Below are 62,500 nucleotides of genomic sequence, written 5' to 3'. Positions count from 1 at the left end.
TATATATATATATATATATATATATGTGTGTGTGTGTGTGTGTGTGTGTGTGTCTCTCTCTGTAGGTGTGTGTGCCTCTGTGTGTGTGTGTGTATCTCCCTATATGGGTGTCTCTCTCTCTGTATGTCTCTCTCTATATGTGTGTGTCTCTCTGTGTATGTGTGTTTGTGTCTGTGTGTCTCTCTGTGTATGTGTATGTGCGTGTGTGTGTCTCTCTGTGTATGTGTGTGTGTGTCTGCCTGTCTGTGTGTTTCTCTCTCTCTATATATGTGTTTCACTCCATCTCCTATTTTGCCCTCTCTTTCTATGTCTCGTTCTTTCTATGTCTCTTTCTTGGTCTTCCCCCTCCTCACACACAAACACACACACACACACACACACACACACACACACACACACATGCGTCTGTCTCTCATTACAGGTCTGGATGAGACATGCTCCATTGCGCAGAGAGACAGAGAGACAGTTTAACTCGCCACGCAGAGTGGAGACGAGCTGCAGTCGGAAGTTCTCCTCTGTCATCAGTGTGTGTGTGTGTGTGTGTGTGTGTGTGTGTGTGTGTGTGTGGGGAACCGGTTGATGTCGAGTGATGAGTCTGATTCCGTCTGCCGTTTGATGTTGAAATGCTGTGGTTTGGTAAACGCTTCATTCTGTGGACAGCATGGGAAAAGACAGAGGACGTCTCTGAGAGAGAGAGGGCTCTGTCCAAACAGCCACATTAGAGCTGAGAACGATTTAATCCAAAGGTTCTTTTCAATTCAAGAACCGAGACATCTTTCAGTACCTTTATTTAGCCGAGTGCGTGATTAAACCCTTATTTAGCGAAACGTTTTGGGAGAATTAGCGTCATAGCTGTAAACAGTCTGTCTGTGGGCTCCTTCTGTGCAAGAGTGTGTGTGTGTGTTTGTGTGTGTGTTGCTCTGTGATGTTAAGTGGTATGGAGTGCAGAACTGCTGCTCTGATGGTTGAATGCGTGACTGCGCTTTGCTCTAATGAAAGAGCAGACGGCAGGTCACGGCTCTCGAGCCCAAAACGGCAGGAGCGCTCTCTCTCTCTCTCTCTCACACACACACACACACACACACACACACACACACCAAGAACACTTAACACACACACAGAATTCACACAGCTCTAAAACACACTCCATCATGACTAAAAGACAAGCAACTTAATTATATACTGCTAATACTTTGTACATGATTTAGCTAATCTGTTAATATAATCCTGTTGATATAATGCCACACAATGCTAATGCTAATAATGCTACATAATCATACTTCTGAAATACATATGCTAGCTAATAATTCTACATTATAGCCTATATCGCACATGCTAGTTTAAAAAAAATACGGTTGCTAGGCAATTGGAAACATAGATGCCAAGCATAATATGCTTAATGACTGAAGCTAAGGATTTCGCTAGCTACCGTGTAGCTTTTAAGTTGTTTATAGAGATAATGTAGAGACGCAGTTGCCATGGAAATGAGACAGAATTATCAGCAACGTCAACATTTACCTCAGATGTGCTGGTAAATTACCATGAAAAGACTCAGAACTGCTGAAATTACACTGTTATTACACTTAGCATCGACCGCTAATCAAAAATTCCATGGGTTCTGCTGTAGTAAATTTAACATTCTGTCCTGGTCAGAGCTGTGGACTGCAGGTCAGTGTGTGTGTGTGTGTGTGTGTGTGTGTGTGTGAGAGAGAGAGAGAGAGAGAGAGTGTGTGTACAACTGCATATTGTTATGCAATTGTGTATTGTATAATATAATAGCTGATACATTTGGATGCCTTTTGGCACTTTCTCAGGCACTCCTGCCTCCTGACACATGGGTGTGTGACTTGTAGAGCGTGTGTGTGTGTGTGTGTGTGTGTGTGTGTGTGTGTGTGTGTGGGTGTGTGTGTGTGTGCGGTGTCGATGTCCTCTTCGCTGCCGGCCTTGTCGGAGGCACTCAATAAAAGCAGATTATCCGGCGTGTGGCCGTGCACTCTCTTTGTCTTCCTAACGACGGCCTTTTGACCTTCTCACCCCTCCCGCTGTGTGTGTGAGTTAGTGTGAGTGTGTGTGAGTGTAAGTGTGTGTGAGTGTGTGTGTGTGTGTGTGTTTACAGGGGGGCCACCAGCTGCCACCAGGCGGGCGCGTTGCCCCTCTCGTTGGCAGAGACGTCTCTCTGTGCCCTCAGGGTGGAGCAAGCTGTTGATCCACCAGCCTCCCCCCTGCTCTCCCACCTGCCCTCACACACACACACACACACACACACACACACACACACACACACACACACACACACCATCTCTCTGTCTCTCAGTATTGCCAGGGGCGCTCTCTTTCTCTCTCTCTCTCTTTTCACATCCGTCTCTGTCCTTCCACCCTGTAAACACTTTTTTTTTAAAATAATTACCACCTTTTAAATAATTTATTTGGGGACAACAAAGCGTGGTTGTTCTTTTTTTATTATTTTCTTTTAAAAACCTCTTTATATATTTTCTGATTCTCAAATTCTAGTCCTGTCTGAATGAATTCATCCCTTAACCTTTTACTTTCATATTCTTTAATTCATATATAAAAGAATCTTTTCTGTGGTAATTTCTCAATTTTTGTGAGCGCTAATAATCTTCTGAAGCGGCGCTACATGTCCGACCTGTTTAACACACTCACTTGTTGGACACGAGCTTTCCGATCTTTTAATATCATCATTTTATGGTGCATTTTGAAGAAATCTCACGTGACACACAGTATTTGTTTTAGAGCTGTCACAATACCGTCATGTTTACTTGATAATTGATAACAAAATGATATAATGACAAAAAAAAATTTTAAACCTGAAATGAAAAACAAGTCCAAAATGAACTTTACCATTCTGTTATTATCTGGTTTTGTAACGCTTTAAATGCTAATATTCCTTAAAACAAACCATTTTCAGCAGGTAATTTGTTCCCTTTTGCCGGTTTCTGTAAATGTCATCAGTCTTTGTGTTTTTAATAGCAAATTCATCAAACACTCGCTAGAGAAAAATGAGCTAAACTGCTATTTTAAATTGCAAGAATTATTTATATCTCTTTCTTAAGGCTTCACTTCAAAACCTAAAGGTATTGTAAGTTTTTAAAAATAAAAAAAAAACTCCTACTTCCTACACGGCTACAGCTTGTTTAGTTTTGAACCAGAGCGACGAGGCTAGCGTAGCGAACACGTAATAAAAATCTGTCTCATCTGAAATCTTTCCAGGATTTTACGTACATACAGAGTTTAACAGACAGAGTTTATTAAAGTATTAATTAATTTAAATAAAGTGGAAGGAATTTATTCTCGTTCTACTAAACTAGGCCACAATCTGCTAAAGTGTGAAGACAGAATTGCTCTAGAAAGCAGATGATTATATAGTTACGAGTATTAGTTATTTGATTTCTTTATTAATGTTATTATTATTATTATTATTATTATTATTATTATTATAAATAGTAAAAATCAAAGTGAGTAAGTTAAACCTTTTTCTACAGGCAATAATTTCTAAAAACATCTGTGTATCAACTAGTTTTTGTGTTAAACTGAAATTGTAGTGAAGCTCAGACAGAAATTCAAAAGTACAGTTATTATATAAATAAATAAATAAATACTTTTTAATGGAAATTCTTTTCCAATTCTGTATTTCAAGCACAATATATTTTTATACAGGATTATCAATATTTTATAAATTCACATATGTATGTGCTTGAAATATCACATATGTAATAATTATTATTATTATTATTATTATTATTATTATTTGAGGTAGACATACATGTGTTTTTCATTGTAGTGGAGTCAAAGGTCAAGATCTTCAAACGGGTAGAAAATCAGGAACTAATCAGACGTGTAGGGAGTAAAGTCAGGGATTATTTATCCTCTGTTCCTCTCAGTCCGAGTTTATTAATGTGATTTGATATAATGATCCTTTTTTTCAACATGTTCAGCTTCTTTCTGTACTTAAATGCAGTGCGTATAATGATGTGTGTTTTTACAGCATCGATTCCGATTTGTCCAGTGAAGTAGACAAATAAAAGTGGGATCAATCTCTTTAAATTGGAATAAAAGTTAAAAACCTTTCAAAATACTCAGCAATCAGTCGTCTGTCCCGGCTGAATTTCTCATCATAAAGTCTCTATACACATTAAAGGTGCAATTGTCAGTTGTTTGTATTCCTTATTTATACAAATAACCTGGAAAATATGTAAAACATGATCGAAAAAATAAGGGTTTAAGCCGTGACCTCAGCACGAGTGTGTTAATGGCTGAGAATCCCGTTTGGAATTCTGATTTCCAGTCCGGAATGTTGTTTGTGTTTGGATAAGAAACCTGTCAGTCCTTTTTACAAGATCATGAACTGGAATCATATATATATATATATATATATATATATATATATATATATATATATATATATATATATATAAGAAGAGAGAGATTTAAACATCAAGCCCACAGACTTAACTGTTAGAGACCTAATGTTAATTAAAGCGCCTTTAATGACAGGTTGTATATGACAGGATAAGATGAAACCACAATGAGGTTAGAAGTTATTCTTCCATTTTGTGCATCAAACAGTAAATGGAAACTAACTGCAATTTAAGTCTGAGTAGAGAATTGAAGAAACGTCGGCGCAAACGACCGTAGGATTGGTCCTAGGAACCATTCGAGCGAATCGTTTGGATTTTTGCGCTTTATTACGCTGTACTTAATTTTTCATAGAATTGAGAAAGTTTAAGTTTGAATGTAGCTTGTTGCTGAAATCGCAGCTCGGTGTCACGTACGGACGTAGCAAGTGAACGATCACTTGATGAAATCGAATGAATTCCAACAATGCGTGATCATTTTCTCTTGTACGTTCACTCAAACACAGCTGAAGTTCATTACAGTACGTAATGATCATTTACGCTACATTTACACTTCTGTTCACGACTTTATCATCATTTATTACAGTTATTACTATTACACACGAGATTTTACTTCAACGAAATTTTCCTCTCTGTGTAGAAAATAGAGCGCATCACTCGAAGTAGTTGATCTGAAGCACAGATTCGTTTACTGTGTTACTCCGTTTCTCTGTTATAACACTTAATATCGTTATAACTCAGTTATAACATCCTTTAATATCGACTGCTTATTGATTATTGAAAGCTAAAAATGATCTTCAAATAATTTCTCAGAAGAAAAAAATGTTCTGGTTTAGCATAAAAATAATATTGTATAAAAACCGTCACATACCAATATCATGCCAATAACACACTCGCATCTGAAAAAAGAACGGTATGCACTTTTTCTGCACACACACACACACACACACACACACACACACACAGAGCGAGAGAGTTTGTGCTTTGTGCTTCTTCGCTCCCTCAGACATCTCCATGATGGATGGCTTTCAGACACACACTTTATGAGCATCGCATTCATCTGGAATCCCAGCATCCACAACCGCATTTAACTGAAGCACGCGCGCGCTTGTGTGTGTGTGTGTGTGTGTGTGTGTGTGTGTGAGTAGGGGTTTGGAGAGTGCTACAGAAGGTTGTAGCAGGAGCACAAAGTGCTCTCCAATCTTTATGTTTTTTTTTAAAGAATGAAGAAACTAAAAATAATCAACAATGACCAAAGTTTAGAAGTTAATATCCTTCTGTCATGATAAACAGATTTGTCCGCGTTGGGAACATGCCAATCGGTGTCGTGCCGTGAGGCTCGCGCTCATCAGAGCCTCCATTTTAGTACACACACCCACACACACACACATCCACACACACACACACACACACACATTTATATATAGAGAGAAAAGTTTATAATGGACATGGGCAGTAAGTTTGGCTGTAAGCATTGAAAGTATACAATACATCTCTCTCTCTCTCTCTCTCTCTCTCTCCCCATCCCTGTTTTTTTTCCACGGCGATTAACGCCCTGAGGAAAAGACAATAAATCCAGGACGTGCCGAATGAACGCCATTCATCATATTCATTTTCCTGTCGATACAATTATGAAAAGCCTCTGGCCTTTCTCTCTTTCTCTCCGGAACTCAATTCTGCTCCGAAAACGCAATTAGTGTCGGAGAGTGGGAGAGGACCTCTCTCTCTTTCTGTCTCTCTCTCTCTCTCTCTGTCTCCCTCTCTCTCATTCTCTTGTTCTCTCTCTCTTTCTGTCTCTGTCTTTTTCTCTCTGATCACTTCTTTCTCTTTCTCTCTCTCTCTCTCTCTCTCTCTCTCTCTCTCTCTGTTGATCTGTCTCTAGTTTTCTGTCTCTCTCTCTTTCTCTGTGTATCTCTCTTCCTCTCTCCCACTCTCTCTTTCTGTATGTATGTCTCTATGTCTCCCTTTTTCTATTTCTGTCTCTATCTTTCAGTCTCTCTCTGGGTCTCCCCCTCTCTTTCTCTCTCTTTCTCTTTCTCACTCTCTCTCTCTCTCTCTCTCTCTCTCTCTTTAGGCTGACATCTGCTGGTCATCTGCACGAGGACTTCAGCTTCTCCAAGGCCATCTGCTGCCCAAGTTACTAATACACATCTTTTAAACAGAGAGCGAGAGAGCGAGAGAGAGAGAGAGCGAGAGAGAGAGAGAGAGAGCGTTCCAGGTACAACACTCACTCCTGCAACATGATGTGTGATCCACAGCTGGATCTTTTTGTGGCATTACTGCTCACAGTCCAGGTAACTTTACTCCACAGTGCTGCTGAGTTCTCCTTTCTGATGTGGTGGTTGATTAATTCTCTAGAACAGCAGCTCTGACAGTAGTGCAGCTTCAGATCCCAGGTTTATATTAATGCACTCGTTCTAATACGTTATCGTTTCTATAGTAACAGCTCGTTCACAGGGACGTGTACAGAGACGTTTATTTAGCATTTATGGAAGGAGTCTCCAGTGTCAGAGGTGAAGCTGTAACTTGTTTTCTGACGTCTTCAGGACAGAGGAGGTTACAGAGGTTACGGAGGAGGTTACGCTTTTTTTGTGCGGTTTCTCGGTAACACGACAAGCTGCTTTTTGCTTTTTTGTTTTATTAATTTTAAGAGAGAGAATAAAGAGACACTGGGAAGGGAACGACTGTTTATAGCTACTATAACGTAAGTGACAACAGGAACTAACTTCATCATGTTTAACCAAAAACTGAGATTTTTGGTTCCAGTGATGGCTTTATATAATTAGGTATATGACATGATGTGACTGTGGTAAGTGGGCGGAGTTTAAAACATTTTTAAAAGTTGCTAAGTTTCAAATACTTTGGCGGTCAGGAATGGACAGAATTTATCCAATATTCTAAAAATAATTTTAAAAAATGACTGACGTGAGTAAAATTTCCCCCTGTAGTGTCCCAGGCAGCGGCGTACAAACACACAAACACACAAACACACAAAGCGCTTTGCACTCTGGGAGTTTTATTGTCCAGGGTTCGGCGAGGTTACGCTCTTAATCACACACAGCGTCCCTCACAGGAACGCAACAATATACAGAGTCGGGGGTGAGCGCTCCATAAATATTCATCACCCTGTGTGTGTTTTACAAGAAGGGCGATTTGCTTTAATGCAATGTTTCTGTTTGAGTTAAACGGCGCCATAAAGCGGAATGTGCGATGAGCCGTTTCACAGGTCTTTATAAATATGGATATACACTCAGATATCATTCACAGAGAGAGAGAGAGAGAGAGAGGAGTTGGGGAGGGAGGAGAGGAGAGGATATAGAGGAGGATATAGAGAAGATAAAAATGAAAGAAAGAGCTACCCTTACTGCTGTCGGAGACTAAATTATTCATCCGTTCACTATTGCGGTTGGAGAGAGATGGACAGAGTACATGAAGATGGAGCGAGAGAAGAAAAGAGGACGGTGTGAAAGAAAAGAAAAGAAAAGAAAAGAAGGGGGGTTGAGAGCGGCGGAGCAATAAAAGGAACGAGTGAGTGGCCCTCCGGCCCTGTGCTGCCTGACTATTTAAAAGTTATTAACACACATCTTTAAAATACAGAGAAATAAAGAGAGAGAGAGAGAGACAGAGAGAAGAAAGGAAAAAAAAAGAGGCCGGGGACGATTCAATAGAGAACGTTAATAAATCCGAAATACAATGGAAGAAGAATGATGGTGAAAGAGACGGACGAGGAGACTCGGAGGACGCCGAGACAGGCCAGGTGTGCCCCCACCCACCCTGGGCCCATCTCCGCTACTGCCCCCCAAAACTGCCCCCCCACCACCACCATACCCCTCTCCTGCCCCTCCATGCCCCCCTCCTCCTGGTGCTAATTGATTCTGGCTGTGCTGAGCTGATTGGTGTGAGGACCAGCTGTCTCAGAGCAGCGTGACCCCCAAACATCCACCTGCAGGAGGGCACGCCCCCCCACCGACGCACACCGACGCCCCCTAGCGGACCTCGCCGCGCCGCGTCTGATCAGCGTGACCTCATTAACTTACACATTTTCTGCATTAAATCAAGTTATGTCTCTAGATTTTGCTGTATTAGCACGACTGGGTGCCACGCAGGTTTGTTAGCATAGACGCAGAAGGTACAGCTTTAGCATTAGCTTTATTAGCTGTGATGATTAAGATGAGTTTATTGTGTGACAGCTTTAGCATTGTTAACGCACAATATTTAACAGTTTTACCACTGCTAATTTTACTCTTTTAGCCGACATCTTAGCTTTAGAGCTTTAGTGTTATGACCTCTGATTGGCCACCGTAGGTGGGCCGAACTGGTTAAGTGAATGCTGTCACCCATCTGTCTGAGAGAAAGTAGCTACAAACTGAAACTAACAGGTTTATGTAGTTTGAGCATTGCTAACGTGGTTTTGGCCAGTGGCCACCCTCTGCTCCCCCTCTGGCCACCCCGTGTAATTGTGAAATTGTGAAATTGTCACTTAACACTGAGATAAAACCGCCTTCACAAGACTACAAGCTCTCACACTCTCCATGGTTTCGTATCGTGTACGAGTGCTCCAGTACTGCAGGTGGCGCTCTTACCATTCCCTCACATGGTTGTTTCCACGACCGCAGGAAGACGTCTGACGCTCCTCAGTGTCATCCATCTTGGAACGAATCGGCACGTGATGACCGATCGCAGGACTCATCGTGTAGCGTGTTCGTTCGTCCGTAATTACGTCGTGTTATTCGTAGAAATCAGCCACACATCGTCTCCGCAGACACTGTAGCCTACCTCGTGGCTCTCCCAGTGCATCATGGGTACGGGGCGTGAGTTGATTCCCTGTGGTGGGTGAATAGCTGTAACGCTGATAAATGGTGGATTAATCTAGCGCAAGCGTAAAGCGTTTAGATTTAAACAGCGAGGTGAAGATCTTAAAAAAAAAAAAAAACAAAGGACAAATGAGTGCACAGGATGATGGAGGAGAAGTTTTATACTCACAGAGGTTGGAAACTGCGAACTGTTAAACAAATCCAGAGAATGAGCTGCAAATGCGGCGGATATGAAGTCATGAAGAAGATACTGCAAGATATGAAAGGGTTCTTTTTTTTTTTTTTTTTTTTTGCGACAGTGTGAACAAGTGTCGCAACATGAATTCATATCATCATGGGCCTATAATATGTGTGTGTGTGTGTGTGTGATGATCATGTATGTGCATGTTCGTGTGTGTGTGTGTGTGTGTGTGTGAGACAGAGACAGGAAGAGCGTGTGCGCGCGCTCGTGCGCTCGGTAATTGGCCGTATATTAAAGATAGTTGCGCCGCTGCCCTCTCTAACACAGCAATAAAGCCCACTTAGAGTGTTTATTAAAAACACACTCAGAGAGAGAGAGAGAGAGGGAGAGAGAGAGAGAGGGAGGAGGGGGAGGATGAGCGCGAGGAGGCAAAAACTATGAACAGGAAAAAATATTGGACTTTTTCCGCCATCATTTTTTGTCTTTAAAAAGTCCAAATGACCACTCAAATTGGGTAGTGCATCATTTTCTGTCACGGCGCTGAAAGCGTGCCAGACAGTTCTAATTCATCATTTCGGTGATTTAATAGCTGAGAAATATATTAAAATAATAAAAAGAAGGCTGAAATGCCCTGGATTTGCGGTGATAAATAGCCCTCCCTGGCCTGATCGGATTAGACGCGCTAACAGATATATTGCGGTCAGGATTCACGCAGGCACGCGCGATTGTTTTCCAATAAAAAAGTTGCATATTAAATTCCGACACAGAAGAGGAGGGGAAGAGGTCCTTCCATCTGCAAAGCCTCCAGAAAAAAAGAAGAAGAAGAAAAAAAAACAGATGGAAAGAGCGGAAAGAGAGATGAATGTGCGCGGGGAGTATGCAGAAAGGAAACTCGCATCTGCGTGTGCCTGCGCGCGCGCGCGCCCCCGTGCGTGTGTGTGTGCGTGTGCGTGCGTGTGTGTGTGTGTGAAGTTGTGTTATCTGCAGAATCACAAAAGGCCACGCAGGTTATTATGTGTGGCCACTTCCGCACTCGCACTTGCAGCGTGCCTGCGATAATATCCCGCGCTCAGGGCACCATATTAGCATGTTTCACAAGCTCATAAACTTTAATTTAAACACACACGCGCGCGCACGCACACACACACACACACACACACATACACACACACACACACGCATACACGCGCGCGCTCATTCCCATCCGCATCTCCAGAGACCGCATAGAGAGTCTCATCGTCCTCCGACTCATCAGCGAGCGCGTGATTGTAATTAATTAGCTCATTTGTTTATGCAAATTTCTGCAATTAAGTCATATTGTTTGTTAAAGAGATAATTTTCCGAATCCTGTACGCGAGCTGTTCGTCTAATTAGGAACATTAGTGTAAATTTGTAATTAACAGCGTAATTAGGAGGGAAGGAAGGAAGAGCGTGGAGGTAATCCACACAGGACGCACAGAGACGGAGAGGAGGATGGAGGTGGATGGAGAGGTGGATAGAGAGGTGGATAGAGAGGTGTATGGAGATGAGGATGGAGATGTGGATGGAAATGTGGATGGAGATGTGAATGGAGATGTGGATTGAGATGAGGATGGAGAGGTGGATGGAGATGGATGGAGAGGTGGATAGAGAGGTGTATGGAGATGAGGACAGAGATGTGGATGGAGATGAGGATGGAGAGGTGGATGGAGATGAGGATGGAGAGGTGGATGGAAATGAGGATGGAGATGTGGATGGAGATGTGGATGGATATGAGGTTAGAGATATGGAGATGAGAATCAAGATGTGGATGGAGATGAGAATGGAGATGTGGATGGAGATGAGGATGGAGAGGTGGATGGAGATGTGTATGGAGATGAGGATGGAAACAAGGATGGAGATGAGGATGGAGAGGAGGATGGAGATGAAGATGGAGAGGTGGATGGAGATGTGGCTGGAGAGGTGGATGGATATGAGGATAGAGATATGGAGATGAGAATGGAGATGAGGATGGAGATGAGGATGGAGACGAGGATGGAGAGGTGGATGTAGATGACGATGGAAATGAGAATAGAGATGAGGATGGAGAGGTGGATGTAGATGACGATGGAAATGAGGATAGAGATGAGGATGTAGAGGTGGATGTAGATGACGATGGAGATGAGGATAGAGATGAGGAAGTAGAGGTAGATGTAGATGACGATGGAGATGAGGATAGAGATGAGGATGTAGAGGTAGATGTAGATGACGATGGAGATGAGGATAGAGATGAGGAAGTAGAGGTAGATGTAGATGACGATGGAGATGAGGATAGAGATGAGGAAGTAGAGGTAGATGTAGATGACGATGGAGATGAGGATAGAGATGAGGAAGTAGAGGTAGATGTAGATGACGATGGAAATGAGGATAGAGATGAGGATGTAGAGGTGGATGTAGATGACGATGGAGATGAGGATAGAGATGAGGATGTAGAGGTGGATGTAGATGACGATGGAGATGAGGATAGAGATGACGATGGAGATCAGGATAGAGATGACGATGGAGTTGAGGATAGAGATGACGATGGAGATCAGGATAGAGATGACGATGGAGTTGAGGATAGAGATGACGATGGAGATGAGGTTAGAGATGAGGATGGAGAGGTGGATGGATACGTGGATGGAAATGAGGATAGAGATGAGGATGTAGAGGTGGATGTAGATGACGATGGAGATGAGGATAGAGATGACGATGGAGATGAGGATAGAGATGTGGATGGAGATGCTGAAAAAACAAATGGTTATGATTATTGTGGTGGCTGTGTATCCACTCATTCTCCAAATCCAAACTTATTTGCCGTTACTTACAATTTCTGCTGATCTTCTAACGCTTTTTTAACTGACTAAAATCTTACATCATAAAAGACTTCTGGAGTCGTGAGTTGAGATCTGTGGTCTTCTCCAACGTTCAAACCATCGAGTGACAAGGCGACCTGTTTATCTTCTACGTCCACGCATGACACGTCCACGCATGACACGGAGCCTCGATTTCACCGACATTTCAGCGACATTTAAATCGAGATGTTCTCAGTTCTACACAGATCAGGTCTGACACGCTACAGTAACACACTCGTTCTAATACATCATCCTTTCTGTACAGCGCACGCTTGTCATAAACGTGTGTAACTGTTGATATGGTGAACTTTCCTACAGGGTAAGGAGATGTTTATTTAGCATCTATGGAAGGAGTCTCCAGTGTCAGCGCTAAAGCTGGAACTTTAAGTTTTCCGACATCTTCAGGACAGAGGAGTTTACGCTTCTTTGTAGTTTTTCATTAACATCACAAGCTGCTTTTATTTGTCTGATTTACTTCAAGAGAGAGAAAAAAAGAGGCTGGTGAGGGAACGACTGTTTATAGCTGCTATAACGTAAGTGAGAACAGGAACTAACTTGTTTCACGAACATTAAATGTAACTATAAATGGCTAAAAAGCATGCTGTGTCCTTCATTAATAAATCAGAAATGAGAATTGTTGGCAGATTGCTGCAGTATAAGAGGAATAAACCACTTCAGGACATGCTGTTATAGGAAAATAATCAACTTCAGGGTGGTAACTGTAACTCCGCTGCATCCCACCACGCCATCGTTGATTATTTTCCTATAACAGCACACGCATGGCGTGTTTTATTCTTCAACTGTAGAATTATTTCATTCATCCTCACACCTTTAATTATAAATGTTTGTGTGAAGAGAGAGAAATAGTGTGTTGGGTCAGAGTGATGGAGCACAGAAGGGTTAAATCTCTTTCATTATTACTCTTGGAATCGGCCTAAGGGGATGCAAGTATAAATGATCAGAGGAGAGAGGAGGAACGAGAGAGATGAAGTGAGATGAAGACAGAGGAGAACAGAGAGAGAGAGAGAGAGAGAGAGAGAGAGAGAGATCTCAGAGCAGACTCATATAAATCATAGCAATCATAACCTCAGGACACTTCATGACAACCGGGGGGTGGGGTTGGGGGGGGGGGGGGTAGATAGAAATAGAGAGAGAGCGAGAGAGAGACAGAGAGAGAGAGAGAGAGAGAGAGAGAGAGAAAAGGACAGCATGAGAGACAGGCACATTGAACCATGTCATTATTTAAGCATAAAGGCTAATGATGTACAATCACTAGCTCTCCATTGTTCTCTCTCTCTCTCTCTCTCTCTCTCTCTCTCTCTCTCTTTCACACACACACACACACACATTTAGACATATTATTGCGATAGATATTATTAATATGAAGCAATTTATTCTGGCTTTGACACATTTTTTTTGCCCTCCAGCTACAGCACTTATGTTAGAAGTTTCACATTAGCATAATATTAATATACATGTTTGTTAGGGTTTTTGTATGCTAGGCTAGCTATGCTGGATCGTCTATAAATTTAAAAAGATAGAAAGGCGAACATGTGATACACACACTGTCCGAGTGCTTCAAGTTGTGAGAACATTGTAGCCTGCAGTGAAATGTTCAACTTTTTTTTTTTTTTTTTTTTTTTTTTTGAAGTTATGATTAGGACACGAATGGGTCGTATATGTCTTTCTCCTTTCGTAACCATGGTAACTGTATTGGAGCATTGCATATGAAATGAAATCACTTGCTTAATATTTAACATCACCTAAACACCAGTTATAAGAAAACACCAAATCGTAGTCAAATCACAGATGAGAAACATGCGATGTCTCGGGAAGCTAAGCCCCAGCTAACGTTACTGAAACATTCAGTAACTGTTTAACAAATACAGAAATAAAGTTAGAAATTACGTTCCTGCAATGTTCTAAAAACATCTGCAGTTAGTATTAATAGTATTACATGTTCTCAATTTGGCAAAATCTAACATTATGAAAATGTGAGTGTTAATGTTTGTACAAACAAAAATATTGCAGCAATGTTGTAGGAACGTTTATAAAGGTTAAGTTGTTGTCCGAACACCCAGAAACCTTGACATTCTCCCTAAAACTGTTCAAAACATTTAAAAACATTCTACAAAAATCGTTCAAAAAACTTTCCTACAACCAAAAATGTTAAAGAAATGTTGCAGGAACATTTATAAATGGTATTTTAAATCACTGTCCAAACACTCAGAAAACTTAGTAAAACGTTCTTCCTTAAACAGTAACGTTAATAAAACGTTGCCAAAATGTTGCAGTAACACTCAGAAAATCTGACAAATTGAATGTTCTTCCTAGACAAGAAATGTTGCCGAAATGTTGTGAGAATGTTTATAAACGTTATTTTAAGGTTTTGTCAGAACAGAAAAAGCTGAACATTCTTCCTAGAACTGCAAAAAACATTAAAAAAAATGTTCTTATAACCGAAAATGTTGTAGGAAGATTTGTAAATGTTGTTGTCTGAACACCCAGAAAACTTGACAAGTTGTTCAACTTGAACTTTTGTTCATCCAAGAACTGTAACGTTAAAAAACTTCCTACAAAAATGTTACCAGAAGGTTTATAAATCTTAATTTAAATCGACGCCTGAACAAGAAAACTTCCTAGAATTGTAATATGCAAAAAATGTTCCTACAACCAGAAATGTTGCATAAATGTTGTTTTAATGTTTATAAACGTTATATTAAGTCGTCTGAACACCCAGAAAACTTGACAAGTTGAATGTTCATTCAGAAACTGTAACTTTAAATAAAATATCCTACAAACCAAAACGTTGCCGAAAATGTTGAAACGTTTATAAACGTTATTTTAGGCTGTTGTCTGAACGCCCAGAAAATTTAACTTAAGTTCTGCCTAAAACTGTAACACTGAAAAACCATTCCTACAAATACAAATGTTGCAGAAACGTTGTGGGAACGTTTATAAATGTTATTTTATCTGAACGCTCAGAAAACCTGACCAAATCTGACCAAAACCTAAACTTAAAATCTTACTTAAAATAAAAAATGCATATAATAAATATATATCAGTACGTATAACTGGTCACGTGCACTACACTGCAGCTGTTGTTAGCATGCCGCTACACAGCGTTGAAATCCCGTAGCTGTGCTAGTGGAAGTTAGCATTAAATATGGTAATGGCGGTGATTAGAGAAACAGAAGCTACTTAAAAAGCTCCAGAGATAAATGTTGGTCCATGTCTTGTGTCCGCAGACGTCCTTCCTGTCTCTTTGTTCAGCTGCTGGGTAACAAGCGGAGAAAAAAAGGCAGTAATTGGTTTTTAGTTTTAATTTCTTTGTGTTTAACACAAATCGGCGAGTTCTATTAACGCTGAGTGGGCCGCCGTAATAAGTGTGTGTGACCTGCAGGAATGTTCAATCATCAATCCGTGTAGAAGGTCTAATGACCTGCTCATCTCAGACACTTATTAAGGACATCAGTCTCTCTCTCTCTCTCTCTCTCTCTCTCTCTCTCTCTTACTCACTTGCTCTTCTTCTTCTCTTCTCTCTTAAGGAAAGCTAATTAAAATAACCATTTGGCAGCCCAATGTCCTAATTGCTATTCCCATCATCGCTGGTCGATTGGGAGGTTTGAGAGAGATAGAGAGAGAGAGGGAGAGAGGGAGAGAGGGAAAAGAAAAAGATGAGTGAGAGAAAGATTGATAATGAGATAATGAGTCATTAGAAGCATACATTAGTGCCTAATGCTCTCTCAATCAGCTTTAGCTCTTCTGTCTCCTGCTCGCATTTTATCGCTCTCTCTGTCCATCTCTCTGTCCATCTTTCAGTCGAGCCATTCATCTTCATCCATCTGTCTGTCTCTCTTTCCATCTATCTATCCATCTTTCAGTCTTTGTCCATCTCTCTGTCCATCTTTCAACTGAAGAGTTTGCTTTCTTCCGTCTGTTCATCTCTCTGTCCATGTCTCTGTCCATTTTACTTTCATCCATCTGTTGGTCCAATCTCTGTCTATCCATCCATCATTCAATCTCTGTCCATTCCATCCCTCCATCCATCTATCCATCTTTCAGCATATCTCTCTGACCATCATTTTATCAACTGTTTATCCCCATCTCTCTGCAAAATCTGTCTATCCATCCATTAATCCATCGTTCAGTATCTAACCATCTCTCTTTCCATCCACCTAGCTCTCTGTCCATCTTTCTCTCAAGGTGTTAGCTTTCATCCATCTGTCCAGCTATTTGTCTCTGTCTATCCATTCATCTTTCATTCTCTGTCCATCTCTCTTTCCTTTCAGCTCTTTCCATTCAGGTCTTTGTTCATCTCTCTGTCCATGTGCCCATCTTTCATTCTCTGTCCATTTCTCTGTCTATCTTTCCATTTTTTCAACTCTCCATCCATCTACCTGTCAATCTGTCCAACTTTCCATTTATCCATCTCTGTCCATCTACTTGTCAATCTGTCCATCTTTCCATTTATCCATCTCTGTCCATCTACTTGTCAATCTGTCCATCTTTCCATTTATTCATCTCTCTGTCCATCTATCTGTTAATCTCTCCATCTTTCCATTTATCCATCTCTGTCCATCTATCTGTCAATCTGTGCATCCCTCTTTCAATCTGTGCATCCCTCTTTCAATCCAATTCTCTGCATCAACTGTCCATCTCTCCATCCATCTCTCCATCCATTCGTCCACCCCTTGTCCATCCATCCATTCTGTGTCAATCTGTTCATCTCTCCCTCAAAATCTGTCAGTTTGTCCATCAGGCTATTTCTTCATCAATTTGTTCCTCTCTTTCATGTCCATCATTTCACTGATCTGTCCATTTCCCTGTTCATCCATCCACCTCCTTGTCCATCTCTTCACTGATCTGTCCATCCAGCTGTGTGTCATTCCATTCACTGACCAACTCAAAACATCCATCTTTTAAAGTGATAATCTCTCAGTCAATCTATCCGTCAATTTCTTTTTTTTATCCCCTCCATCTCTCAGCTGATGGATCCTGCTGTCCATCGGTTCATTTATCTGTTGATCCATCCATTTCTCTGTCATTTTATCCATCTATTTGTCCATCAGTCTATCTCTTCGTCCAAACGTCCATCTCTCAGTCGATCTGTCTGATTTTTTTTCCTGTCTGATTTTCACAATCTGCGTTTAAAAGCGTTTAAAAGAATTTAAAAGCAATAATAACTCTTCAGCTCTACAGGAACTTCTATACATCTTTATTTTTCAGCTCAGATCTGTCTGAGGTGCTTGAGAAAGCCATCACAGGAAGTGTGAACTGTGTGTGTGTGTGTGTGTGTGTGTGTGTGTGTGTGTGTGTGTGTGTGTGTGTGTGTGTGTGTGTTGCTCCATCTACTGGTCACACATCACATTACATCTTCTCTTATTAGAAAATATTGCTGACCACAGAATTTTTTTTTTCCTCCAAAATATTTATTTTGAAATCATCATACTGAGGTTTTTATTTGATTTTTATTTGATAGTGTGATATTGCTCGGTGTATTCATATGCGTCTGAATAACAGAGAAAAATCTGCAAGACACACAGAAGTGACATTCAGGACATTACTGAACGACAGAAGACGAAATGAGATAATCATGGATCTTTTCCTGATTGCATCATCCTGTTTACTGAACTGATCAGGACCACTGTGTGTCTTTTTCTATAATCACACGCTTTCCTGTCGTTTATGCAAAAAAGCCCATTAGAGGAAAGTTTAATGATCCCAGGAAACGATCCAGGAAAAGCCTAATCATCACCATACATATGGCCTGGACTTCAGAGAGACAGACAGGGAGGAAGAGAGACAGACACAAACACACACCTAATAACACAGAATAATAATAATCGATAATCTTTATTTATCATATTTTAAAATGATTTTGCATAAAAAATTAAAAGATTAAAATTGTTGATGATTAAAAAAAGTTAATGATGCAGTTTACGATCGTGAGATTTCTGTGAATAAATAAAATAAAAATAAACAAAATAAATGCTAAATATGAATAGGCCAGAGCAAAAAAAAAAAAGTTTTTGAATTTAATTTGGAGAGAAAGAGACACAAAACCTCTGACATAAGCTATACTTTACTGCTGAAGTTTACATTTTTTTTAAATTCTATTTTATAACTTATACATTTTTGTTCTCTGTGATTTGTGATTGTTCTCAATCAGATGGTTCTTCAGGAACCAAAATGGTTCTTCTTCTGTTCTTCTGGCTTCATTCTGAAGATCAGAAACTTACTTCAGTTAATTATTTAGATTGAGATTTCTTTTCCCTTGTTATTTTTCAGAATTTTATTTACACCAACTTTCTGTTCATGTTCATGTATTTCAATTGTGGATTACTGGAATTTTTTTTTTTTTTTTGTCTTTTTCCACTTTCTTTTATTAGACTGATATATATATATATATATATTTTTAAATGTGTTAAAATTGTGTTCTTTTCGTGACTCACTTTATTATCCTAATTTTGACTGTTCTGTTCAGGTTAAAGTGAACCATTTTGAAGTAAACACTAAAAATCTTCTTAAATGACAAATTAAAAAAAAAAAAAAGCAACAGCAACAGCAACAACTCTAAAGCAGAAAGGTGACATTAGGTACATTAGGTACATTAGGTACATTAGGTGTGAGATCAGAAGGAACCTGAGCTCAGAGTTTGTTCACTGATCATGACTGAGATGAAGAGAAGATTTGGATTTTTAAACTTGGTTGTGTTGCTATAAAATGGAAAGACTGACTGAAAGACATGACTACGTAGCTGTACAGCTTGTTTAGTAAAAGCTGAGGCAGAAGATCAGGAGGAAGCTGAGCGGTGATTTCCTCAGTGTGTGTCATGTGTTATACTATAGGCACGGTGGAGGTGATGGTGCTGAAGGCCACGGGCTGAGCGCTGATCACCGCCGCTGTCTGTTTACGGTGCTTTATCTCCCGGTGCATCTGACACCACGAGCAACAGACGCAGAAACAGGAGATCAGGATGTCTTCACACAGACTGCCCTAAAACACACACACACACACACACACACACACACACAGAGTTCTCTTAAAGGAACAGTAAGAACAACTGCATTATCTTTTGAATTGATTTGTCTTCAAAATGGCGCCACGGCTGTGTTTAGCAGTCGATGCTAAGTGTAATTACAGTGCCGCTTAAGCTATATGAAGTCTTTACGTTCCTATTTCTTAACACATCTGAGTGAAATGTTCATATTTCCGACAGATTTATCACCTGATCACATTATTTAAACTAGCTAAATCACTATCCAGGAATCATTAGATTAAATGCGTAAATGTGTAAGGCCATGTTTCCCAGTTGCTTAGCAACTATGTTAACTATGTTTGAATGGTGAATGAGTTTATTTTTTAATTGTTATTATATTTATTTGTTTGTTCGTTTATACTTTTGGTCGAATGATTGGTTCGACTTCATATTCTAGCAGTGTCTCTCGCAGCATAACTAAATTCTTGCACTGTGTTGCTTCATTTCCTGAAAAAAAACAAACCCATTTGGACGTGCCATGAATTCAGCACCTATCTATCTTTAGATTCATTTCATGGCATGACAGCCATCCAAACTCATTTCATAGTTTTATTTTCAGTTCTATCTTGTAAATCCCCATGAATCTCTCTCTTGTACTTTGTGTTTTACAGTACTTATACGCTGCTCACCGGGATTTGGTATTTGTACCGTAAGGCCACCCTCATGGACAGAGTGACGGGAGGAATACAGACCCCGACGCCGGTAGCCGCCACGATCGCGGGGCCAAACAGATCCACGAGAGGGAGGCACAAACTCTCGCCGAACTTACGCGAGGTGCTGCACATGAAGCAGGGAAAACACCAGAAAGCAAAACAGCCTGAAAGAGAGGCTAATGTTATTATTAATTCATTAAACCCCCATTTAAGCTCTAGATATTATAAAAAATCTACATCTATGCAGTTTGTTTTTAGTTTTTAGACAAAAAAAATCTTCTAAACTGTTTTTGTGGATTTTCAGTTGTTGTTTAAGCAAACTGTCACATTTTCCCGTATGGACTGACTTAAAGACGTATATATTTCCATATATGGACTTAAAGACATGCCCACATTTCCATATATGAGCTCGAGGATACGCCTACATTTCTATACACATATAGACTCTATATATGACCTGCTTTGAGCCAATAGGAGCGCTCTGCCCAAATGTCCATACGAACATAAAAATACACCCACATTTCCATAACCTTAAAGACACACCCACATTTCCATATATGAACTGAAAGACACACCCACATTTCCATATATGAACTGAAAGACACACCCACATTTCCATATATGACCACAGAGACATGCCCATACAGTATGCACTTGCCCACCTTTTCATATATGAGCTCAAGGATACGCTTATATTTCTATACAAATAGTGACTGAAAGACACACCTCTATTTCCATATGACCTGCTTTGTGCCAATAGGAGCACTTTTATTAAAGAGCAGCTTGCACTGTGAAAGCTGATTAAAAGAAGACAGTAGTCGGACCTCTGGACTCTTCAGTGTGGATGTATTTAATGGTTTCCACTCACATGAGTTCATGTCCAGGCAGCAGTGGCACAGTCCTGAAGTCCAGGCCGTGACCCTCGGCACCACCATCGGCTGCTGCTGCTGGATCACTACAGCTGAGGCGGCCATGATGCTCAGCTCAGGTTCTCTGACAGACATGAAAGCCAGTGATTTTTATGTCACAGAGACCATGCTTTGGTCATTTTGACTCTGAGCGAACCAAAAGTCTGATGTTTGTGCTTGTCCTTGATCTTCTTTTCTTGTGTAAACACTTATAGCACAACCACTGGATTTGTGTAAACTGTAAAGATCTGTCCTAGGGCAGTGACGGAGAAACGGAATGACAGGCAGAACAAGAAGCCTGGATTATTTCAACCTGTTCATCCGGTTTGTTGCTTTCAGTGAAGTGTGTTTTCAGAAAACAAAATGATTTTGATTAGAAAGAAAAAGCATCAAATGTCCATTCTGAGCAGTTAAATTGTCTTAAGCTTTTAAATCAAATCACAAAATCTTGATTTATCCCTTGAGAACTAATGAATATTCAACAAAAAAGTAAATATCATACATTTAATTTGCAGATGCCTTTAATCCAGAGCAACTATTTAGTCACAGATCCTTAACCACTGAGCTATTTAAAATCTAAAGCATATTTAGAGCAACATTCTGCATTTCAGGCTATTTAAAATCTAAAACCTCGCAAGATAAGAAGATGTGAGAAATCTTCTAAGATGTTTTCTTGAGTCATTATGATCTCATCAAAGATAATTAGCTCCTCTGAGATGTTGATTCATTTATTTACAGCTGTTATCAAATGTGTAATTTAATAAAGAAGTTGATTAGCTGTTGGTCTTACCTGGGTTAGTCGAATGCTGCGTTCTCTTCCTCATTACACATGAAATGGGTCTCAAACTCATGCACACACACCACGTGATGGACGTCTAAATGTAGAAAAACCTGAACATTCCTCGACTAATTGCTGTATTGTGATGTGGCTGAAAAAGCTTTCTCTTCTGTTATATCGAGGAGCTTAATGATCTCAGTGATCTCATCCCTGTTCGACATTTCGATTGTTGACTGTGAGCTTGTCAGCGGATATCCAGGGATTGAAGTGGAAAGATTTTCGGGTGTCTTTATTCATTCCAGGTGACAGTAGTTATAGTTATAGAATAGATAGCTCAGAAAAGTGTCCTTAATTCACTGTAACTGTAGTTTATTACACACTCCTAAACATTTCTAACATGCGTAGTTAAAGTTTGCAGAGAAACATGGCTAACAACGCATTAAAGCGCTACCATCGATGACTACATCGCAACATTTAAAGCAAGGAAATCAATCTGACATGTTTATGCCAGAGGCTAATTCCATTATGCATGGAATAATTATTATTTTTATGTAACAGCACATCCTGAAGGTTTATTTCACTTATACTACAGCAATTTACAATAGATTACAACTTTAACTTATTAGAGAATGACATGTACTTTTTATCCATCTTTAGTTACATTTAAATTTGTTGAACGAGTGCGTTAATGTAAACCTGTGATTTGCAGCTGCACTCCTTTCAGAGCTGCTGTTATAGAAAATTAATCAACACCTGACGACCAATCAGAATTCAGAATTCAGCAATGCATCGTGCAACACAAAATAAACATTTACGTATTTGAACCCTGTGAAGGTTTTAGAAAATGTTTAGGATTTTCGCTTTTATACCATAAGAAGATAACTGCACACCATATACATATATATCTGTGAAGCATGGTGGTGGTAGCATGATGTTGAGCATTTCCCTTGGCCTCTTGATTGGTTCTCCAATTAACCCCTTCTTTACCAGGTGTCTGATCTTTAGTGGAGTCGCAGTCGTGCCATATTCTTTCAATTTATTATTTAAATATTTAATGCCACTTTGCAGGATGGTTAAAGTTTGATGGTTGCTTTTCCAGAAGACTTTTTTCGATAGCTTGCTGGTCTTCTTGATACTTCATGATGTTTGGTAAGTTCTCCTGGGTTCTTCCTGGAATAAGTGTATTTAGTATTTATATTGATATCACATGACTCTTTAATTGCACACACCTCAATTCCATGCAAATAACTGTGTGTCTTGCTGACGGTGATGGATTGCATCAGTACTAATTCAGGGATTTCTCACTAACAGGGTGTGAATACTTATGCAAACACAATTTGTAAATTTTTTTATTCATAAATAATTGTGCAAACTATATTAATTTTTCTTTCCGATTAATTATTACGGTCTATTCCGTGTCGATTTATGACATATAATCCTAATGAAGTCCATTTCAGTTCCAAACTGTGGAAAAAGCAGAAACAGGGACCTCTCAGGCGTTAATAGGAGAATACATTCATACATTTTATTTTGACTATAATATTAATTATACAACTAAAATATATATATGTAACACATGTAGGCAAAGTTCACAGAACTCTGAATTATTAGCAATAGTAAGGTCATGCGGTTAAACATTGTGCTGAATATAACCTTTACATAAATATTTATATACATTTATACAACACACTTATTTCTTCATCCAGGACAGGAGATGTTTTTCTCACAGATGAATCAGGATCAGTTCTTTGGTCTGGCGTTGAGCAGGGTGATGGGAATTGCACGATATTTCATCTCGCGAGACATCTGACACCAGGCGCAGGGCGTACAGCACGTGGCGATCAGACAGTCGTCACAGAGCGTGCCCTGTTTAAAAAAAAAACAAAAAACACATACATCCTGCTTCTTTAGCTTGTTTACTGAATTTATTTTCACATCGACTTTGATTTGATTAATAAAAAATTTGACAAATAGTTCGCAAAGAAGCCACAGCTGGATAGAGCGTTGCGTGTTGCCATGGTAACGCACAGACTGACTGACAGCCTGTAGTAAGTGTAGTAACGGTTCTAGTGTAACAAACCATTGCTAGAATTGAAATTACATGACGTAAACACAGACAAGCTACTGAACTATATTATAAACTTCGAGTGGAAGCAGCGGATTTGATGGTAAAATTTCATACAGAATCTTTAAAATTGTAAAACATTAAAACTGTTTACAGACTTTTTATAGTTTGCACTTTTGTTAGTGTTCTTTTTAAATATTTTAACTTAAAAAAAAAACTTTACATATTACACAAAAGCAGAATCAGAGTAATCTTTTACAGGTTTTCTCCTGTTTTGCTGGCAGCTTGTGAGTTCACACTCATATCCTGATGCATATCGTGTGTCGTAGTAATGACTCGTGAGAAGTAAAGTATCGTGATATTATTATATTTGTGTCGTATCACCTTTCTTCACAGGCTGGTCAAATGTCATTTGCTCTCTTATAGAACTTGCAGTACATTTCATTTTTGGCCAGAGAGTTTCTTCAAAAAACTTCTTAAGTCCATAATAAAATATAGTTACCAAAGGTAAAGTACAAATAACAAAGTTAAATATAAAATAACTATAAAGTATGTCAGTTAAAATGACAAAGAAGGAAGTAGGTACAAAGTAAAACTATGAAATGGTTATCATGGTATCAAGGTGGAAAAAAAGCCACAGAAATCACAGTGCTTCTATGTTGAGCAATATCATTTGGCCATGAAATGATGTTTATCTGATGAACTGTAGTGATTGTGCACACCTTGATGCCGTAACGGTGACGCATCGACACCCTCATGGCCCATGTGGCAGGTGAGACGATACCACACAGGTCCAGCAGGGGGAGACACAAACACTGGCCATATTCTTTTGTCTTCTTGCAGGCGAAACATGGGCAGCACCAAAACACAAGACAACCTGAACACACACACACACACACACACACACACACACCTTAAGCTGTATAGAAACCACATTCCAACACACTGACATTCACATGCACACTGTCGTATCGATGCAACCAAAGTATGCAGGTGTTTGTCATCCAAGTTGCTTTTCATTACAAAAAAAAAAAAAAAAAAAAAAAGTCTTCCTTATAAGAAACACATGAAAAATGTCCCCACATTAGTGGGAAGTTAATCATAACATATTTGTTTCATGATTTTCTGTCATTTTGTCCTCGTAAATAGAGTACACATGCGCTATAATAAACTGTAAAACCACAGCGCTGTTGAGATCTGGATTCTGATTGGTCGTCAGGTGCTGATTAGTTTCCTCTAACAGCAGCTCTGACAGTAGTGCAGCTGCAGATCACAGGCTTCTTTATAATTAATGCTCTCGTTCTGACACAGGGACGTGAACAGCGGACGCTCCACTAATAATAAACAGATTATAAAATTGCGGATACAGTGAAGTATTGTGTAAATGTAACACTGATGGAAGGAGTCTCCAGTGTCAGCGCTTTGTAACAGGTAAAGCTGTAAAGATTTCTGACGTCTTCAGGACACAGGAGTTTACGCTTTGTGATTTCTCTGTAACATGATAAGCTGCGGGGTTTTTTTTTTGTCTTATTAACTTCCTGAAAGAGGATAAAGAGAGACTGATGAGGGAACGATTGTTTATAGCTGCTATAGCGTAAGTGAAACCAGGAAGTGACTCGTTTCACCAACGTTCCACAACTTTAAACGGTTAAAAAGTATGATGTGTTGTTCATTAGGCAGTATAAGAGGAATAAAACACTTCAGGACGTGCGGTTAAGGGAAAATCATTCACACTGGGTCGCATCACACTGCGCTGATGTCGCTGATTATTTTCCTGTGAGAGCATGTCCTGAAGTGTTTTATTCCTTACGTATTAGATAGAAAACGGCGCTGTGTGTCACTTACACTCGGCCTTGTCGTCGCAGCAGTCGCAGATCCTGGAGTTCCACTCGTCAGAGTCTCTGGACTCCAGCACCGGCTGCGGCTGCTTAATCACCATCTTGCTCGTCATTTCTGCGGCTAAAACACACAAACGATACCTGTCTGAGGTGGACTGATTTTATTCCACACGTCCAGCAAATGAAGATCAAACACCAGCTTCTTTCCATCAAAACCAAAACAGACAGCGGTTAATGCTACACGTGTCGAGTGTGAGCATCACATCAGCCATCTGAAGCGTTAGACCTTTAGCTATCGTTTACTACTATTAGCCATTTTTAGGTTATTTCCCATATGTTACTTCTCTTACAGCCTCGAAACGTGACAGAATTTTTATCCATTTTTTGTTACGCCATAAAAACTAGAATAAATTAATTAATAAAGTGACAATTTGACAATTTTTTCCGCATCCTCTCCATTCAAACTCAATTTTTGAGCTCATTTCTTTTCTCACTTTGATGATTTATGTACAATAGCGTGACAGATATAACACACTAACACTTGGACATTCTGCATGATTGTCCATTTGTCTATCAACCACATGCAGAAAATATGCTAACATGCTAATATGCCAAGAGTGCTTATGTTTAGCGTAAATGTGCTGAAATGTTTCACTGTGTCTATCACTTCGCTCGTCTGTGTTCGCCACGCAAAATTCTAGCAAAAGCCCCACGGAAACGGTTACTACAGCAGAGTCAGTGACATCATCAGCGGACACGGCGAACGATACGTTTTCATGCTAACAGTGAGAGCAGCTTCTTCAGGATGTATTTCCATTTGCGGAGCGAATATTTACCCATTTTTTTTCAGAGAATGTATTGTGTCTGAAATTTCAGTTACTCTGTATTCATTTCTTGTTTAGAGAACTGTTGCATAAAAGCAATATTGCACTCACAATCGTGCGGTTTTAGTGAATATCGGCATGGCTGCGATTAGCTACAGCGCTCAGCCTACAGCCGAATCACAGCCGCTGCGATATTCAGTACAACACCACTCTTAACTAATCAACATATAAATTCATTTCAGATTGTTCTCTTAATTCACACCAATTAGGCATCCTTCTGATAATCAATTACACGATATACTGAATATTCAGCACACACACAGTTACTAAACACATCAGTAGCACATGCTGATTTCCAGTTTGCATTTTTTTTTCCAGCATGTTTAAGTAGGATTTTTTATCCAGAGATAAAATTTGTCCAAATTTTTCTTCTATTGGACAAATCTAAAAAAATAATAATAAATTACACTGTATGTGTGCCTTTAAGAGAAAGATAATTCAACATCAACAGAGAACAGAAATATTCAGAAATGCATAATGACATAATTAACTACATAAAGACATAATTGCTGGTAATTGCTATGATACAGATAATCAGGTATGGAAAAAGGTGTGGGTTTTGTTTTTTTTGTTTGTTTGTTTTTTTTCAAAATGTGTTTTGAAAAAGGTTGCTGTAAGTGAAGCTTCCACTTTTTCTTCTTTTCTCCCATCTTTTTTTTTCCCCTCACTGTAAATTGCCTTTTGATGTGACTGGTGATGGTTTCAGCAAATGTTTGCTACTCAACATGAAACCTAGTAACAAGTGAATTTAAGGCAAATGGAAATTCAGGAAACATTGTGGAAAATGTAAGGATATTAGCAAAAAGCGAAGACACTGAGGTTCTAACTGAATCTAGTCTTTAGATTTTTGTTTACTTTACTGATATTTTCATCTTTCACCTTTTCTCTTTTCAAGACGCCCTTTACAACTGAACAAGCACTGAAAAGAGAAAAAGCTGAAAATGACATTTTGAAGAAAGAAAACAGTGTTATAAGCTTTGCTTTAAGGATATAAACATCATATCTGATCAACAGTGAAGTGTTCATTTATTACCTGCACTTTGATGTTAGATGATGTGTTTAACGCTTACCTGTGATCTGCTGTCTGATAAATTCCCCGACTCGGACTGACAGCTGCACACAAAAGCTCTCAGCTTTATATTAAGAAACCACAGAGGAAGAAAATCCACCGGAACCTGTCCAACCTGAAGAGCAGGGCGCGGTGCCGAGCCGAAACCGAGGCGGGAACACACACGTAATAAGTCAGATATTAAGAGATTAAGAGAAGTTCCACTTTAATGTCACTTCTTTTACATCACAGCTGAGTGCTGAGCGACATTCAACCCAAGACAGCAGAGGGTGAAGACGACAAGAATACAAACGACAAGAAACACAATAAACACAGACAAAAAGCTATTCAGAACACTGCACAATATACTGCACAACACTGTGCAAACATTAAGTACAGATCAGCAAAACACAAGCACTTTATTCTCACTGTTCTGCACTGAAAACAAATTCTGTCATTTCTACTGAAATTTGTTTTCCAGCATGATCAGGAAGTCCATGTGGAATTCTGGGAAAAGATTTCTGGTAAAAGATTTTTTTACTTTACATTTCTTTCATCAACAAGTTACTCTATTTTCACTTTGGTTTAACAACGTTCCTGAGATACAACAGTGGCCCTTGCTTCCTCTCTACCTAAAGACAGCGATGCAGCAGAGCTTTAGTACTTTAGTCACAGATCAGCTTCCAAAGCTTCATGCTAACACCATCACGCGAGCCGAGTCATATAGCTGCATTGCATTCTGGGACTCTGAGTCGAGCGTTTGCAGTGACGTCTCCACTGCTTCTGCTCTGGATTTCTCATTAAGTCAAAGTCAAAGTCAACTTTACTGTCAATTCTGCTATATGTACAGGACACACAGAGGATTGAAATTTCGTTCCCTCAGACCCATGGTGTGAGAAACCAACATAACAAGACAAGCAAGTAAAAAAAAGGAAAATAATATAAAATAAAATACAATATGTACACTATAGACATTCACGGCACATGTGAGTGTGTAAATATGATGGAAAATAGTGAGGAAGCGAGAAAAGAAGCTCTTGCTCTTTTGTTTTTAGGAGCTAACAGCAAACAGTTGAAATTTTTTCGCGATTAAACGCCATCGTAACTGCGCTAGCAACGACATCAGCACAGCACACAACCGCTAACTTCTCACAGGAATAAGGACAATACAGCACCGAGCAACAGATTAGCACCAGAATCACTAAACACACCATGGATATGTCAGTGTGAGCATATGTCCTGTGGTTCAGGGTGGAGTTTTGCTTTAATGGATGTTATTTACAGTAATAACATTTACAGTATCAGTAACTTTACTGTAAAACTGAGCACCAAGGTAATTATCTGAAGCAGCAAATCTGAAGGAGCTTCATCTGATTAATTTTTCTATTATTTACTCATTCTAGGTTTCGATTTTTTAAAAAAGCAGAGCTTCAATTATTTTTCTCTCCAGGCAGGTCTCTCAGGTGTTCACTCAGGTGTTCACTCAGGTGTTCACTCAGGTGTTCACTCAGGTGTTCACTCAGGTGTTCACTCAGGTGTTCACTCAGGTGTTCACTCAGGTGTTCACTCAGGTGTTCACTCAGTTCCCTGACGAGTTTGGACTAATCACTAATCACTAATGTAGCTGCATGGAGAAGATCCTGAACTCCTCCCAGTGCTGCGTTCTCTCCACCGACTTCCAGTCATCTCCTGTCTCACTCAAGTGTCGTGTCACTCGGCTGGTGGGATGAACAGCTGAATCTCTCTCTGTTAGTGATGGGAATTCAGCTCTGTTCAGTGAGTCACATCACGTGATTCGGCTCACGAATAAGAGTCGACTCTTTCAGCTCTCAAATGGCTTATTGATTAGATTTCTTTCCTGAACTGGACTGTGACTGTTGTTCTTGAATGAAAACGTACGCAACCTTCTAATGAACAAAACAGTATTTTACATTTTATAAAATCGTTTTAAATAATTGTTAAATCACAAGGCAATAAATGAACAAAGTTTGTGATGTAGGGATGGAGGAATGGATGGATGGATGGGAAGAAATAAGTCCATACATGCATAATGAATGAATGAATGAATGAATGACAAAATGGGAGAGAGAGAGAGAAAGAAAATGAAATAAAGAAGTATATAAATACATACATATAAATACATGAATCAATGAAATAGAGAAGAAGAAAATAAGAACAAATAAGAAAGGAAGGAAGAACAGGAACAAAGAAAGAACAGGAAGGAAGGAAGGAAGGAAGGACAGGAAAGAAAGAAAGAAAGAAAGAAAGAAAGAAATCTCACGTGATTCTTCTCTCAACGTTCCCCTAAAAAAGAACCGACTCAAAGAGCCGACTCTTTCACAAACGATACATCATCATTTTCAGTTAAACTGGGATGAGTTTCAGGAGCCTGAAGCTCTGGTTCTGGCCGCTGGTCCAGCCGAGGCTCTGCACAGACTTTTTGTTTGTTTGTTTGTTTGTTTGTTTACAGGGCTCTATCTTGTGTGTGTGTGTGTGTGTGTGTGTGTGTGACTCACTGTAATCTGCACTCTTGTGTGCCTCCGCCACGCAGTATGACGCTTTAGCTCTGGCCGCCGTGGTGAATGAGAGGGAATGAGAGGGAGTGAGAGTGAAGCTCAGGGAACCTGCTGCCGCCCGACACTCACCTGACACTGCACTGCTCTCTGGCGGAAACCGGAAGTGACTGCAATAAAGCAGGTGCTATAAATTAGCTCGAGGCGCGTGCGCACGTCTGAAAAAAACAAATGCTCAGTGTGCTCAGCTCTTTAATAACTTAAATCAACTTCATCATTTCCATTTGATTATTATTATTATTATTATTATTATTATTATTATGCGATGTTTGTGGAGATTAAAAGTTACTATAAATGTTAGTTAGTTATTAGACTATAGTTTATGGTTTTGGCATACACACACTTAAAAACAAACAAACAAACAAACAAACAAAAAAACGTTTAAATATCATGAATTTAATATCATGAACCTGCATGTTTGGTAATAAATCCAGAAAACTCTGTATAATATCTCTTTTTTTCCTGTGATGGAAAGCTTAGGAATTTAATAAATAAATAAATAAATAAATAAATAAATAAATAAATAAATAAATAGAAAAATAAACTAATTACATAAACAATAAATTAAATAAAATGGGACATTTTTGTCTAATGTGCTTAATATTTGAAAAGTAACCTACATAACCTATTTAAAATGGACTCTTCCTATTTTTTTTACTTTTGTTACGGGGATAAAAATAATAATAATATGTTTACTCCTGATCTGAAGGGGCGGAGCTTCCTCAAGGAGCTCGAGCGCTGACGTCACTTCTCTGGCTAATGAGCTATATTAGCATGAATAAGAAACTATTTAGCAGTTATATTATCAGCTTGACCACTTTACCTCAGTCTGCCAGCCTTTAGAACTATGTAATGAAAATAAAATAAATCTACTTCATGGTTAAAGTGTACTTTACTTTATACTGCGCTTTCCATTCACCTCAGACTCATGAAATATTACAGTTTAATATACTAAATATTACAGTTTTAATGTTATGGAACATGAAAGCTTTCCCCGAGTTTGTATCCATTAGCATGCACATTCTATCCAATAGGACGCGGCTAATTTAATCACGTGATCATCCCTAATTAGCGTCAGGTTATATCTGATTAATTCGTGATTAAAAGTTAACGGTTTCTAACAGAGCAGCGGGAAAAAGTATCGAAGTAGCTTTGGATTATATACCAAAAAAGAGAAAGAAAGAAAGAAAGAAAGAAAGAATAAGACTTGGTCAAAGATGTCAGGATGAGAAATGTTCCACAGACAGTGAGTAAATGGGAGAGGTTCTGTGTGTGTGTGTGTGTGTGAGAGAGAGAGAGTGTGTGTGTGAGTGTGTGTGTGAGAGAGAGTGTGTGTGTGTGTGTGTGAGAGAGAGAGTGAGTGTGTGTGTGTGTGTGTGTGAGAGAGAGAGAGAGAGTGAGTGTGTGTGTGTGTGAGTGTGTGTGTGAGAGAGAGAGAGTGTGTGTGTGTGTGCTGCTGATGGCCGCTGTGCCAGTGGTTCATACAGAGCTGGGGTTTTAAACACTGCACTGTGTGTACATGTGTGTTAATGGTTTGTACATGTGTGTTAATGCTGTGTACATGTGTGTTATTGCTGTGTACATTTGTGTTAATGCTGTGTACGTGTGGTAATGCTGTGTACATGTGTGTTATTGCTGTGTACGTGTGTGTTATTGCTGTGTACGTGTGTGTTATTGCTGTGTACATGTGTGTTATTGCTGTGTACGTGTGTTAATGGTTTGTACATGGAACTATTGTCACGTAAAGTGGCATTATTGGCTTGTAAATATGTATTATTGGCATGTTGATTGGCATTACTGGTGTATAAACGTGTTATTGGTGTGTATGTGTGTGTTACTGGTGTGTAAATGGAATTACTGATGTGTACGTGTGTGTTATTGGTGTGTAAATGGCTGTTGTTGGAATGTAAATTGGCATTATTGGTGTGTAAATGGCTGTTGTTGGAATGTTGATTGGCATTATTGGTGTATACATGTGCATTATTGGTGTGTAAACTTAATTATTGGTGTGTAAATGGAATTATTGGCATGTTGACTGGCATTATTGTTGTGTACATGTGCATTAATGGTGTGTAAATGTGTTACTCAACATTCATGTGTTAATTTGCGGTTTCTCAGTAACATGACAAGCTGCAATGTTCGTCTTATTAACTTAGAGAGAGAGGAAAATGAGAGGCTGGTGAGGGAGCGAGTGTTTATAGCTGCTATAACGCAGTGCACACTAACCCCACTAACATTTATTACAATCCAAGAAAGTTCCACTAATGTTCTTTTTTTAGGGTATAAGAACATCTGGTTAATTAAACATTCCCTTTAGAGTTCCCTTTAGAGTTGCAGGAACCTCATTTTTTTAAAAACGTACTAGAAAGGTTCATGGTGTCCTTTTTGTTTGTATGTTTGTGGTTGTTTAATGTGCGCAGTCTGTAAAACTCAGTTCTCAAAATGTTCTAGTTTCTGCTTATGCAGACATTTTTGCCAAGGTTGTGGAAACTTCTGGAAAAAGAAAAAACTTCAGCTACATTTACAAGCAGGATTAAAATTTACAACATTCATAATTTTATATATAATACCCCTTAATCATGGCAAAATTTCAAATATAACTTAATATATTTTTGATTGATATGTTGTCAAGCCAGTGAGTAAATGGGTATTTGTTTCAAGCCCCGCCCTCATGTCTCCTTATGACCCAGATATAAGATTTTTTTAGGATAAAGTCTGGGCCTCTAAACTCATCAGTTAGACTCTGATCACTAATAATGACGGAATAATAACCAACAGTGGATTTGGTCATGTTTCAGTGTCTGAAATCATGTGACTCAGTTTATCAAAGAGTCAACTCTTTCACCTCCCTGATGACTCCATGCTTTTTTTTTCCTCTAGATGAACAAACGTAGTGATATTTTGACCGCTAATTGTTGTTCTTTGCTTTAAAATGGCTGAAATAGTTAAATGAAATCTTACTCTACCTTCTAATGAACAGAATATCATATCATTACTTTGAATTTTATACAATCCATTAAAATAATTGTTAAATCAGTAGGTTTTTTTTTCCCCAACATACTACAATAATAAGGAATTATTACAATAATAAAGGAATAAATGAGGATTGGCATCACCTACAATTGAAGAAAGAAAAAGAAAAACCAAACAGACAAAATAGCGTCCTCCATTTCCTCTGTGTTTATTTACATAAAATTAATTTGCATAAAATAACATTAAAAAAAAGTGAGACTGTAAGAAATGAACTTGCAAGATGATAAACCATATCTACAGCTATTTCTGCTCAATGCTGAAACTTTTTTTTTTTTTTTTTTTTTTAAAGAAAGGAAACTGCAAACAAAGCTTTATCTGAGGTTGAAAAGAAGACATTTTTGGGCAGGAGATTATGGCAGGAATGCGTGGTAGAAGCGGTGAACGAGAGGGCGCGGCTTATGAAATAAAGGTTAATATTTACTTTTGCGAGTCGAGAGATCAGCAGGATCAACAGCAAAGCTCGATAAACAGATCGTTGATCGTGGAAGGTGGGAAAAGTGATGCTTGGCGAACGATAACTTCACTTTTCAAACAGGGAGGTAATAAAACGAGATGGAGGTATAACGTACGTGATATTGTTGGTGTTGGAACTCTTTATAAACCGTGTTTGATTTTTAAAAATAAATGCTACCATTCAGCGTTCTGTATTTGGGCCTAAAGATAAAACAGGGGAAAAGATGGAGGACATTCTTTTCCCCACTGCGTTTAATGTTTTTAACTACAAAATAGAGATTATACACTGATCCCTGAGTGCGTTATGCTCTACACTTCAGAGACAAACTACTCAGTCTCAAAACATCCTTCTGCAAAACAGCGTGGCTTTACAGGTGGGATTTCGTATGAATACAAATTTTCATTATAACAACAACAGCAAAAAAAAAAATACAAGACAAAAGGCACTGTTAACAATGGAAGAAATGAGTACAGCTGAAAACATAATGCGTTGCTGCAGGCCAGGCGTAGACGTCGCCCTGATGTGCTGATCTCAGAAACATTTGCTTTAAGCTAAATAAACTTCTAACTGCTCTCAGATCAGCCGCACAGGAAAACCTCCACCAGCTTGCTGCCGTTATTGATTTGGTACTAAGCGGACGTGGGCCTGGCACTCAGACGTACTCCTTGGAGCTGCTTGGGGGTCGGGACTTTGGATATTTCGGGCTGGACGTCTGGCGCTTGGAGCAGGACGCAGCCAGCAAGCCGCCGCCGAAAACAGTGAGGAACGTTCCGGCCCAGGCGACGAAAATGGCACTGCCGAATTCATACCTGCAGAGAAAATGGACATGAATTAGGAAGAAAGACAAAAAAAAGCCCCCTCCTCATTCTTCTTGGTACGGCCCGAACCTGACGTAAGGGGCGTGTTCTTGTCGCCTGACATCATCTTTCAACAACCAACAGGGTCGCTGACGTCGCAGCTTTTACGCCTAACTGAGCTGGTTTTGGAACGAGGCTGCAGGAGAGAAAAGCAAATCCGTGGCTGTTGCTTATCTTTTTTTTTCTTCGTTAGTAATAATGACTGGCCACCGCAGTCTTGTTTTAAAGCAAATAATCAGAATCGAGTCTAATCAAGTTCCACAAACAAAGGGAAAGTGAAAGTGCACGCAGCATCTATGATGTACAGAACCATTCCGATTGGGAGAAGGGAAAAGGCGGATAATGGAGTGGATAATTATGGATTATCAATTATGGAGCGGTAATTTTTTTAATAAAAAGAAAATCAAGGAGAAGTAGAGAGAGATCTTGCAGATCCTGCAAATCAGAACTGCGCTGAACTTTTTGGGACAGTTTCAGGTCATTTCGTGTGGTTTCTGAACTGCACTTGGGCTGGAAACTGATGCTCAAGTTGCATTCCAATACTCAAGAACACAAGTAAAGTTTAAAAATATTATATATATATATAAAACCAAGGCTGCATCGGTCAGGAAAATGCCAATGAGAACAAACTGTCACGATTCACCGCAACACCATCACGATGGCGGACGATTCATGTCAGACCCGTAACAACGTTTTTAAGTTCCTTTATTTTAATAAAACTGCACATAAATCAAATTTTGACAAAATGAGATGACTAACATTTGTCATCTTTTGCTCATTTGTCACAAACAGCTCAAAATGTAAAAGAACACGCCACCATTTCATAAGAGGAGGTTCCCTTTAGCTATACTAGCTTCAGACACGACGACTTATAAACAACGTACATACAACTTGCTAATACAAAAAGCCCTGTCATGAATTTCCTTCTCGATTAATTTGGTCTGTCTTACGAAGCACCCGTTATGTGGCATGTGCTACGTCACTTTACGTCACAAATAGCGAAACTATTTAAATGAATGACTTTATGTACTTAAGCTAGTTATAAACACGACATTTCATTTTAATCAGTTAACATGCACAACACGTATATTTTTAATAACTCTTGTGTTTTTGTTTGTTTGTATTTAAGTTTATTGCCATACCAGCTTCAAAAAATTTAGCTTATAAAAAAACCAAACGTTTCTGTGCAACATGACGACTCTATTAACGACTCTTTAAATTAACTTGTGATAAAAATTGTAAAAGTTTTCCTGGGTCCATCTTACAAAACGAGTTTCTCCTGATAAAAGGTGTTGTCTCATGACAGTAAAAATAGGGCAGGCCAGAAAAATATGCTTTACAGTAAAGGGAGTGTTAAAACACTGACATTATGGTGGTTCTACACCCTTCATTAAATATCCTTTCATTTCATTTTCATCACTTAACACGTATATTTTTAATAACTGCTGTGTGTCTGGTCTTCAGGTAATACTGTATTGTATTTAGTGAGTATTTCTGGTATTTAGTATCTTTTTAAATAACTCTAACTCATCGATTCATGTGAAAAGAATAGCTTAACTGATAATCGAGGTAATCGCTAGTTGCAGCTCGAATGTTAGCCTCGTTTGGTAACACGGCTAGCAGTAAGTTAGCTTTTTTCTTTTTATCGTAACGGTTTACAACAGTCCTTCTTGCAAGTTTAGTTGCTAAGTTCTTCCGAAAGACTTAGCAAGTCCATTCTTTGTGTTCTTGGTATCGAGAAACACCCCGAATGTGGGATTAGCAAAGAAAAAACGTCACGCTGTACAAGCTAATATCACTAATCACACACTTACTTTGTGTTGACCGGAGTGAAGGGACTGTAGAAATCCCGGATAATCTGATAGGAGAAATATGAGCAGGCGATGATGGAACACAGAGCTAAAAAACAAAACAACACAGAGAGATGACTGTTAACATCATGCTACATGACTAGCCACGTATCTGAGACTTTGTGAATCTAAAGCTAAACCTGAAGCTATAAATGTCCTTCGCATGGTGTGCCAGAGAGACACCTGTGTTTAATAGTCTGGATCTCGTTACCATGTGGAAGACGACACCTGTTAGCATAGCATGTAACATAACTAGCATGGAATTTCTAAACTAGCAAGATTTTCCAAACCTTAATGTAAATCTAAACCTGTGCTACATCAGAAATGAGGTTTATTACATGGTTCATGTGACAATGAACTTTAACTTGTAATTTAACTTTAATTAAATTAGCTTGATAAACAGGGGCCTGTTAGCGTATCACGTATCATAAAGAACGATCAAAAAAGATTTTTTTAGAGCCTAAATATGAAACCCAAATGATTTCTAAGCTACATTACAGAAGTACCGACGTGTAAAGAATACAATGTGTAATATCTGATTTTTTAAGATCAAATAATTGTCAACTAGACGAAAAGAGAAGCTTGTTAGCATAAATAAGCATGACTCGTGTAATATTATACATTCCATAATCATGTTAGCATGATGAACACGACTTGCCTCCCAGCAGGAGGATGATTCCTCCGGTCATGGCGATGCGAGATTTCTTCACTTTGTCATCACCGCCACAGTTGGTGCACTTCATGCCCATGGAGGCCACGCCCAGTCCCATCACGGTCAGGATGATACTGATGACCATCAGAGCACGAGTGGCCTGGAGAGCACCTACACACACACACACACACACACACACACACACACACACACACACACACACACACACACACACACACACACACACGAGGTTAAGGTTTTGACCCTGACGCTTGTTTCTAAGCCTGAGGTTACAGGAGACACGACGTCCTTTTGTTTTTGTCCTGTTCCTGACACCACATCAGCACTTTTTGTTTTGTTTTATTTGTAAGCCGTGCACTTAACACTCATCTCATATTGACCCCGAGAGATGAAGATAAAGAACCGTTCTTTATGTTCTTTAGTTTATACACCAAGAAGCGCTGTGTTCCTACTCTTAACATTTCACCAAACATGAGAGGAAACACACAAACGTTCTGTGAAAACAGCTCGACAAAAAATTAGTCAAGCCACCATCTCGGAAAATAAATCACAATACTTCAGTGAAAACTGAAGACACAATAATATTATTGTAATATTTTCTTCTCCTTTGTAGTGTATTTGTGTGTGTGTTAGTTCTGTAAAGTGACCTTGGGAGTCAGAAAGGCGCTGGATAAATCAAACTCGTGAATAAATAAATAAACTCCTCCACTGCATGGTTGGACTACTGGACTGTTTCACTACGACTGTATAAAAATATTAATGTCTAGTTTTACTGATGAATAAAATGACAATGCTCGATCACATCCTTGTTGCTAGGCAGTTCATTCTGAACGTCTGGGTGAAGTCTTGAAATATATGAAACATAGTCAAGCTCAGAAAGTTCATAAGTGAGTGTTTATGAGAAACAGTTCGAGGTAGAAGTTTTTTTAGGTGGCCAAGAACCTCAAAATATATAGAACCTTTAAAGAGTGATCATGATGTGTATAATGTCATATCGCACACAAACTTCATGCAACGTCTGTAAGAAATCTGAAGCTTGGCAGTGACTCGAGTGGATTTCATGCCAATAAAGTTGTAAGAACCTCAAATTTCTTGGTTTTAAGCCACGTTTATTGACCCCACATGATATGCGGGTTTACAGAAGCGTTTTCTCTTATAAATTCGTCACTAAGATGGCATATGTGAAGCGAGATCTGTTTGTGAATCGCCAGTTTCAACCACTAATTTCTGTCCATACAGGATCTTTTGTTGCGGCTCATTTGAATGAATCGCATGCTCGCTCTTGTGAGGACAGATCCCATCCCCCAACTCTCCACCTGCACTCAGGTGCAAACCGGTTCCATCCAGTCGTCTCGTTCGTGTGTGTGTGTGTGTGTGTGTGTGTGTGTGTGTTGATCTGTTTGCTCTTTACATGCGAGATCTCATGGAACAGGTCTGACCAGTCCGAGTCTCGGGAAGGTAGACACGGTGACGGAGGGAGAGAGAGAGGGAGAGAGTGTCGGGTTTCGTTGTGAAGCACCGCCCACTGTTTCTCTGTTAAGTCCGAGGGCTTCTCGCTGCAATCGGACCGCATAGTTTCAGTATCAAACAAAAGAATGAGTGTTTTCAAGAAACCAAAACAATACAACCTGCCAACAACAACAACAACAAAACTCAAAGCGGCTGGAGCTCAGTCAGAAAGTCGATTCGGATTCCTAACGGCGCAGTTTATCATAAGTGGCTTGTATTTGTTTGTGGATGTCATAAAAAGGTGTATAAGCGATAACACCTTATCATTCTCTGATAGCAAAGTAAAACAAATAAACGCTCCGAGCCAAGTGGGAAAAATTCCACAGGTTTCTGGAATAGCTGCTACTTCTAATGCTCAGATCAGAAATGTTTTTGAAATTTTGGAAGTATTTAGAGGACACTAACCGTGTGTGTGTGTGTGTGTGTGTGTGTGTGTGTGTGTGTGTGGGTAAAGCAGCCATCACCTGGCTGCCATTTAACATTTGCATGGGCTAGTTTTTGGAATAATGATGCAAATCTGGATGACGAAAAGGCCCGGCCACGCTTCCACTCTTCCCCCCACCCTGATACTGAAACCGGAGAGGACTTTCCACTGGGAGAGGAGGAGGAGGAGGAGGAGGAGGAGGAGGAGGAGGAGATGAGCCGTTCTGCCGTGTAATGATTACTCGACTCACTGAATAACTCCAGCAGATGTACATTCTTTTAAGCGGAGGCGAACAAAACATCGGAGTTCAAACAAATCACACATACCAATACGGTGAAAAATAATAAATAAAATACACTCCCACTATAACATAGGCCTCATTTTCTCTCGTTTATCTCCATGTCATTTAACTCAAAGCAGGAAGTCCAATTAAACCAACGACGACTATTGTTCCTTTTCATACTTCATTTGTTCCACTTCCTCCATTTTTTTTTTTTCCAGCTGAAATGTCCCCTTTAACCCTGAAGCACTGATGCATTTCAAATCTCGCCCCACCCTCCTCCGAGGAAAAAGGAGAAACAATAGACAGTAGCAACCTACAGGTGTGTTACCTGGGGGCGTGGCTTAAAAAAACACCTTACACTGAAACAGGGTGAATCACAAGTTCTGTTGTTTGAAGAGAGGGAAAAAAAACTGAAACCTCACTACAATGTGCACGACACACTCCACTCCACTCCACACTAATCCCCCTGCACCTCCAAGGCAGGTAATGCGTTAATTAAAGTAAAATACAGGGGTTTTAATTAAAAGCTGAAAGAAATCACACTCCTCAAGGACAGAGGACATGGACAGAGTCCAGGAGAGGGAGTAGGAAATGAGTTACAACTTTGTGCCACATGATGCAGCCTGAATAATTATTTTCACAGCAGTGTGAGGTGGTGAGCGGTTCTGCGCATGCGCACTGATAAACTGCGCTTCTGCTACTACAAGTCGTTTTCCCTGAAGCCTTGATCACCAAGCGACAGGTTTAACCTGCTCACAGACACACGCTTTAACCCTCCCTGGCCAACATGGACTCACATTACTATGCAACATGTAATAAACAACAGTGTAGTGCTCACAGTTAGATACATTATATACATATAAAAAAATTAATAAGCAACTAATTATAAGCAAATTGTTTTCAAAACTCTCATTAAGGCCACAATTGGGCCTTTTAGTACTTTTCCTCCTTTTAAAGTACTTTTAGTAGCACTCAGAAATGGATTTTTCTTCCTTTCTTTCCTTCAATGGGATGAGATTGTTCTTACTGTTGAGCTGCAGCATGGAGTCGTAGACTTTGCACTGCATCTGCCCGGTGCTCTGGAAGGCGCAGGACATCCACAGGCCCTGGTACATGGCCACGGCGGTGATGATGTTGTCTCCCACGTAGGCAGACATCTGCCACTGGGGCATGATGGTGCCGGCTATGAGGCCAACGAGCCCCAGCAAAGCCAGAAAAAACCCCAGCAGCTGCATCCCTTTATTCGCCATCTCCTTCTTTTAGTTCTTCTTTTTTTTAAAAAAAAAAAAAGTTGCCTGGTTTGTCCTTAAAAAGTGTAAATCGCCTTAAAAATAGTCTTCAAAACTATTTAAAAGTAATCTTCCTTTAAAATCCTTTTAAAAGTTTCCTCCAGGAGAGCTAGGCCGCGGTGAAGTCCTCTGAGAGCTGGGAGTGGGTGAAGCACCTGCCGGAGGAACCGCACCTTAATGATGAAGAGCAGCAGGAGAGGCGGCGGGAGCGCGCATTTAAAGGAGACGCGCTTGTGGGAGACTGAAAAATGGGCGGGGCCACGCTTCAGTTTCGCCCGCACTCTCTACTGCTCTGTGATTGGACGAGACTCCGGATGCACCGTAAGACGTCACCATTTCCAGGATGAGTAATGTTTCGACTTGAACACTCTTTTTCTTTCTTTCTCTCTCTCTCTCACACACACACACACACACCCACACAGGGGATAGTTTTGGGATTTCCGAGTCTTTTCAGGGAATCGGATCATTTGACTCGGCTCATTGCCATTGTCTCCTAATCGTCCTCCTAAGGTTTTACTCTTCTTTTGCTAAACTATGTCTGAAACTGTTTCATGAAATCTTACACAGCCTCAATTTATAATATATATATATATATATCTCGACTCCTAAATGTGAGTCGGCTCTTCATGTTCACCCAAAAGAGCCGATTCAAAGAGCCGATTCAAAGAGCCGAGTCGGTCACTAACAGGAAATGCTATTTAGGGTGTTTTTTCACCCTTCAGTTGAGCACATTTAGTTGATAATTAAAGTTGACTCGATGGAATTGTATCAATGTCTGTTTGTTTTTATTGCAAATAAATTAAATTAATCTCATCACTGACCTCATTGTACATTATGAATCATCTCTATAATCTCAGACAAGTGCCTATCATTTGCTCAAAATTCAGATTGTGTTTATTTTGGCCCCCTGAAAGTGTTTAATGGACACATGCAGGGCAAAGTGAACATGTGACCACCTGAAGTGATCAACACTACATTAACAGTAAATCTGAGGAAATTAACACCTATACTTGTCTTTTTTTTAATTGGTGTAAGTTGTCGTGTTTAAGTATCAGAAATATCAGAATTAAATTTATGAACATTATAATTCAACACTAAAAAAGTGAACACTACAGTATGCTAACACTTTAGCTGTTTAAATCCATTGCTGCTGAAATGGTTCAACACCAGGTGATGAAATATTGCGTTATTTTATGATTTTCTGAGCCTAAGGCTTCTGAGGTCTGAGAAGAGAAAGCGTACTGAGGAAGTTGTTGTGAACTTTGAAACCTTCAGGAAGGAACTGAATTGGAAAATAAGATTTTTACATCACGCAAAGAATTCGGTGCAATATTGTGAAACAAATTGTTCAGATTGTTCCAGTCACTAATGACATATGATTAACCGTCCGAACCGACCAGAACCATCCAAAGATCCAGTGTTAGTGCATTATTGTTACTTTTTTATTTCCTTCTTTTTTTTAAAAAAATGAACATAACATTTTAGCATGACGAGAAAAAAATCAAGCTAAGCCTGTGACATTTATCCCGGGAGCACTGGACGTCACATGGCCTAAAACGAACACATAAACATACTGTTTTTAGAACCACCTCAGACTGTTTACATACGCATCTTTTTTTTTTGGGTCCATATTAAGTTTGACGTTTCGAGTGCGACCATAATCCCTGTAGTCGTCCTTTCTGCTTCCTCAAAGCTCAAAAATTCTCATCACACAAAGTCTTTTCTCACTGGAAAGAGGTTCTCCACATTCACAAATCAAAATGAGATGATAAAAGATGATAAAAATGCTGGAGTCGTGTGAACCCAAGGCCTGTGTGTGAGAGAGTGTGTGTCAGAGATGACTGCAGAGTTTCAGAACATACATTTCTGACTAGAAATCATCGAACTCACGGATTGGCGACGGCCGCCATTTTAACCGGCACGTGTCTGAGGATATGACTAGAACATCTGTCATTGTAAGAAACATCCAAAATGTTAGAAAGACCTATGGACGTGTTCAAACAGCGTGATCATATTATTACCCATTATGCACTGTGTGTGTGTGTGTGTGTGTGTGTGTGTGTGTAATGAACCTGTAGCATAGAGCTGGAGTAAATGTGTGTCCTCTGTCAGAATTGTGTTAAAGTCGTCTCTTACTAATTGCTAATTAGCTCCTTAGCTACCAGACTGTTAGCTACTAAGTGCAGTGAGCGAAATGTTTTCAGTGCTTGTGTAACAAAAGTGTAAAGTTAGCAAAGTTATTATTATTATTAGGGCTGTCAAAATTAACGCGTTAATGCAAGCAGTTGGTTTTTTTAATCGCGTTAACTCACAGCCGTTGCTGAGGTATAGGTTGTTAAGGTAGACACTAGGACAGTGTGTTTTTAAAATCATGCTGTTGTTACTGTACTCAGGTCATGAAGCACTTGTCCTGTTGGTGGGTTTTTGCGGTTATGGGGCGGAAATTAATATTGAGAACATCGATGGAGACGAAAGGTGAAATTGCACGTGGATCTTTTCATGGAGCGCTGGAAAGATTTCCACTGGACGTCATTTAGCTACTAAAGCTACCTCAGCTTTGCTTGCACTATTTACTTATTCTTTCACAGCTTATTATTTTTGTTTTTATTTACTTCCCTATCTGTGTCTTTGTGCATTGTGCTTGTTCTGTGTCGTTGTGTTTCCTTCAGTGATCTGTCTAACATATCTATCTGCCTGTCTGAGTACTAATTAGCTAATGATCCACCCTGTTATTAGATTTTAACAATGGACATTGTCACAAAAGAGTTTGACAGAAATAGTTAAATTCTGATTATATCAATTTTAAATGTATAAATTTAGCCCTAATGAGCGAGCCAGAGGTGACGGTGGTGAGGAAAAACTCCCTGAGACGATATGAGGAAGAGACCTTGAGAGGAACCAGAGTCAGAATGAACTCCATCCTCATCTGGGTTTTTATAAATCATTTCTTTTTCTATAACCGTATAGCGTATAGTCAAAAAGTGCTAACTGTGTAATCAGGAAGCTTAGGAGCTTATGAGCAACTTATGAGTATGACCATCAGAGTTATTTCTGAATCCGTTATAGTTTCAAAGTCTTAAAGTCTGTTGTATCGAAGTGAAGTGATTAACTGTTCACTGATGGAGACTCGAGTGTAAACTGTTCTAAGCAGTTGCAGTCCGAAGGCTGTCCAAGGAAGAACATCCACAGCCATCTTTATGGTTTCTATGTGGAACCATCCACAGAAACCTCATGGTGCTCTTTGTCCATGTTGGAGGCCATCGTCAGCAGCAGCGAGTGAATTTCAGGTGATGAGAACGCGGGACAGAAGTGGGGCATCAGGATGGATCAGGCAGGTCTGGAGAGCAGGAGGAGTCGGGATCACTGCGATCTCAGGAGTAGCACGTCTCCTACCACGCACTACCGTGTGGAGACGCCCCACTCATGTCATGCGAAGATAGTATGAAATATTTATTCCATCCACTTCCTGTTTTGCTTTCTTCCCTTTCTTCTTTCTTCTTAACTTTTCTAACATGGATTTATCTCAGACTTCACCTGTGCTGTTGGAAATATGAGTTAATCTGTAAAATTCTAGTTAGCATGATTTTTAGTTAAAAAAGTAAAAAAATATTGAAAAAGACCTTTTTTTTTGTCCGTTTCGGTGTCCGAGGACTTGCAGAGAAGTGAGTCATTACAGATAACACACCCAGTCCTAGAAAAACACCATGAACACAAGATCACATGCTTGAGATAGTAAGGTGCTTTATTTTATTTTTTTTAAGAAGTGACCGAGATGACTACAGTGCTCAGGAATTAGCCTGTGATGAAACGAGAATACAACTGATAGGAATCTCCTGACTCGTGCTCGATTAAAAGGGAACGTTCCTATCCTAACGTTCAGAAAACGACGGGTTCTAACAAATAAAAATAAAATTCCTGCAATTATCTGAAAACAATAAGATTCTACTTGCACAAAAACATTGCAGAAATCAGTGTTCATGTTAACAGTTGAGCAAGTTTTCATGTTTTCAGAACACAAACATCTCAGATATGAAAATCAAAACATTTTTTATATCAAAGGAAATTTCTGTGCCACTGATTTTTGTCAGAGGAAAAGCAAGTAGTTTCTCCAACTGCCTGGAAAATTGTTTACATTTTTTAAAAATTCTCATGAAAGGTGCCAATAATTATGGATTTGACTAATCTCCTAAAAATATTATATACATTTCTATTTATTTATTAAATTGTTTAGCTCATGTAAGAAAGTGTTATAGGAGTGAAAGAGAATGCAAAATAATAATAATGATAAGAAGAAGAATATTTTTGTAATCATTTAATTTCATGTATTTAATTAATTTAATGTATTAGTTTAAATTAATTAAGTAAATGTATTAATTTATTATGTTATTCATTTAATCAGTTGATTAAATCATTTAAATAATTTAATAAATGTGGCTAATTTTTGAATAAATTGAAACAAACAATTTTTAAAATGTTAAGTGAAGAAACTTTTTTCCATAATGAATAAACTTGTTGTTTGTGTAGTTAGCGTTTTGCCCTTTTAAGAAAAATCCCTAAATATAAGAATTTATGTTGGCAAGACTTCGTTATAGTCGATATTTTATTTTTGAGTGTTTCTACATTACTGAGGGAATGTTTATTTATTACCCATAATGCACTGAAAGTATGCATCAGTTTCAATGCTAAGGAATGCAGTTGGTTTAAAACTTTACTGTTCAAACAACAAAGTAATGGAATAAACGCAAAGGTCATGTGTGTGGCGTGTGTTTGGTGTGTAAACACGTTGGAGTCCGTCCCCCGAGCTCATTTCATATTCGTAGAGATTGTGCATATTGATGTCGTCTTCAGGTAATACATGTTGGCATTAAAAAAAATGAATGAAGAATAATCCAAATGTAACGACAAAGTATAATTCAAAATCAGTCAGAGATTACAATTTCCAAAGTATCAAAGTAACATAACAAAATCTTGACTATATAGCTGAATGAATTTACACTCTATCACCAAAAGTATGTGCACCCCTGACCATCACACTGATATGTGCTTCTTCCTCAAACTGTTACCACAAAGCAGGAAGCTCACAGTTGTATAGAACGTCTCTGTGTGCCGTAGCATTACAGTTTCCCTTCACTGGAACTAAGAGGCTCAAACCTGTTCCAGCATGATAATGTGCACAAAGCGAGCTCCATGAAGACATGGTTGGAAGGTTGGAGTGGAAGAACTCGAGTGTCCTGCACAGAGCCCTGACCTCAACCCCACTGAACACCTTTGGGATGAACTGGAACACTGACTGCACCCCAGACCTCCTCGACATCCCAACATCAGCGTCTGACCTCACTAATGCTCTTGTAGCTGAATGAACACAAATCCCCACAGCCACGCTCCAACATCTAGTGGAAAGCTTCCCAGAAGAGTGGAGCTTATTATAACAGCAAAGGGAAATAAATCTGGAATGAGATGTTCAACAAGCACATATAGGTGTGATGATCAGGGGTGCACAAACTTTGTCACCTTTGTGTATCTACTCAAACTCAGAGTTTGGTGATCATGGAGAACTTTATCTCTGAGAACGCGTCTACTGTCGCTCTTCAGTTTTTAATTACAATCTGAATCACTCCAATTAACGTCCTATTAAGAGAACTGGAGAAACCAGATTCTGGATTATTTTATATCGTGTGTGTGTGTGTGTGTGTGTGTGAGTGTGTGTGTGTGTGTGTGTGTGTGTGTGTGTGTTATAACTGTAATGTGTACAAAGAGTTTCTTTTCTTCTTGGACTTTCACGGAACAAACAGAGCCTGGTTAAACTGGTTTTAGACACACACACACACACACACACACACTCCCTTTCTCTCTCTCTCTCTCTCTCTCTCTCTCTCAGTGTTAATGAGGAACATTCACACACCTACACTCACACACACACTGTGAAACACACACACACACACACACACACATTATCTATCCATCTTTCCACACACTCCAATCAGATATCCAAATATCTGGATCATGGTGCTTAGTTTGATATGGGTGAGGAATTTCACAAACACAGTCACACACACACCGTCACACACTCTACACACTGAGCGGATGTTTCTCCTAAACACACACTTCCAATAAATATCTTCTTGCAGGCTTACAACTTGCTTGTAACACTCGTGTGTGTGTGTGTGTGTGTGTGTGTGTGTGTGTGTAAGAGAAAGAGGAGTTATTAGACACACATAATTGTTTAGAGTTCCCAGTCAAGTAATTTACACTGTGGGAGGATGATAACACACACACACACACACACAGTGAAGTGTGTGTCCATGTGCTGAATGAGCTGAATCTGTGTATATGATTCATAAACACATTAAATTTAATTGTACGTAAGTGAATTAATGTTCGTTATTAACCTTATGCATGTAAATATTTGGTTTCTTGTGTGTCTGTGTGCGCATGCGTGTGTGCGCATGCGTGTGTGTGTGTGTGTGTGTGTGTGTGTCTGTTTTCACACACTTAACAACCAATAAATATTTAACATGTACAAACATGATGATTTCAGTTACAACATATTAATGTCACCACCATGACACTGACTCACCACTGACACCTAGTGAATAACACACACACACACACACACACACACACACACACACACACACACACACGCATACATACACACTTTTCTGTGTTATTTACACAAAACATATTATTAAACTATAAATCACATGATCTCTGGGTCATGTGTCCTCTAGATGGCAGTGTAGGACAAATGCAGCTCAGAGCAATTACACACACACACACACACACACACACACACACAGAGCTCCCTGTGCACTCTTTTCTGCATGCATGTTTCTAAGTGTGCATGCTTATACCTTTATTTGTGCACTTGTTTTCTTAAGTACGCATGCTCAGCTGTTTGTGTGTGTCTGCATTAGTATGCACTTCTTTTTGCAAGTATGCATACTTATCGTTGTGTGTGTGTGTGTGTGTGTGTGTGTGAGTCTGCATCCATGCACACTCTTTTGGCAAGTGCACGTGTATTCATGCTCACTACTTTCTCAACGCTGTGTGAGTGGACCAATGTACACTTTATTTTCTGCAAGTATGCATGCTTTATCTCTTTGTATATGCAATCCATTTACACTACTATACTTTTGTGTACTTGTATATGATCATGTGCACTACTCTGTAAAGTATGCATGCTTATCTCCTTGCTTTTGCACTTCTTTTGGCAAGTGTGCATACTTACTGGTGGGTGTGTTCTTGTGCAGTGTGTGTGTGTGTGTGTGTGTGTGTGTGTGTGTTTTCCCTGACCCCTGCGCTCCCTCAGGGATGAGGGGATGAATAATTTATGGCTGAATTATGACTTTGCGCACATTGTTTTTCTTTGTAGGCACACACACACACACGCACACACACACACACACACACACGGGCTGTGCTCTAATGTGTGTTTAGTAGGGTTAACACACTTCCAGTGATGGCCATTTAAACCCTACAGCTGAACACCATAATCTAAGCTATTAGTTTTGTGGGTGTGTGTGTGAGTGTGTGTGTGTGTGTGTGTGTGTGTGTGTGTCTGATAGTTTTATCCTCAGGCCAGAGAGAGAATGATAGAACTCTCTGTCTCATAAACACTGCAGCAGCAGAGAATTCAGTGTACGGTCTCACACACACTCTCGTACAGTCTAACGCACACTAATACAGTCTCACACACACTAATACAGTCTGACGCACACACTAATACAGTCTCACACACACTAATACAGTCTCACACACACTAATACAGTCTGACGCACACACTCGTACAGTCTAACACACACTAATACAGTCTGACACACATTAATACAGTCTCACACACACTCTCGTACAGTCTAACGCACACTAATACAGTCTGACACACACTAATACAGTCTCACACACACTAATACAGTCTCACACACACTAATACAGTCTGACGCACACACTCGTACAGTCTGACACACACTAATACAGTCTGACACACACTAATACAGTCTCACACACACTCGTACAGTCACACACACACTAATACAATCTGACACGCACTCTAATACAGTCTAACACACACTCGTACAGTCTAACACACACTTATACAGTCTCACACACACATCCATTCTGACACACACTCGTACAGTCTAACACAGTCTTAAACTGTATGAGTGGATCAGTATTTGTTTGTTAGAGTGTATGAGTGTGTGTGAGCGTGACACACACACACACACACACACACACACACACACAGAGAAACTTGACAGCAGTCGGTGTACAATAATACAAATCTATCACTGTGGTTTATTTAGTAGTAAGATCCCCGTCCCCCCTCAGACACATGTGTGTATTACAGTAAGAAACACAGAGGCCAGGTTAGGAAGCAGTGTGTGTGTGTGTGTGTGTGTGTGTGTGTGTGTTCAGTGCTTTAAAGTCTCCTCATTGGCCTCTGTCATGTCCACAGTAGTCCTGGCTGGTGGAAGACTTTTCCTCTCATTCGGAAGACAATAAGAAGGGACTGGCTTTCGTTTTTTCATCAGGAAGACTCCATCTGTTTTTTTTTTACACAGAAAATAAAACATTTCACCATTTTAGATTTTTTTCCTTTGAGGTCAAACCAACCTGCTCCTGTGAAAAGCAGTTAATACGATCAGATGTGCAAGATTCCAGAGTTCTTTTCCTGTCAGAAGGAATCAGATGTTAACGCAGCGGCGAGATCGTAATTTTACAAAATCGCAAATCAGATTTGCAAATCTGCAAAAATCTGTTTATAAACATTGACACAATGTGATTACAAATAACAATTTACGTATTTACAACAGAAATGCTCTATTCTTACAAATCACCAGCTAAGCAAAAGATCACAATTTAAAGATTTTAAATGAAGCAACTCACTACTGTAATGTTTTTAGGGGTGGGGCACAAAGGGGGCGGGGCTAAAACAAAAACGTTCTAAAAGTTGTAACTAAAGCAATTTGTAAAAGCACACAAACAAAATGATAGATTTGCGATTTTTAAAAAAAAATCACAATTACAGCGCTGTGATCACATGATTACGACAGGAAATTAATTCTCTCATCACCAAAACACAGCTTTCATTAGACAGGAAGTGAAATATGGGAGTAGGCATGTGCTCATATTCAGGTAAATAGTATGCTGCGTTATTCAGCAAGCTTGATATTGTTGTCATGGCGATGTGGCTTTGACGTAGTGCTATGTTGTTGTTTTTTTTCTAAACAAAGAGAGTTTACGATCTTTAAGTTAAAAATGGTTCAATTAAACGCGCACTAAAGTTTGAATGAGACAAATATTTTACAAAACGTTCCTCAACGCCATCTAAAGTCTATTCGAGAACTGTTCCGATGGGCGTGGTCTAATATTCTAATGAGCAGTTTGATTGACAGAGGCGAGATGTCATCTGTGATGTCAATCAAACAACTAAACAACTAAATGGCTGGGGTTGCAGTGGCTACACCCGCTAGGCTAGCATTCACTCTCTGAGTTCATTTTCGCTCGCTGTGATAGGTCAGAGTGGATCTTATACACACTTTACCCAAGATTAACCCCGCCCACTTTACAGGTGAAAGGGAAAAATTGTGGCTGAATATCGGCACATGCCCATCAGGAAGTCATCTGTGGACCTTTTCAGACAAACTTCGCTGTGAAGAAACAAAAATTATACAAACTCGAGCCAAATATCATTCACAGAGAATAAAATATTAAAAATAACAATAATAATAAAACTCATTTTACACACAAGTTCTGTACAGTGTAGAAAGATTATTATAGCTTTAAGAATTCATAGGTGAAGGAAGCACCTTAAATCATCATCTTCATCATCATCATCATCATCATCATCATCAGTGCGTCCCGGGAACTTTGTTCACCAGAGAAATAAATAAATCACTTATTATGTACATATTCTCATTATGGCTCGTTCATATTGTGTAAAAATAAGACGTTATATGATATACGACCATTTATCAGTTCTTTATATTCGCTTTTTATTCCCTTTATCTGTGTTCTTTAATTCTCTGAGATAAATCGTATGAAATTCTTCATTTGTCATAAAAATACAAGATCATAAAAAAATTCCGTTTCCAGCTGGTTTGCGCGCTCGAGTCGAGAGTGAAGGAAGCGGTAAGTGACCGAGTGTCCTTGAGACGCCTCTGTACCTGGCCTGATTTATGACAGAGAGAGAGAGAGAGAGAGAGAGAGAGAGATAGAGCGAAAGAGAGAGAGTGAAAGAGAGGAAAGAGAGAATGAAGGAAAGAGAGTGTGAAAGAGAGAGAGAGAGAGAGAGAGAGAGAGAGCCCTGAGGCGGGCGGAGATGCCGGGGATGATGGGAAATTTGGCCGGGGATAAATCCATGGCCCCGTTCCAATACTGTTTTTACTGCACCCTCATCGACTCCCTTCCCTCCCTTTCCTTTCCTTTCCTTTCCTTTCTTCTTCGTGTCCTTGACGACAATCTTTAAGGGACATTAGTTTATCAGTGAGGAGTGAAGCTTGTGGCTCTGAGTGGGCGTGGCTATGCAGGATCATGGCGTGTCGTCGAGTGAATGTATGGAAAAGACGTCTTTGCGTCTATATGTAGAAATATTCATGATCTTTGCTACTAATGCTAACCAGCTAGCTAACAAAAGCTAACATGGCTTGAAGTATATTGATAAATGTTTATAATATTCTCGCTAGCTGGCTAAGATGCTAACGGCTCTGACGTCTGTATACAGTAATGATATTTTATTGGCTTCTTCTTACAGCGTTCGGTACGCTAGACGAGACTGCTAGTTAGCGCAATATGACATTATATACGGTTTGTAGGGAGTAGAGTCTCTCCCCGCGACACACTCGTCCCCTAGGGGAAGTGGACGAGGGCGTGTTGAGTGTTATTGGAACGCAGGTCATGTGACTGGGTCGAGGAGATTCCCTCTGCAAAACCGCTCCCGAGTTCATCGTGTGCTAAACGTCCTTCTGCTCACGGCGCTGTTATATCGCTCTCCACTTCGGCTTTTATTGCCTCAATCGATCGTTACTGCGCTGTTCTCTCTCTCTCTCACACACACACACACACACACTCACACACACACTGTGTGGGAGTGAAGGTTAATGGACGTTGGACACGCAGAACGGGGTTTGGGGAGATTGCTCAAGAAGTGGAGCGTGACTTCAGAGGAAGTGTGTGTGTGTGTGTGTGTGTGTGTGTGAACCATATTCGTCCTTGTGTTCCTATGAGGAACCTCCCCTTCTGCCTGTTCAGCCATGAACGCAGAGTGTGTGTCATGTTTTCCAATAAAGCAGCAGTCGAGTCTCAAACTGTCTCACTCTCAGCACTAAAAGTAGAGTAACGCCTAAAACTGTCTCACTCTCTGCACTTAAAGTAGAGTAACGCCTAAAACTGTCTCACTCTCTGCACTTAAAGTAGAGTAACGCCTAAAACTGTCTCACTCTCTGCACTTAAAGTAGAGTAACGCCTAAAACTGTCTCACTCTCAGCACTTAAAGTAGAGTAACGCCTAAAACCGTCTCACTCTCAGCACTTAAAGTAGAGTAACGCCTAAAACCGTCTCACTCTCAGCACTTAAAGTAGAGTAACGCCTAAAACCGTCTCACTCTCAGCACTTAAAGTAGAGTAACGCCTAAAACCGTCTCACTCTCAGCACTTAAAGTAGAGTAACGCCTAAAACCGTCTCACTCTCAGCACTTAAAGTAGAGTAACGCCTAAAACTGTCTCACTCTCAGCACTTAAAGTAGAGTAACGCCTAAAACCGTCTCACTCTCAGCACTAAAAGTAGAGTAACGCCTAAAACTGTCTCACTCTCTGCACTTAAAGTAGAGTAACGCCTAAAACTGTCTCACTCTCTGCACTTAAAGTAGAGTAACGCCTAAAACTGTCTCACTCTCTGCACTTAAAGTAGAGTAACGCCTAAAACTGTCTCACTCTCAGCACTTAAAGTAGAGTAACGCCTAAAACCGTCTCACTCTCAGCACTTAAAGTAGAGTAACGCCTAAAACCGTCTCACTCTCAGCACTTAAAGTAGAGTAACGCCTAAAACCGTCTCACTCTCAGCACTTAAAGTAGAGTAACGCCTAAAACCGTCTCACTCTCAGCACTTAAAGTAGAGTAACGCCTAAAACCGTCTCACTCTCAGCACTTAAAGTAGAGTAACGCCTAAAACTGTCTCACTCTCAGCACTTAAAGTAGAGTAACGCCTAAAACCGTCTCACTCTCAGCACTAAAAGTAGAGTAACGCCTAAAACCGTCTCACTCTCAGCACTTAAAGTAGAGTAACGCCTAAAACCGTCTCACTCTCAGCACTAAAATTCAAGGAAAGCTTAAATCTGTCTCACTTTTAGTATTAAAATAAAGCAAAGTCTAAGCCTGCATCACCTTCAGCACTAAAAGGCCTAATGCTGTCTGTGTGTCGCTCTCCATCTGAGCAGCTTCACGTCTTCACGTCTTCACGTCTTCACGTCTTCGCTAAACACAACCTCATTACTCAAACACTGAATCTCTCCCACGCTACGTTCTCTTACACATCACATGAGGTCACGTGACCTCGCTTTGCTTCGACCTTCAACACAACATACCGTGACCTTGCAATAATTTTTTTGTTATGTTTAAGAACTTCTGAAAACATTCAGCGACGTCCTTAAGCACATTCTGATGTTCAAATAAAGGTTCAGTGTTGACATTCCTAATTATTTATGCTAATGGGACTAAATTACACATAGACCTTTAACCTTTGCATGACCTTGAAACCATGCAGCTCTCGTCTTGACCTAAGACCTACTGTTATCTTTTTACAGCTTCAGAAAATCACTCCGTCACATTCGTAAGCATTTTTTTTATTCATTCATCAGCGTTGCTTGGTCGTAGTTGTTTAAGATTTCAGGTTTGACGTTTAGAAGGAACGCCTCCTTTTTTAGTTTGTAATGTTTTAAATCTGGGATGAGCGACTATTTGTGCTGACCTTTGTGTGACCTTGAATCCACCCAGCTCTCGACTTGACATGACCTTCTGTAACCTCACTACAACTATCTTTAGGCAACATTCAAAATCATTCTCTGCGACATTCTTAAGCAGTTGTTCTTACATTTAGTGACGTTCTTGTAACACCGTTGATGTCCTGATACTTGTGGACTTTTGACCTTCGCATGACCTTGTATCCACCCTTCTCTACCTGCAGAAACATTTCTTCTGACATACTGTAACATTCAACAACTTTCATAAACCCTTTACAACCTTCTTTGACGTTCAGTGGCAGTATTAGCTAATTAACATTTCATCTTTTAAACGTAAAAGTGAGTTCTAGCTACTTCTGTCCTTTCAAATCTGGCTCGGAGTTTCACTTGCTCTGACCTTTGCATGACCTGCACTGGACTCGACTCTTGGCCTTTCGCAAGACCTTCAGCAACTTTCGTAAACCGTATTCAACATCGACCAGCTCTCTAGCCACGTTTCCATTCGAACGTTGCACAATTTTTTTTTGTGAATTTCCAAAAAGTCTGCAGAAGCAAATGCGAATGAATTTACGTTTCCATCGACGACGGTCACGTGAAAAGATGATGTGAAGACAACGTAAGGTGACTAGACTCTAATTTCATCTGTGTACGTAAAGAAAAGCGACACAACAGTAGCATAATAATGACATTTGAAGTTCACCCATTTCCATTTCTGCGGATTTTAATGTTTAGATATTTGACTGAAACATGTGATTGATGTCGCCTACATCATCATTTATTTTAAAAAAAAATCACATTTCCATAACATTTTCGCACGTTTTTTTTTCAATATCAACAGACCGACTTTTCCACCTCGGCCAAGCGCAAAAAGTTACGATATTTATCCGTTTTATTCCAGTTTATTCTTTTAGGGTATTTTTTAAGTCTTATTTTCAAAATTCGCATAAAACATGGATGCTAGAGTCTTGTTTAAAATTTAGCCATGCTAATCCATCCGTTTATCCTGAGACGACGCTAGCACGATGTTAACGAGAAGCACCACTTATCCGATCTCCAGCCAACAATTTTTTTGTTTTTCATTACACACAGCAGCATTTAGCTCGGGTGAAGGGCACCCTTTATGTGTGTGTGTGTGTGTGTGGATTGGTTAAATGCTGTGAGAGGATTAGCAGCAGTGTGTGTGTGTGTGTGTGTGTGTGTGTGTGTGTAGGAAGGACAAAAATGCAAATGGATTAGCAATCTCTCACATACATAACACACACACACACACACACACACACACACACACACACTAGGAAAACAGCGCCGTCGTGTCAATAAACCCTGCAAAGCGCTAATCATTTCTGACGAACTTCGGCCCATCATTCCCATGATGCATTGTGAACAATACAAGCAATCATGGCTGAAATCCCCGGAAAGAATCGGATCAGGGAGTTAGCGCAGTGGAATAATGCCTGCATATTCGGCCCTGAATAAACCCATAAATAAAATTTTTAAAAAATTAAAAAACTGATTTATGAAGGTCTAAATTTAGAAAGAACATTCCTCTCTTCACCAAAACAGAGTTAGCACAGTTATTACCCACACCCTCGTCCTCGTCCTCATCCTCGTCCTCGTGAAATTCACTTTTCCACGCTTTTCACGTTGCATTTATTTCGCTGGTGACGGAAAGAGTACGGAATGAGAAAAGACGAATAGGGAGGAGAGAAAACGGTGAACTACAGTGAGGGAAAAGCTATAATTCAATATTTAACCGCTTAATAAAGAGTGCTAGCTAGCTAAAGTTACCACAGGAGGTTATTGCTTTTTTTTAGGTAGCTAGCTTAGCTAACCAGGACTTCCTCTTGAGAACTTTAATTAATTAATATTCAGTGATATTTTGTTGCAAATGTGGAAATATTTGCTCTCAATGAACCTTTTTTGTAAATGAAAAAACCGTTATAAGCTACAACGTAATTTAGAAGTTAATAAAACTCAGCTAGCTGGTGAAAGATCGATTGTAAAAAATTATTTTAAAAAACTACCGAATGTATCACCTGTTTATCCAGTTTTTCTCTCCGAATCAAATTCTACTACGTGGTAACTAAATGAAAAACGGAAAAGTGTTTGGTCTCCGGATTAATTAGTTCTCAATATAAAGTCACCAGTCTTCATACTCGTTATTTGGTATCGAGGATTGTTATGATGATGTGAAGCGAGTACAAAAACGTTCGATTTTTTTTTAGAAACACTAGCTGTTGGGTTTGTGATGTTAAAAATGCTAACTTTCGTTGCGAAATCCTTTTTATTTTGTTGTTTTCTGTCAAAGACGCTGTTTAGCAGATAGAACCTCCTTGTGCTGGTGGATGCTAAGGCTAATGCTAATCACTGGACGCTAATCATTTACTGATCTCTCTCTCTCCTTCTCTCTCAAACACACACTTAATGTTCAGCACTAACAAAATATGAATACATGAACCACAAATGTAAAAATAAGCAACAAATCAGGCTGCAGTATTGCGGAAGCGGGAAAGGAAGATGACTCATTATGTCGGAGTGTGTAGACGGCGGCCATCTTGTTCCGCAGGACTGTTGCATGCTGGGATATTGGAGTGTAAGAGTGTGATGACGGGGCTGAGGAAGCTCATGCTGAATCAGAAGGAAGGAAGACGTGGGGTTCTCCTCTCTCAGGTCCCACCATGACACCTCCCAGAATCTGAGAACTTCCTGCCATGGTGCATGATGGGAAATGGAGTTCCTGGAGGTGTTGGAGTTCTTTGAGTTCCGCCTCCCTCTCCCTCTGACCTCCCTGTGTTATAAGGAGGCGTCGGATCTTTGCGCCCCGTTGCGTTCGTTCTGCAGCGAGTCCGACGTCTTGGCTGTCTTTCGAGGCGGGCTCTGCTCGGACTCGAGCTCGTGCAGCGAAGGTTCCTTATACATGGCAACTGGGGAAAGACGCAAGTAACCATAGCAACCAGGTGTGAACGCCACACAGTGATGTGAGCAACGTGACGCTTTTACTTTGGCTTGTTAGCATAAAGTTTAGTGTTGGCGCTGAATAGAACATGAAGGAGACTGACCTTCGATGACCTTGGGAAGGAAGTGGGCGGCGCCTTTGGTCTTCTTCACCCGGTTGCCCTTCATGACCTGGCCGTCGCGGTTGATGCCGATGTACCACGAGCGACCCGACTGGCTCTGACGGTACAGCATGGACGAGTACGTCACATAGTAGTTCTCGAACACACTCTCTTTAAACTTACACTCTGAGTTGAAGTGCTCCTGAAAAAAAACAGCAAATAACAACAAGTCTGAGTTTATCTGCTCCTGTCGTTGTGTTTTATTTATACTGTCCTGTCAGGATTTCTTCTCTTCCCATGAAAAGTGGGCGGAGCTAATTCTGTCTACACTTTAATGCTTTCTTTGCGTATGAGCCACCGAGCAAGTGAAGGCTAACCAACGAAACAAAAGCTAACCGAGTGAAAGTTCACTCAGTGAACAAACTATAACCTAGAGACACAACGTTAAACAAAGCAAGCGAAACCTAGCTAGTGAAAAAATACCTGACTTAGCAAACAGAACCTAAGCTCTCGAGTGTGAATTATTTTATATATATTTAAGGGTGCCAATAATTATGGAGTTTCCTCTATTTCTGCTCATCCAGAGGCTTCGTATTGCTGCAGCTACACACTACTGCATGAAAGCACCGATCCATTCAGAGATTAATCATCGTAATGCAAAAACAGTTGTTTAAAATAAATAAATAAATAATAGAATTGTTAAATCCATATTTAAAATTCGACTAATTGTAAAAATAAAACTCTTTAAATGACAAAATGTAAACAATTGTAAAAATTCGTTTAAAATTATCCAATGTAAACAATAATCATTTTGTCTTATTAACAGAGAAAACAGAGAGGCTGGTGAGGGAGCGACTGTTTATAGCTGCTATAACGTAAGTAACAACAGGAACTAATTCGTTTCACAGAACATTAAATAGCCAGAAAACTCATCAACAATCTGAGACAATCTGAGACAATCTGAGACGCTGAACACCTCGCTGAAGGTGAGTTTGAAAAAAGAAAACAAACCTTACTACACAGGCGGAGGATGTGATTCAGACTTTTTACCTCATCAACGTTTGAGAGATTTGCTGGAGCGGATGAAGCGCCCCCTGGTGGAGAAACTTCAGCCTGATGTGAGTGTGTGAGTTAAACGTGCGTCTGAAAATGGCCGAATTGCATCTCGTGGCAGATTGAATCTTAATGAGACGATTAGAGAGATTAGAGCATGTGGTGCAGCCTTCTGACCTTCTCTCTCTCTCTCTCTCTCTCTCTCTCTCTCTCTCTCTCTCTCTCTGCATGGTGTTTGATTACATCTCTAAGTGAATGTCCTCTGCGTTCGTAAGCCAGGCGTCTGAAACAGGAGACGTGTGTCTCTGAAACTGTCTGCAGAAATCTAAACTGAAATCTAAATACTGAACGCTTATCTGTGTGCATGTTAATTAAGGAATAAAACACAGCATGTCGTGCTGTTATGGGAAAATAATCAACAACTGGCTGGTGTGAGGAAGCGGAGTTACAGCTACCACTGTGAAGGTGATTATTATCCTACAACAGAAGTGTTTTATTCCTCTAACACCACAGCTGTTTACCAACACTAACAAAAAGAGTGACATTTCGAAATTTTTAGCTGTTTATAGTTACATTTCTTGTTGTGGAAACGAGTTACTTCCTGTTGTCACTTACGTTATAGCAGCTGTAAACAGTCGTTCCCTCACCAGCCTCTCTTTTTCTCTCTCATAAAGTTAATAAGAAAAAAAACACATGCAAATGTCAGAGAACCTAAAGTTACAGCTTTACCCCTGACACTGGAGACTCCTTCCCTACATGTTTAATAATAAACATCTGCTTACAGCAATGCTGAAGCTCGAGCCCTGTACAAGCTCGTTTTCTAAACCTGCTTTAATCGTCACTGATTAAAAATCTGCCGAATCCGAGTTTCATAAAAACAATAAAATAATAAAAATCTAGAAATAAAGGATTAACGGATGCACAAAGAGAAAATGTAGCTTGACTAAAATACTTCCTTAAAAGAAAATCAAATTACATTAAATTAAATAGAATATACAAAATAGAAAAAAAATAGAAAATCAATTAATAAAAATATAAATATATAAAATAAAATATTAACTAGCTGCACACAAAACTCCCACAAAAGGAAAACAGGAAGTGAAAGGAAGTGAAACTATATATATATATAATCATCATGTGCAATAAAATGCCTTCAGCTAATGTTCTAAATGTTATTTAAAGAATTTAATTTAATCTTACAACTTGTTAGTGTTTACACTGCAGTTAGAAACGTTCATGTGTGTGTGTGTGTGTGTGTGTGTTACAATTACCAAAAAACAGTAATTAAATAAAGTGCCACTGTGTAAGCTGTAAAGGCCACAGAACCTAGTAGAAAGAAATTTCCAGAAAAAATAATCCAGAAAATACAGCACAGATTTAATTCCTATCACGTCCTGTGTGTGTGTGTGTGTGTGTGTGTGTGTGTTTTCTCCGACACGTCTCTGTATTACACGTCAGCTTGTAATCACTCTGGCTCAGTGGTGTGTGTAAAGTGTCGCTGCTGATAAACTCCATTAACCTGATAAAAGTGAAAAGCTCGGAGCTACGACGTCAGAGACACGTCCCGCAATCAATAAACTTCCAGCGAGCATGAAATTGACAGACGGAGGCGTGCGGATCTAATCGTCCCGCAAATCTGTCCTCCTCCTCCTCCTCCTCCTCCTCCCGTTCTTCCTCCTCCTCCTCCTCTTCTTCCTCCTCTTCATTCTCTGACGATGACGAACGAATCACCTTCTCAAAGTCAAACGCTTCACAACGAAGACACACACAAGCGAGACGTGTCGATGAGCTCTGAGTTACAGGAGCGCGTTTGACCTCATCTAACTCCGAGAACTCTCTGATTAATATTCTTAAATCGTCCATTTTTGAAAAGAATCAGAAGTGTGTTGAGTTATGGGCGAGAGGAATGCAAGTCAGATTTATTTAAATATGGAGAAGTGGGTTTCATTTTCTTGTCCTGTCTTGCCATTTACAGTTTACTCTTTTACACACGGAATAAAACACTCCATGATTTACAATTTTTATTAATAAAGAATGACGCAGCATGCTTTTTATCCAGCTATAGTTACATTTAACGTTCCATGAAACATGTTAGTTCCTGTTGTCACTTATGTTATAGCAGCTATAAACACTCGTTCCCTCACCAGCCTCCTTTTTCTCTCTCTTCTAGTTAATAAGACAAAAAAAAAAAAATGCAAAACTGCACAGAAGCGTAAACTCCTCTGTCCTGAAGATGTCAGAAAACTTAACGTTAAAGTTTTACCTCTGACTGTTACAAAGTGCTGACACTGGAGACTCCTTCCTTAAATGTTACATTTACAGAAAACTTCACCATGTCAATCTTTTTTTTATCCATTCATTAGTGGAGCGTCCGCCATACACGTCCCTGTGAATGAGCTGTTACCATAGAAACGATAACGTATTAGAACGAGTGTATTAATAGAAACCTGTGGTTTGCAGCTGCACCACTGTCAGAGCTGCTGTTCTAGAGAATTAATCAACATCCTCCTGACCAATCAGGATCCAGAGCTCAACAGCACTGTGGTGTAAATAAGATATACAGAGACTCCGGTTGTGTTTCCGTTTAATAATCTCGTAATTATGAAAGCGCCTGGTTCCAATCATGCTAATGAGAACGTTAGAGATCCTTCACTGAGCTGTGTAATGCATCACACCTGCTAGAAACAAAAGCAGTGTGACCTATAGCTCGGAAAATTCTGGAAAATGGTGAGGTGTGTAGTTTTCCGAGAAAGGGAATGTCACTCTAACCCGTATATTATCATCTCTTGGGGTAAAAACACAGCGATCGAAACGTACAGCTCAATCTCTGTGTAGTAATGAACACTTACCCCCCTGCTGCTGAATTCTGGATTCTGATTGGTCGCAAAGCCTCGATTCATTTTCTACAACAGGATTATATGAATGCACTGGTTCTAATTATCGTTGCCGTTTCTATAGTAACAGCTTATACAACAGACGCTCCACTTTAGAAAAGGTGTGTAAGTGTTGATATGGTGAAGGTTATTAAGTTATAACAGGAACTAACCTGATTCACAAACATTAAATGTACCTATAAAGGGATAAAAAAAAGTATGATGTCATTCTTTAATAAATAAATTGGCAAATTGCTGTGGTAGAAGAGGAATAAAACACTTCAAACACTTCACACACACACACACACACACACTTCCTTTCTCTGTTTTTCTCTCTTCTGTGCTCTTCTTATTTCTCCTGTGTCTGTGCTTTTGTCTCTCTGTCTTTAAACACACACACACACACACACACACACAAGCAAGTGGAGCTTAGTGAACTCTCTCTCTCTCTGCCTCTCTTTATTCTCTTTTTCTTTCTGCCAGGATTGAAGTGATTGCGTCTCAGCTCTGCTTTGTCCTGAATCTCAATACAGTTCACAGAGCCAAAAAATACAACATGCACACACACATGCGCGCACACACACACACACACACACACACACACACACACACACACACGCACACACACACAAGTAAATGATATTGAATCACCAGGCTTTTTTTTTTCTATTTGACTTTCAAATAAAAATCTCTCTTTCTGCCTGTCTTCTCTCTCTCTCTCTCTCTCTCTCTCTCTCTCGCTGAGGGTGTTTCCACACTGAGTGATGATTATTAAGTGGGTCAGGATGAAGGGATGTAGCGCTATATATATATATATATATATATTTTTTTTTTTATAAAGAAACCATTTTCACAAGTCTGCAGGTAGCAGAGCTCCACACACACACACACACACACACACACACACACCATGGGTGAGGAGATTCCCTCTGCATCATCTCAAACAACAATGCAATCCCTTTTTACACACACACACACACACACAGACACACAGTTATATTCAAAAGTTTGTGCACCCCTGGCCAAATTACATATTACGTAAACGCAACCTCTGCAGCAAATTATATTTTTAAAAATAACAGTTTTCCACAAATGTTAATGCACACTTACTTTATATTTGATGATCTTAAAAAACTAGAAAAAAAAAAAAATTAATTGTGGTGTGTGCAAAAGTTTAGACACCCTACTAAGTCAGTATTTCCTCGTACGTAGTAACTCCCCCTTCGGCAGATACCACAGTTTGCTTTCTGTAGTCAGTTTGAAGTCTTTCTCTTCCCGTGCTTAACAGTTGGCAAGGTGTTCTTTTCATCAAATGCTGCTTCATTTTTTTTCTCCATAGGCCGTGTCTCGAGTGATCCGATCACAAGTGGAAAGCCGAAACGCGTAGCCGTTTACACCTGGCATTTTGAATGCGTCTCCTGTGACCACTTGTGATCAGATTTCACACGTGTCCGCTTGAGGAAGGGTGTCACACACACTTATTGTATCAGACTTGTGCTACATTTGTTTTCAGGCGGAAATGTCTTGTGAATCTTTTCTGATATAACTCTACAGCCTGTCAAACGCTTCAATCATGTTGTCTGCTAATGACTCTTATAAATGAATGAGAGATGAGATGACAAAAGAAGCTACGAAAAGCAGCTGCTTTTGTCTTTGCTGCAATAGCATCACCTTTATCCATTAGCCTAGTGAGTGATTGGATAACAATTTCATCTCTGAGACACCTGTAATTAGCGCTGTCCACTGATGTTCGGATTACCCACGTCACGTTAATTCCAGGTGTGAACAGGGCCAAACATCAGATATACCTTTGGTGATTGTACTTCATCAGTCCACAGCACTTGTTACCAAAATACCTCTGGCTTATCTACATGCTATCTTTCATATTTTTCATACTTCTGTGACGAGGTTTCAGGCGAAGTTTCCTTCTGATGACTCTTCCATGCAGATCCTAGTTATGCAGTTAATTTCATTTTCAGATCCTCAGTCAGCTACTCGGAGGAGCCCATGAGTTGTTGAGTTGTAGCACAAGGTGTAAAGAGAGAATTTATTACACTCTGATGATTATTCATAATGATTTTCTTGGCCTGAGCAACGTGTCCTAATGTGTCAAGTAAGGCCTAAGGAGTTACTTAAGTTCTGAGACTTTACAACTGGAAGGGTGTCTAAACTTTTGCAC

At 39.7% G+C, this 62,500-nt stretch overlaps 4 protein-coding genes across 9 annotated transcripts in view; all 4 read right to left on the bottom strand.

Annotated features, from left to right (window-relative positions):
• Window positions 1–17,651: 17,651 nt before the first annotated feature.
• LOC113524161 (placenta-specific gene 8 protein) lies at window positions 17,652–21,676 on the bottom strand. Its single transcript, XM_026910312.3, has 4 exons — window positions 21,617–21,676; window positions 20,787–20,911; window positions 19,895–20,082; window positions 17,652–19,222 (listed from the first exon to the last, which is right to left on the bottom strand). The coding sequence occupies exons 2-4, from the start codon at window positions 20,890–20,892 to the stop codon at window positions 19,064–19,066; spliced, it is 453 nt and encodes a 150-aa protein (XP_026766113.1). The 5' UTR covers window positions 20,893–20,911; window positions 21,617–21,676; the 3' UTR covers window positions 17,652–19,063.
• Window positions 21,677–22,596: 920 nt separating this feature from the next.
• On the bottom strand, window positions 22,597–30,098 carry LOC113524160 (cornifelin homolog B). Of its 6 annotated transcripts, none has more exons than XM_034312305.2 (5): window positions 27,462–27,594; window positions 25,515–25,628; window positions 24,392–24,546; window positions 23,332–23,470; window positions 22,597–22,774 (listed from the first exon to the last, which is right to left on the bottom strand). In XM_034312305.2, exons 2-4 carry the CDS (start codon window positions 25,618–25,620, stop codon window positions 23,345–23,347), a joined length of 387 nt encoding a protein of 128 aa, XP_034168196.1. In that variant the 5' UTR covers window positions 25,621–25,628; window positions 27,462–27,594; the 3' UTR covers window positions 22,597–22,774; window positions 23,332–23,344. The 6 variants fall into 6 exon arrangements, 4 of the variants coding, with proteins under 4 accessions (XP_034168196.1, XP_034168195.1, XP_026766109.1 ...); XR_004579765.2 differs by having other exon boundaries at window positions 22,605–22,774; window positions 23,295–23,470; XR_004579764.2 differs by lacking the exon at window positions 22,597–22,774 and adding an exon at window positions 22,928–23,068 and having other exon boundaries at window positions 23,295–23,470.
• Window positions 30,099–33,174: 3,076 nt separating this feature from the next.
• Window positions 33,175–40,594, bottom strand: cldn7b (claudin 7b). Its single transcript, XM_026910307.3, has 4 exons — window positions 40,123–40,594; window positions 36,865–37,029; window positions 36,171–36,255; window positions 33,175–34,308 (listed from the first exon to the last, which is right to left on the bottom strand). The coding sequence occupies exons 1-4, from the start codon at window positions 40,343–40,345 to the stop codon at window positions 34,152–34,154; spliced, it is 630 nt and encodes a 209-aa protein (XP_026766108.1). The 5' UTR covers window positions 40,346–40,594; the 3' UTR covers window positions 33,175–34,151.
• Window positions 40,595–54,604: 14,010 nt separating this feature from the next.
• The window catches only part of fgf11b (fibroblast growth factor 11b), a 26,677-nt gene continuing 18,781 nt past the window's right edge, over window positions 54,605–62,500 (bottom strand). Inside the window, exons 4-5 of the mRNA XM_034312493.2 lie at window positions 56,399–56,597; window positions 54,605–56,263 (exon numbers count right to left, since the gene is read on the bottom strand). Of these exons, the coding sequence (XP_034168384.1) occupies window positions 56,133–56,263; window positions 56,399–56,597 (330 nt within the window). The 3' untranslated portion in view covers window positions 54,605–56,132. The remainder of the gene's footprint in view (window positions 56,264–56,398; window positions 56,598–62,500) is intronic.

Source organism: Pangasianodon hypophthalmus, chromosome 17 (genome assembly GCF_027358585.1).
Source record: "Pangasianodon hypophthalmus isolate fPanHyp1 chromosome 17, fPanHyp1.pri, whole genome shotgun sequence".
Lineage (NCBI taxonomy): Eukaryota > Metazoa > Chordata > Actinopteri > Siluriformes > Pangasiidae > Pangasianodon > Pangasianodon hypophthalmus.
The sequence above is the reverse complement of the archived record's forward strand: the minus strand, read 5'-3'. Positions and strand labels throughout refer to the sequence as shown.

What these genes read in the sequence shown, in the direction of transcription:
- LOC113524161 (XM_026910312.3), bottom strand. Translation starts at nt 20,892, where the DNA reads ATGGCCGCCTCAGCTGTAGTGATCCAGCAGCAGCAGCCGATGGTGGTG. An exon ending in CTGCCTGGACATGAACTCAT is followed by an intron (nt 20,083 to 20,786) that starts GTGAGTGGAAAC and finishes CCTCTCTTTCAG; the next exon opens with GCTGTTTTGCTTTCTGGTGT. An exon ending in GGTACAAATACCAAATCCCG is followed by an intron (nt 19,223 to 19,894) that starts GTGAGCAGCGTA and finishes TGTGTGTTTTAG; the next exon opens with GGCAGTCTGTGTGAAGACAT.
- LOC113524160 (XM_026910308.3), bottom strand. Translation starts at nt 25,620, where the DNA reads ATGACGAGCAAGATGGTGATTAAGCAGCCGCAGCCGGTGCTGGAGTCC. An exon ending in CTGCGACGACAAGGCCGAGT is followed by an intron (nt 24,547 to 25,514) that starts GTAAGTGACACA and finishes GTGTGTGTTCAG; the next exon opens with GTTGTCTTGTGTTTTGGTGC. An exon ending in GTCACCGTTACGGCATCAAG is followed by an intron (nt 23,471 to 24,391) that starts GTGTGCACAATC and finishes TTTTTTAAACAG; the next exon opens with GGCACGCTCTGTGACGACTG.
- cldn7b (XM_026910307.3), bottom strand. Translation starts at nt 40,345, where the DNA reads ATGGCGAATAAAGGGATGCAGCTGCTGGGGTTTTTTCTGGCTTTGCTG. An exon ending in CTCCATGCTGCAGCTCAACA is followed by an intron (nt 37,030 to 40,122) that starts GTAAGAACAATC and finishes GTGTGTGTGTAG; the next exon opens with GTGCTCTCCAGGCCACTCGT. An exon ending in AATCATCCTCCTGCTGGGAG is followed by an intron (nt 36,256 to 36,864) that starts GCAAGTCGTGTT and finishes TTTGTTTTTTAG; the next exon opens with CTCTGTGTTCCATCATCGCC.